At 35.3% G+C, this 72,089-nt stretch overlaps 5 protein-coding genes across 11 annotated transcripts in view; 3 read left to right on the top strand and 2 right to left on the bottom strand.

Annotated features, from left to right (window-relative positions):
• Positions 1-493: 493 nt before the first annotated feature.
• On the top strand, positions 494-11,779 carry LOC132635772 (pentatricopeptide repeat-containing protein At3g54980, mitochondrial-like). Of its 4 annotated transcripts, XM_060352291.1 has the most exons (5): positions 495-3,345; positions 5,333-5,533; positions 9,592-9,655; positions 10,196-10,323; positions 11,295-11,779. In XM_060352291.1, exon 1 carries the CDS (start codon positions 726-728, stop codon positions 3,267-3,269), a length of 2,544 nt encoding a protein of 847 aa, XP_060208274.1. In that variant the 5' UTR covers positions 495-725; the 3' UTR covers positions 3,270-3,345; positions 5,333-5,533; positions 9,592-9,655; positions 10,196-10,323; positions 11,295-11,779. The 4 variants fall into 4 exon arrangements, with proteins under 4 accessions (XP_060208275.1, XP_060208274.1, XP_060208273.1 ...); XM_060352292.1 differs by lacking the exon at positions 10,196-10,323 and having other exon boundaries at positions 494-3,345; positions 5,411-5,533; XM_060352290.1 differs by lacking the exon at positions 10,196-10,323.
• On the top strand, positions 7,966-12,115 carry LOC132637360 (pentatricopeptide repeat-containing protein At3g54980, mitochondrial-like). The gene is made up of 6 exons (XM_060354460.1): positions 7,966-8,651; positions 8,771-8,865; positions 9,165-9,256; positions 9,592-9,655; positions 10,196-10,259; positions 12,013-12,115. The coding sequence occupies exons 1-6, from the start codon at positions 7,966-7,968 to the stop codon at positions 12,113-12,115; spliced, it is 1,104 nt and encodes a 367-aa protein (XP_060210443.1).
• Positions 12,116-32,272: 20,157 nt separating this feature from the next.
• LOC132635773 (uncharacterized) lies at positions 32,273-39,749 on the top strand. Of its 3 annotated transcripts, XM_060352297.1 has the most exons (5): positions 32,273-32,505; positions 33,685-34,114; positions 34,427-34,735; positions 36,005-36,226; positions 37,379-39,749. In XM_060352297.1, exons 2-4 carry the CDS (start codon positions 33,716-33,718, stop codon positions 36,221-36,223), a joined length of 927 nt encoding a protein of 308 aa, XP_060208280.1. In that variant the 5' UTR covers positions 32,273-32,505; positions 33,685-33,715; the 3' UTR covers positions 36,224-36,226; positions 37,379-39,749. The 3 variants fall into 3 exon arrangements, with proteins under 3 accessions (XP_060208280.1, XP_060208279.1, XP_060208278.1); XM_060352296.1 differs by lacking the exon at positions 37,379-39,749 and having other exon boundaries at positions 36,005-36,613; XM_060352295.1 differs by lacking the exons at positions 36,005-36,226; positions 37,379-39,749 and having other exon boundaries at positions 32,276-32,505; positions 34,427-35,504.
• A 391-nt stretch (positions 39,750-40,140) lies between these two features.
• On the bottom strand, positions 40,141-42,840 carry LOC132635774 (GTP-binding nuclear protein Ran-3). Its single transcript, XM_060352298.1, has 8 exons — positions 42,708-42,840; positions 42,528-42,597; positions 41,890-41,946; positions 41,670-41,787; positions 41,025-41,114; positions 40,747-40,926; positions 40,570-40,647; positions 40,141-40,488 (listed from the first exon to the last, which is right to left on the bottom strand). The coding sequence occupies exons 1-8, from the start codon at positions 42,708-42,710 to the stop codon at positions 40,419-40,421; spliced, it is 666 nt and encodes a 221-aa protein (XP_060208281.1). The 5' UTR covers positions 42,711-42,840; the 3' UTR covers positions 40,141-40,418.
• An 18,745-nt stretch (positions 42,841-61,585) lies between these two features.
• LOC132635775 (flowering time control protein FY) overlaps positions 61,586-72,089 on the bottom strand; it is a 16,026-nt gene continuing 5,522 nt past the window's right edge. For both annotated transcript variants that reach the window (XM_060352300.1, XM_060352299.1), the window contains exons 6-19: positions 71,187-71,282; positions 71,024-71,106; positions 70,853-70,924; positions 70,638-70,735; positions 70,216-70,275; positions 70,047-70,107; positions 69,846-69,933; positions 68,925-68,988; positions 68,418-68,496; positions 67,205-67,294; positions 65,480-65,565; positions 64,689-65,185; positions 63,548-63,784; positions 61,586-61,910 (exon numbers count right to left, since the gene is read on the bottom strand). In XM_060352300.1, coding sequence (XP_060208283.1) covers positions 61,797-61,910; positions 63,548-63,784; positions 64,689-65,185; positions 65,480-65,565; positions 67,205-67,294; positions 68,418-68,496; positions 68,925-68,988; positions 69,846-69,933; positions 70,047-70,107; positions 70,216-70,275; positions 70,638-70,735; positions 70,853-70,924; positions 71,024-71,106; positions 71,187-71,282 — 1,725 coding nt within the window. In that variant the 3' untranslated portion in view covers positions 61,586-61,796. The remainder of the gene's footprint in view (positions 61,911-63,547; positions 63,785-64,688; positions 65,186-65,479; positions 65,566-67,204; positions 67,295-68,417; positions 68,497-68,924; positions 68,989-69,845; positions 69,934-70,046; positions 70,108-70,215; positions 70,276-70,637; positions 70,736-70,852; positions 70,925-71,023; positions 71,107-71,186; positions 71,283-72,089) is intronic.

Here is a 72,089-nt window from a genome sequence, read left to right on the forward strand (position 1 = left end):
AGAAATCAGTAGGGAGATCAAGCAACAAACCTGTGTTCAAGGAGCTTCAAAGATGGAATTTTGTGGAGGGACGAAGGCCAAATCATCACCAGCAACGTCAAAGAACCAGCAGCAACGGGCCGCTCAGATTGACTTCAATGGCTGCACTTTCCCTTTTCACTTAGCTTAAGTCTATTTGCTTTCTGTTGTGTTTCACGTTTTCAAAGACCTTTTGTTTTTGTTGAACCTTTACTTTATTAATAAAATAGCCACTAGGTGGCACAAAACCTAAAAAAAAAAAAGGGAGTTCTCTTACAGCACCACGTGGGAACATGAAAAGCAGACACGTGTTCATAGAAATAACTCATGCATTAATTAATTTATGGGAACGCCCTTGGATGACCAAAGGCTTACTTTTATTTATTATATATAGTTAATTAAATTAATTGCTTAAATAAATACTTTTTTGTCAAGATTTATTTTCATCATATGGAAAGACCAACCAAAACCCAACCCAAAAAAAAAAAAAAAAAGAAGAGAGGAGGTAAGAGCAAGTGAAAATGCCAATGAAGGTTGAAGACAAATTGGCGATGAATCAAAAACATGAGGACTAAAAAGCTATTTCATGACATTTTAGGATGTCAAATAAAACACAACCCAGATGAGTTATTCTTGTAGCCTTTAATGAAAAAAGAAAGCATTCTTGAAGTCCAGGGTTATAGCGCTAACAAACAAACAAACAAACTATGCTAAAAATGAAACCTTCTTCTTCACATGTTCCTCCATGGCTAATTCGCCTTTGTAAACGCCATTTATGCATTACTTCAACCTCAAACTCACTAACAAATCAACAAACACAAATTCTTGAACCTCCCCCCTCAGATTCTCTTGAAAAACCCATCTTAAACCCTCAAATTTCTAAAAAGTATGTACCTTTTGATGATAATAACCATTTAAAAGATCATGTAGTTGATGTTCTTTTGAGCTACAGAGATGACCCTGATTCAGCTTATAGGTACTTTCAAACTGCTAGGCAACAAAGGGGATTTATACATGCTAAATCTGACCCTTTCTTTGTTTTGCTTCACATATTAGTAAGTTCTACAATGCATCAACATAAAGCTCGTCGTTTGCTTGATTATTATGCTTCTAGTGACTCTGGTCCATCTGCTACTCTTGTTTTTAATGGTTTAGTTGATTGTGCTAAGAGTTTTGGATTTGAGTCAAACCCTCGAGTTTTCGACTTTTTGATAAATAGTTGTGTGAAAGTTAATAGATTGAGTGACGCTATTGATTGTTTTAATGGGATGGTTGAACATGATATAATGCTGTGGGTCCCGACTGTGAACAAGCTTTTAAAGGCGTTGGTGAGGCAGGACATGATTGGTGTAGCGCGAGATTTGTATACTGATATAGTGTCTAGAGGGACCCGTTACGATTCTCGTACTGTGCATATTTTGATGTCTGCTTGTCTCAGGGAAGGGAAAACGGACGAGGCGTTGAAGCTTTTCGAGGAGGCCAAGAAGAGTGGGGTGATTAAGCTTGACGCGAGATTGTATACCCTTTGTGTTTATGTTGCTTGTAAGGAGGAAAATCTAAGTTTAGCATTGGAGTTGTTGGAGGAAATGAAAGGCAAGGGTTGGGTTCCTTCAGACGGCACGTATACGAACATAATTACGGCTTCTATAAAACAAGGGAATATGGTTGAGGCATTAAGGCTCAAGGATGAAATGCTAAGTAATGGGCATCCGATGAATTTGGTGGTTGCAACAAGTTTGATGAAAGGGTATCATGTCCAGGGCAATTTATCAAGTGCTTTGGATTTGTTTGACAAATTGGTCGAGTATGGACTCACTCCGAACAAGGTGACATTTGCAGTTTTAATGGAAGGTTGCTGTAAAAATGGGAATATTGAAAAAGCAGTAGAACTTTACGGGCAAATGAAACTTGCAGGTATTAAGTCTAATGCTTTTGTTGACAATTCGTTAATAAAGGGATTTTTGAGTGCTAACTTGTTAGATGAAGCAATGAATGTGTTTGACGAGGCAATAAATTCAGGGACGGCTAATGTTTTCGTTTACAATAGTATAATAGCCTGGTTCTGTAAGAAGGGTCGAATGGATGAAGCTAAAAAAGTATGGGATCAGATGGTTGATAATGGAGTTTTACCTACTATAACTTCGTACAACAATATGATTCTTGGAAATTGCAGAAATGGGAATATGGACAAAGCATTGGATTTGTTCTCTCAGTTGCCGGAAAGGCATTTGAAAGCTAATGTTGTAACTTATAGCATTTTGATTGACGGGTATTTCAGAAAAGGTGACGCTGATAAAGCTGAGAACTTGTTTGATCAAATGGTCTCTTCAGGAATTGACCCTACTGACTACACATTCAATACCATAATCAGTGGTATGTCTAAAGTCGGAAAAACGTCGGAGGCAAAAGATCTTCTTAAGAAGATTGTGGCAGTACCAACTTGCATGTCTTACAATAGCTTAATAGATGGATTTTTGAAGGAAGATGATGTCAGCTCAGCATTAGCTGTTTATAGAGAGATGTGTGATAGTGGGATTTCCCCAGATGTTGTCACTTACACAACTTTGATTGATGGGTTATGCAAAAGCAATAACATTGATCTAGCTTTAAAAATGCTGAATGAGATGAGAAATAGAGAAATTAAGTTGGATGTCATTGCATATGCTGTTCTTATAGATGGATTTTGCAAAAGAAGAGATATGAAAAATGCTTCTGAACTTTTTGATGAAATCCGTCAAGTTGGTCTCTCTCCTAACCTATTTGTCTATAACAGCATGATAAGTGGTTTTAGAAATGTAAATAATATGGAAGCAGCACTAGTCTTGCATGAGAGGATGATCAATGAAGGCATTCCATGTGATTTGGAAACATACACCACATTGATTGATGGGCTTTTGAAGGATGGAAAAATAGTTGTGGCGTCTGATTTGTACACTGAGATGATTGGAAAGGGTATAATGCCTGATGACATCACATATACTGTTCTTGTACACGGTCTTTGCAATAAAGGTCAGGTTGAGAATGCGCACAAGGTCTTAGAGGAGATGTATAAAAAGAATAAGACTCCTAGTGTTCTGATTTATAATACACTAATTGCTGGACACTTCAAGGAGGGAAATTTAGAAGAGGCATTTAGGTTGCATGATGAGATGCTTGACAAAGGTCTTAAGCCCGAGGATGCGACTATTGATATTCTATGTGGAAAGTTAAAAGGAAATAGTTTGGCTCATGGTATTCCAATGCCGCAATGAACCAGATACCCTCCAGTAATTTGTTGACGAGATATATTGGCTTTCATTCTTGTCACATGTCTCTGCTGTCTGCAAGGTAAACTGAACGTGATAGTTGATATTTTCCTTTGCAGTTCCTGGAAAATCTGGACACATGTTTTTTGTTTGGTACATTCTGTATAGCTTTAGTTAAGAGCACAATTGCAATCAAATAATTTGGCTCTTGGTCAGATTTAATATCTGCTGGTGATTCTATGTGGTTTATTTCTGTATCTGTTTTACTATGTTTCCCAATTATAGGTAGGTCAATTGTCATATTGTTTCCATTGCATTTTGAATTATTCCTCAATCTCATACATAATTATAGCAATTTTAATTTCATGGCTGATGATGTATTCTTGTTCTTATTGTTTATTTGTCCATTTGAGCCTGTTCATTGGTTTAGAGATAATTTTTTGGCATTTGGAAAAATAATAGCAATTTATTGTTTCATAATGAAATCTGTTCTAGGTGGTTGCTCACAGGCTTGAGAATTGGTCTTCGTTCTACTAAGAGTGCAGTAATATGCTCCTCATTAAAAGAGAGAGAAAGAGAAGGAGAGCAGGAGGGAAAGAAGAAGAAAATGAAAGAAAAAGAAGGGGTGGGCGGGGGTGGGGGGTTTGCTGGGCTGATGTGTGTAGAGAGAGGGAGATATATGAATGATGCGTTATTGTGGGCCCCACAACAGTGTTATCAAAAGCAAAAAGCGTAAAAAAAGCTCTAAGGTCAGCTGGGGCTTTAAGCGCAAAGCGCAAATAAAGCGTGGGCTTTAATGAAAAAAGGCGCAATGGTGCAAAAATACAAATCTATATATGTTTAGTCCAAGACTAATAATAATAAGCATGAATAACAAATATGTAGACAAATGAATTGTAAAAACATTACGATAAAGTGAAATATAAATTATCTAGTGTCACCCCTTCAAGACAGGCTCATTAGCCAGGAAAAGTATGTCTTTGAGCCTTGATGATGACATGAAGCGCACATAAAGCGAGGAGAAGCGCTCAACGCGTTTTGAGCCTCGCTTCAGGGCTTAAGCGCGCCTTTGACAACACTGCCCCACAAATGCCACTTGGCAAGCAATGACCATCCTCACATAAGTATTATTAGCTGTAATTAACATAATGTAATTCTCGTCTCTTATAGCCTTCATTCCACCTTCATTGACGGCTAGAACATCCTTAGGTGCTATAACTGCTCCTATTACTGAAATATCTAGCATCTAAAAGAACATTTGGCTGTTCGAGGGGGAGGGAAGAGAGATAAACCTCCATAACAACCACAACTTGCGGTAAAAACGAACCCATGTGATCATCGTGAACAAGACGCACATGGGTCTCACAGAAACAAAAAGATCAAGTGAGGGTCTTGGATTAATTTAAATACAGAAACAGGCATAAAAGATAAGGAAAAACTCTCGTAAAATTATAAAGAAAGCGGAACTACTTATTGTAATGGGCTGCGAAGAACAGTAATCAATTTATCCTCCATGTTATGCAGAAGCATGGTTACATGTCTGATATCTTATTTTTCTTAGATTTACCAAAAATTTGCATTCAGCTATTCAGTTTCCTTCTCCATTTCTACGGAAAACCGAAACAAGAGATAATATCAAGGTAATCCCATGGAGTAGTGAAACCAACTTTTAGAAGCTACAGTGACTTTCTTAATTGTTATATTATATTATAAAAAATAACAGAAAAAAGAAAACATATTCAAGGAGAAAAATAAACAACAGGATGATACTTTAAAGCTTTACCTGGACAGTTGTCAACAGGGAGCCAGTACCTTTCACATATCTGTAATAGCTTTTTGTAAAACAACAGCAACGCTTTGAATGAGGATAGACAATATCTGTGATCCTTTAAGGATGTAACCAAATAACAATTGACGAGCAGAGAGAGCTTTATTATGACATAAGAAACCGAGGAAGCTGTAGGAATAAACAGGAAGAAGGATACCCATAGCACTTCCCCATCTTTCAATTAGACTTGATGAAACAACGTATGCATTATTTTCCTCATCACTTCTATCTGATTTTGCAGAATCATTGGCATGGATAGAGTAAGTTGATAAGTCCTTCCCATTACCAAAAGTTTTAAATGCAAGGAAATCATCTACAGGTTGACAAGCTTGAAGCAGCTCATCCCAGTACTCTGGCTGCTGCAGCTGTTCCTTTTCCACTGTTCTTTCAGTCCGTCCCAGTAAAGGGCCAGGGGTCCGAAGAAGCTGACTGTTGAATTCAGGTACTTCAAAGGATAAAGGTTTCCTTTTGGCCCGCAGTAAAGTATTTCCAGTGATTCTTGTGTTTTGCAAAATAAATAAATATTCAAAAACCCTTAGTTGATTGCACTATATACACCAGTATCGAACTTATACAGCAATGATTTTTGGTCGCCAATAAACCACATTTGCACCCTAATTATACTAAACTCCCATGTCTAACTAGTCTTTAACAATTTTTTTTGATTGTTAAAGGTTACTTTATTGAAAATACAGCAACAAGGAAGTGTTGTAAAGGAATATACAGAGAGAGCAGATCATCACTGCTCAAGTGAAAAGAGCCCAAAAAATCTGACATAGCTTCTATATCATTTGCAATAGCCATGTTACACCAAACAAAAAAAAAAAAGTATAGAGATACATCAGTAATTGATGCTAATTACATATTCGGTTTTGCTTTCAAAAATTCTTGCATACTTCCAAATGGTCCACAAAATAGCAGAGGGGATGAGCTAAGGTTTTCACCTTTGCCTTTCCCACCCCATCAAAGAGCTAGCCCTGCAGTAGCTCCATTGAGCTCCTTGGCATTATCCAGTTTACTCCCATAATGTTAAGAATGACAAAAAGTGTTGATTATTTACTTTCCAACTCAAGCAGGTCTTCTGCAATCTATAAGCCTGTCCATAAAATCACCTACACTCTTCCAATAATCCCTCCGTCCTAATTTATGTGCTGGTGATTGGGCGCCGAGGTTAAGAAAGATACACATTTATGTGGCTAGAAATCATCTCATTTAAGGGTAAAATGGAAGTTTAAAGTCAGGTTGTTTCTAAATAAGGAAGTATGATATTCTTTTTAGGACAGACTAAAAAGGAAAATATGCCACATAAATTGTGACCAAGGAAATACTGCATAGTTGTTTGTTGCCTGTGGGTTTAACGGACATGAGAAGTAAGAATAATGGACTAAGTTTAGGATAACTCAAGACAATGACCTTTTCTTAAGGATAATGGACTCGCCCCTCTAGGGCCTCTACCCTTCTCCGCTTAATGGGTTTCATCTACCGCAACCTTTGAACTCGAGACATGCGCCTAATCTACACATTACGTGTTGCCCTCTTACCACTACACCAAAGCCCGGGGCAACTTGAACCAATTACTACAAGGTATACCAAGCTACATCTGGCCTAATATCAAAACAGTACTGCATTTTTACCTTAAAAATGTTAGCCAATTATGCGTTCCAAGTTCTTCATAAACGAAGCATTCAACTGTAATCTAAAATAAGATTACTTGTAATGATTTTTAAGCATATGAAAAAAGGTAACTGAAGAAGCAGTTAACCGAAAACTCTCGTGTACTGAATATCATTCGAAAATTTTAGAGGAACTGTCAGTTACTAGATGTTAAGCATTTGACTAAGATTTTTATCTTTGCTCGTCTATGCCAAATATGAGCATTGACTTCGACACTTTGTAATCAAATAAAACGATAAGCTTTACTCCGCCCAACACGTTTACTTAAGCATAATGCACTTTAGATTGTGAAAGATGCAACTTACAAGTTCTAATTTGTTAAATTTAGTATCTGAGAAGAATCAACAAAACCAGTTGGTTAAACTACCTATCCTTTCCCATCCATTTGCTGGAGAAAATATGAGAACTTTTATTTAAACATGCTGGTTAGCTTCATAAGCCAAAATGAAGAAATTCTCAAGTTCTCTCCCAATTTCTTTAATTTTTTTCTTTGTGCTCCTCAGCAATCTGTTTCACACAAAAGAATTTTGTCTTTTGTCTTCAAAGAGGAAGTTTCAGTCAGTTTCCATAATGCAGCTCAATCGTTTATCATAAATCATATAAGTGTAATCCATAAAACAATTCAATCAAAAACTAGTTGGGTTGGGTATGTAAATCCTTTGTTACTATCCCGCTCTACTCAGTTCATTTCATTTTAACACATACACAAAACATTAACAACATAACTGATAGACAACTCTTTTGAAAAAAAAAAAAAAAGGAGTCCAGAACACACACAATGAGTGAAAACACACATGTGATGAAGATGGACACTAGTCCATATTAGTGTACAAACTCAAAGAGGAAGACATAGAGACATACCAAGCAATAATAACGAGGCCGAGAATATGCAGTCCAAATTGCAGTGGACTCAAGATAAATTCTTGTGTAACAAAACTATTCTTTTCCAATATTTTGACCAATATTGCATGGGTATCAGAAGTCTGCAATAAAGGAAAAAGGCTTTACATATCCTAAGATGACCATCTGCCCCAATATAGAGTTGGTTAAACTTAGTAAAAAGATAGGTGGATTGGAAAGATACAAACCTCAAATCCTACTACATTTTCCACAAAAAGATATGATGGAGGCCGCAATAGCCTAATAGATTGATTTTTGAAGGAAGCTGATGTCAGCTCAGCATTAGTTGTTTATAGAGAGATGTGTGATAGTGGGATTTCCCCATATGTAGTCACTTACACAACTTTGATTGGTGGGTTATGCAAAAGCAATAACATTGATCTAGCTTTAAAATTGCTGAATGAGATGAGAAATAGAGAAATTAAGTTAGATGTCATTGCACATGCTGTTCTTATAGATGGATTTTGCAAACGAAGAGACATGAAAAATGCTTTTGAACTTTTTGATGAAATCCTTCAAGTTGGTCTCTCTCCTAACCTATTTGTCTATAACAGCATGATAAGTGGTTTTAGAAATGTAAATAATATGGAAGCAGCACTAGTCTTGCATGATAGGATGATCAATGGAGGCATTCCATGTGAACTGGAAACATACACCACATTGATTGATGGCCTTTTGGAGGATGGTAAAATAGTTGTGGCGTCTGATTTGTACACTGAGATGATCGGAAAGGGTATAATGCCTGATGACATCACATATACTGTTCTTGTACACGGTCTTTGCAATAAAGGTCAGGTTGAGAATGCGCACAAGGTCTTAGAGGAGATGTATAAAAAGAGTAAGACTCCTAGTGTTCTGATTTATAATACACTATTTGCTGGACACTTCAAGGAGGGAAATTTAGAAGAGGCATTTAGGTTGCATGATGAGATGCTTGACAAAGGTCTTAAGCCCGATGATGCGACTATTGATATTCTATGTGGAAAGTTAAAAGGCAATAAAGAAGGTTGAGGATGTGCACAAGGTCTTGGAGGAGGAGATGTATAAAAAGAGTAAGACTCCTAATGTTCTGATTTATAATACACTAATTGCTGGACACTTCAAGGTTGCATGATGAAATGTGTGAGAAAGGTCTTAAGCCCGATGATGTGACTATTGATATTCTGTGTGGAAAGTTAAAAGGAAATAGTTTGGCTCATGGTATTCCAATGCCGCAATGAACCAGATACCCTCTAGTAATTTGTTGACGAGATATATTGCCTTTCATTCTTGTCACATGTCTCTGCTGTCTGCAAGGTAAACTGAACGTGATAGTTGATATTTTCCTTTGCAGTTCCTGGAAAATCTGGACACATGTTTTTTGTTTGGTACATTCTGTATAGCTTTACTTAAGGGCACAATTGCAATCAAATAATTTGGATCTTGGTCAGATTTAATATCTGCTGGTGATTCTATGTGGTTTATTTCTGTGTCTGTTTTACTATGTTTCCCAATTATAGGTACGTCAATTGTCATATTGTTTCCATTGCATTTTGAATTACTCCTCAATCTCATATATAATTATAGCAATTTTAATTTCATGGCTGATGATGTATTCTTGTTCTTATTGTTTATTCGTCCATTTGAGTCTGTTCATTGGTTTAGAGAAAATTCTTTGGCATTTGGAAAAATAATAGCAATTTATTGTTTCATATTGAAATCTGTTCTAGCTAGTTGCTCATAGGCTTGAGAATTGATCTTCGTTCTATTAAGAATCCCGTAATATGTTCCTCATTAAAAGAGAGAGAGAGAGAGAGAGAGAGAGAGCTTCACTATGACCATTTATTTCTATTGAATTGAACTTGGTAACTAGTTGTTACAGTGAATTGAGTTATATGCTAATGAGATTCAGCTTTCACTATGATCATTCATTTCTATATCTCTTAGGTTGACAGCTTTAATGCTTGGGATCCAAATTCCAATGAAGTGCTTTCGCTTCGTCCCCTCGAAGGTATGAATTCTAGCTCTTCATCTTTCTAAATTGTCAGCTGTTCCACTGATTCATGATTTCATTTAATGGTTTTATCTGATTTAGAATGAATTTGAGTCTTCTAAAAACTTGAAATTGAATCAATGAGTTCAAGCTGTCGGGTAAATGTTGGTGAATAAGTAAAAAACTGGATCCTTTTCTTTTGGTTGGTAAATTTTAAACAGTTTAATTTGGATATACTCGGATGATCTTTTTGATAGTTAATCTTATTCTTATTAACTCAAAGGCACCATTACTATGCTGGATATTTTCAGAGGAGAAAGTAAAAAATAAGAGCTGCAGATAGCTAATAAGCTATCTACCCATTTACTCTCTCCATCTTACACCAAAAATCCGGAAAAAGAAAAGACTTTATTTTTGAACTATAAATAATTGGATGTCCTCTGGATCTGCTTTCGGAACATCTCAATTCTCCTTCTTTCCAAATGACCCATTTTAGGTGGGATAGCGTCCCAAATCTTCCTTATGTCTTTTTCTATTACTTTCCTTGTGGCTATGCAGCTGTTCTTGCTGTGTTAGGCGTTACTCATCTTACTCCAAATATATTGAGGAATAGATACCTACAGTTCTGAGGCCATTTTGCAGTGTAGGAACAAATGATTGCTATCTTAAGCCACCATTGTATAGAGGTATGATTCCCCTCCATTGAAATTTGCCAAAGTCAGGGCCGCCCCTTAATATAGAGCCACGTTCCTACAGATTCTCTTCCAGAGCCATTGACCGTGTAGGTCAGCAGTATGTAGCCGGTTTTTATGCTGAATTCTTCATTTTGTAGTGAGTGATGAATGCTAAAGTTTTGGGGGTTGTCTGATCATGTTCCACAACTGAAATTTCATTGTGTTAGGCAACTCTTTCTTATGCTAAAAGAACTGTACTGATTGAAGACCTTCCACAATTTGCTGGTTCCTTTTATTCAAAGCGATTTTGCTAATCATCCCCCCCACCCCTCTCTCTCTCAAGTGTAACAGTTGAGGACCTAGCACAATCTTTTGGCTCCTTTGAGACCAAGCGATTTTACTATGCTCTCTCTCTCTCTCTCACACACACACACAGGTCCTTCTTGCTGTTTGCAAAATCATAATGTAAGTTGATCCACCTTGTGGGGGCCCGTCTTTTAAGAAGATAAAAGGAAAAAAAATTCCTTCTTGTTAATAGCCGAGTCTTGTGTCTGACCATTTCTTAAGGTCTGATACGAGAAAGCTTAAAACGTGTGATCATAAAGATTTCAACGATCTTGTATATCCTCTTGCTGAGGTATGTGAGAAAAAAGACAAATATGAATTATAGGAGGCTCTAGGAAATAAGGAGGGAGAGACTTGCTGGTTTATTTTTTCATCTTTATCTAGGGATGTTCTAGTATTCCCCTTACATATTTTTGTAAGACCGGAAATGAGATGACCTTTTCCCCTGTTACCTTTTTCAAAAAAAAAAAAAGACCGGAAATGAGATGACAAATAAGTATCCTTGTTAGGCATAGCGGTGGTTGAAAAACCTGATGAAATCGATTTGCAGATGATTGCCTTTTTCACTTGAATAAAGAGACCTGGCCTCTCCTTTTCAGCTTTTAACCCTGCCTAACTTAATGCAAATTTATGCTCAGGTATCTGAAGAGTCTCAAAGAGGCAGCACAGGAAAACTAGATAAGTACTACAGCGAAACAATTACTTGGATCTCTTGAAATCTTGAAAGCAGACTGTAGAGACTTCCACCAAATTTATGCTTGCAAAGCAAATTTGGTAATTGTTCCAGGGATGCATATCACGGTTTTGCTTCTCATGTATCACAACTGGACTTGTGAACATCACTGCTTGACGCTTAACTGTATGTCCTTTGTGGAAACTATTTATGAGAAAATATGCAAGTGGTATTCTGTCAAATGTCCAAGGGAGAACAAGTTGTGTGCAAAACATGTAAACTGAGGTTTAAATCATTAGTGTGGGATTCTGTAAACAGCTAGACTTTGTTTTGGACCTGAAATGTCGCTCTCCAAATTACTTTATCGAAAAAGAAAAGAAGTGAGAGAAGATGAAGAATGAAACTTGTACAGCTTTTCTTTGTCTATTGGATAAAATGTTCAGTTTGTTTTGCTCGGAATTTACTTTTCCTTTGTCGCAATACAGTGAGCAATATTTCCATCTAGATATTGATGTCGCGACTTCAGGAATAAAATCTCCAGATAAATACGTGTGAGCACAATGCTGGATATAAGCAGTAATGCTAAGGTTTTCAATAACCATATTAATTGCATTATTAACCAAGAATGGTCTAGAAATGGTAACTTTTTTTGGTTTCGTTTTATCGTATGTGTGCTGGGGCAGTGTATTTGTACACATATGTGCTCCTCAGCTTGCTGGTGTAAATGGAGATGAGGATGCTCTGTTTGTGCTGGAACTTCTACGAGATTGCTTAAGCCTGAAATGAAGATCAAAATGGAAGTGCTCTGTTTGTGCTGGAACTTGTACGAGATTGCATAAGCCTGCATCGATAGGCTCTTGTATATTATTGAAATGGCTTTTATGGACAGTATTTTATTGATGTCTCGTACAGAAAACAGTAGACACATGAATACTGTTACGTTCTCTCTACTGGAATTTTACCTTGCTTGATTTATTTACTGGTGCCCAGCAAACAGTTGACTATAACTTTGCATTTGAAGATAGTGTCACATTGAATTCTGTTACGTTATTTCAACTGGAATTTTAGCTCTTCGCTCACATGCAATTTAGAATTTTGAAATACAAGTTGCTGTGTGAGAAGTCTCCAAGCTTTACTCCTCCCCTAAGGACAATTGGATGGAAAAAGAACCCGAAACAATATTTGTACTCTTGACTTGTATGAGAAAAGGGGCCGTTTGGTTTGATAACAAGTTATACAGGGATTAGTTATTCAGGATTAGTAATACATAAATTATTTCTTCTTGGGTGTTGAGTCCATATGCACTAAAATTGAATATACAAGATACCATTTAAGATATTTTTTTCTATTTTTAATTTTACAACTATACCCTGGAATACCTGGCCTTCTTGATTTCTTAGAAAAAGATAAATGTAGTTTTGTTCTTTTCTTACTTTATCCATGTATAAGTTAAACATGAATTAGTTATTCCATGTTGTTGGTGGTATAAAATAACACACCAATTGGTTTTGCTGGATCTGGAGTTATCTGCTTTTCATGATATTGTTTTTTGTACCTGGTAAGCAAAGGTTCGCGCTTTCCAATTATAGCTCCTATTTTCTAGTACTAATACAAATCCACATTAAACTTTATTTTAATTTTCAATCTATATATATATAAAAAAAGAGGTACAAGCAATGTGGTTAAGCCAAGTGACAAACTAATAACAAGCCACTTGACAATTTTAAGACAAAGTTAATGAGAATTAGGACAAAGTTTTTAAATTAATTTTATCAAATTCCAAAAATGTAAATTAATTTATGAGAAATAAAATTTAAACTTTTTAATTATAACAAGCAATATTTATCTGCATTTATCAAGCTAAATTTTATCCTAATTAACAATATCACAATTATAGGACTATTCAAACTGATCAAACATATCCGTTAAGAAAGAGTTACGTATTACCAAATTCCAATTTAGTTTATAATAAAACTGAAAGATAAGAATGTGCTAAATTCATACTTAGCAATATCATAATTGTAGGACCATCCAAATTAAAAGATATCTTTTAAATAAGAGTTATCTACTAATCAAATACCACATTAAATTTAAAGTTAACCTGAAAGATAAAAATGTGGTGAACTTTATTCCTACCAATATGTAATTATTTAGAATAAACTCAAAGATGTCTTTTATCCGATAAAGTATTTGCTTTTCTCAGATTATTTAAGTCATTAATTGTCATGAAATTCAAAATCAAAAGTTGGCTTCAATTAAATATTAATTTAAATCATTTCAGCAATTAGATGAGACTAAATTATTGTAAGTCAACTATATGGTTCCAATATTAAAAAAAAGGTTTTTTTATTTATTTTGAGAAATCATCAATCTCTATATTTAAAAAAAAATAATTAAATTCTTTGGTTGTATTGAATGAGTGATCAATAATATTTTGAATATGAATTAAAATAAAGATAAATCGTGTGATTAAGGATAAAGCTTTTGAGATGTATATTCTACATAATATATATTCATAGTATAAGATAAGGGTAAGTATGATATAAGAATCCTATCTTTTCATTATACATTATTTTTGAAATTTGAATTAAAATAGAATTTGAGTTGAAATGAACTACCAATTTTTCTTAACCTCTTATATATACTAGTTTTATGAGGCCCGTGCTAAGCCCGGGCCCAAAAATTTAATATTTTAACTTGGGTCCCCTTTAAATGGACTGGTCTTTAGTTTTTGCTCTTCAAATGGGTTGATTTTTAATTTTTGCCTTTCAAAATTGAACTTATGTCATATCTATAAGTTATGTGAGCGCCCTTAAAGAATTTATGCTCCTATAGATATAAGTTTGATTTTGAAGGACGAAAATTAAAGATCAGCCCATTTGAAGAGCAAAAATCAAAGATCAGCCCATTTAAAGGGCAAACCGTGCAATTACTTGTTTTAACTTTCATTGTTAATTATCAGTTAAATTATATACTTGAATTCAGATGCAGCGCCATGATTTGGAGTTTATGGGTGCTGAATTTAAATTTTTTAATTTATTTGGTACTAATAACCTATAGACAAATACAAAGTTTGTGAACCAAAGCTACCGGATTCGATCGAAATCATCACCGGCACTCTAGCTCCACCCAGCTTCAAACTCATTTTGGTGATTATCTTGAATTCATTTAAGATTTTGATAATGTGTTTTATTTTACCTGTATTACCAAAACTCATGTTTTCATCTTCTAGAATCATCTAACACAAGAAAAGAATTCCAATAACTTCAAATCTATACTACAATATTTATAACCTTAGCTTAGAATATTTATACAAATTAACCTAGTGATCCTACAATTAGTAAATAATAATAAAGTAAAAGATTTTAAAATTATATTTCAAATGATTTTAGGACAGATCTTTATAAGCATATATGAGCTCACTAAAAATAAGCTAAGATATAGGAAGTATAAGGATAAAAGATATTATAATACCTAATAAATTACTCAGTTGTAAACGAAAATTTGGCTCCAAAGCTGTCAAGATTTTACCAGAACGTATATGGATAAATAATATATTCTCTACATCCCAAAATAAAGCAATTTGATTAGTTTCGTGCTAAATTGAGTTAGATTAATTCAATCTTTTAAATTAAAATTTAGATATTCAAAAAATATATAGAAAAAACTATAAATTGCAATTTTCCTATCAACACAATGTAAAGATTCTTAAAATATTTGTTAAAGCTTATATAATTTGACTCTAAAAAAATGAAATGTGATAAATATTTTGAGATAAAGGAAAAAAAAAATAACAAAAAGTTACTATAATAAAATTAATTACCAATGTCCAAGTGGAAGAATGATGGTAAATGCAATAGAAACTACCACGGGTCCACGTGAGACCAAATTATAAAGGCCATTGAAATGGTCTCAAAAAGTGAATGAGTGCAAATCAGAATAAGGGAAAAAGACAAAACCACATGTAGAATATTTATAGGCTCAAGCAGCCATGTATTACCCAAAATGACTTAGGAAATTTCTTGATCATGCTTTGGTATGTAAAGAGATAAATAGTAAGTACAACCTTTTTGGTTGGCAAACTCACAACCAAACAGTTCTAAGGGAACTATGGACGACAAAATATTTACATTGTCACTTATTAATAGTAGTAGTAGTATATATATATATATATTCCTTCAGTGATATATAAAATCAATGTGAAGCAACTCCACTTATTATGCAGGCAATAAGATTGCCGACTTTTAACTTTGATATCTTTGGTGAAGTTCAGGCATACAATGTTGAAATTTTTATGAATGTGCATGGCCGTTGTCTTGAACATATTAGTGACAGGTGTAATGCTGATCAATCTTGATGTATCAACCATGAGGTGAGAAAGTATAATAAGGAAGTAAAACTCATTTATTTTTTAAATTACAATTTCTTTTGACTAGAAACTATGTTTAGTTGTCTTTTTCTTTGAAATGTAACATCGGTATAATATATAGTTTCAATATATATATATATATGTGTGTGTGTGAAGGTGATTTTATACATATAGTTTTCTCAAAGAATAATGAACACATAACTGATGTGAGAGACAGTAATTTCAATATTCAAGATATAATTTATAGAATTTTTGCACCACCGGTCATGCTGGTAAGTGGCTGCCATGTTAGCTTTTGATTAGTATTTTGATCAGGAGCCAGCGCCCGCCTAAATCCTTGATTTTTTTTTTTTTTTTTTTTGCCTTTGATAAGGGTTCTAGCATCCAAGAGTCAAGAGAAGGGGAAAGAATGTATTAAAGATGATTAGAATTAAGTGTGGTTCTTAGATACCCTAAATACTATCATAGGATATGAAGAGGTGGCTTAAATAAAACGATGAATTCAAAAACATGACCAGAAAAATGAGAAAAATGCCTGATGCATGCTTCATTTGCGACATAAATATCTTTCTTAATCTTTTCTTTAACAACTTTCTAGAGAGACATAAGTTTTCAGGGTTCTAAGTTTTCTTTGGTCCAATTGAAGGTTCTCAGTTGATATGTTTGAGAAGATCAAAGTTCAAAGCAGAATAGAAGTTTCCTACATATGTAAATATATGAATTTATAATATTTTTTTTAAAAAAAAGAATGAATCAATAGTTTTTTTTTTCCCTCTAGATATTTGATGCATATTTATTGAGTTCTATCTTTGATGCATTTATACTTAAGTAAGAAAATCCACGTTAGAAAACTGCGTAAACCTTTAGAGGAAGATATTCTTAGAAGGATGTTTGGAGATTTTAAAAACATTGTTATGTTTGAGGTTAACTTTTCGGTTTATGAAAAATTTATTAGCAAAATATCTTAATTTATTCAGATAATTTACTAGATGAGATTAGCATTTGAGTTTTCTTTACTTTATACTGCCAGAGTCAGAAAAGAAATTTAAAGTGCAGCATCACACAATTAAGATTTCTGCAAGAATGGTATTGTCAAAGAAACCTTTGCTTAATACTCAAGGATTTAGTGCAATCTTTCTTTGGAGGCAGAAGCAACAAGGACGGAAGCAACACTTAGGTTTATTGATTTTTTGTATTAATGTATATAAGGGTAAAAACTTATTAGTCCATTATGTGTGATTATATATATACTTCTGCTATTTAACCATAAATAACTAATTCCTTTTATTTAATTAAATTACTTAATAATTGTAATTTAAAATAGTTTGATGTAAGCACCCTATATAATGCAGATAAGTTTTTACCCTTGGGTTATAGGTGGTAAAACACTAAATATGAAAAATAAATAATATCATAGTGAGAATATGTATAAATGAATAGAAAGAATGTAGATGTGGCATGTTATAGAAGAATAGACTTATTAAAATTTGAGATAAGAAAGCTTTTTGAATTATAATGAGAAAAGACATACTATTATGAATAAGATCTTTTAGTAGATGAAACCAAAAAAGAAACTTGGATGTAAAGAATTCCAGGCAACATATAAAACTTTAACTACAAATAAAAAATAATTAGTCTACATAAAGAAACTAATTATTTTTGTCATTATCCTACTCAACTGTGGTTTGAATTTGAGTTTAAGAAGATCTTTTATAATGAATTAAAGATAATTTTTTTAAAAATTATTATCATATTTATTTGAAATTTGAGTTTGAATTTAATGATAATGTTTTTAAATATAAATTGAAATTAAAAAAAAAAGCATAATTATGTCAAGTGAAAATGTTACAAGATAAGAAACTAATTATTTTTTATTTATAGTAGAAGTTTAATTCTACGGCAAAGAAGAAACATATATTTAGTTGCCATATAAATTTTCTGCTCTTACCTGGAGACCAAGAAGAAAAGAAAAAAATTCTACAAATTATGCACATTTCAGAACTCATGCATGTATGATTTTTTTCACTATTTTGCTCTTTGTAACGAATGCATATTGGACCTCGCTTGGAAGTAATCTACATTTTCATGCGAAATATATTTGATTTGTCATATGATATGTGATTTTTTTCTTTTTCTTTTTTGGTCACAGGAGGGATGATGATTTGCTTTATTATGGTTTTGCAGCTCTTTGCCACATTGCAAAATTTACAGCAGCTTGGAGTTGAAAGTAGTTTATTTATGGAATAGAGACATAAAAATGTATGTCATTTCCTATGTGCTACTTCACAATATTTATATGGAAAAATTATATTTTATAGATGGGTATTAATTGATGAAGATCAAGAACAGCTCCAATCTTTTTTTTTCTTTCAGAAACTCCTTTTACAATATTTTTATTGAAGTCTTATGAATTAAAGACTTAAAACCATAATCTCAAAGTATGACATTGCATCACATCGATCCTATGATATCTCAAAAAGTTTCATTACGTGCTTTTTATTTTATTTTGATATTGTAATTGAAGTTTTGAAATTTAAATTGAAAAGTATCCACGTTCAATTTACTATAAATGATACGATCTTATAAATTAAAAGATTCAATTGTTGCGATTATATTAATTTTTTATTCAATTTTCTACTAAAAGATAATGATAAAAATGTTCCCCGAGTATTATTTTTTAATATATTTTATCTACAGTAGTGTTATTTATATAATAATAAGATAAGGATAAATATGATCTTAGAATCATATCTTTTGAAATATCTATTATTTTGAAAAAAAAAATGTACTTTGTTCCTAATAATTTATTCACTGGCACGATTTTCGAATTTGAATTTAAATGAAACTTGAGTGTGTATGTGTGTACTCTAATGATATATAAATCAAGATAAGATATTCTTCTCAGTTATTAAGGTAGATTTTATAACGAATTTATATTTGTGGAGATTCTGTAATTTTTTGACAGCTTCAGCTGTAAAGAAACGAAGTGTTAAACCTGTACATCAAGATACTCTCACATTAGTTTTGAATTCGATGTATATCTTTATCAACCTATTTGTTTTTATTAGTTTCTATTTTTTTTTTTATATATCTTAAATATTTAATCTCAGATTCTGCATCCTAAAATACATCACCTTTCACACAACTATTATATCAAGTTAATACTTCTTTTTTGTGTGTTTTATGTATAATATCAAGCGCAAGAGTTTGCAGCAAGGCCAAGGTAGATACTTTGTTTTGGCCATTGATATACCTTTTTTGTTACATAATTAAATTACATGTCCTTGAAATATGTTCTCACTATGAAATGATTCATTTTGATTTATCCTTTCAAAATTTTGCAGTTGCAGGAATAAAGAGATCTTAAATAAGAAGATTAAGACTATTGATTACCTTTAATTTGAGCTGAGTTTCTGTCAGAAACGGTTCCTCTACCCCCCCCCCCCCCCCCCCCAAAAAAAAAAAAGTAGAAGGTCTACGTATATCCTACTCTTCCAAAACCCACCTTTGAAATTACACTGCGTATATTGTTGTTGATTGACTTTAATTTGTATTGAAATTCAGTCAAATAATTATTATTTTTATTTATATTGTTTGTTATAATTCATATTTAGAGTGTGTTTGGTATGAAAGAAAATGTTTTCTGCGTAGATGATGAAAGAAAAATAGTAAAGTTCAGTAACAACCAAAAGAATATAAAAAATAATGGCTGAAACTTTGAACAAGTAGCAAATATTAGATCATTGGAAAAGTAGCAATACCAGTATATCCAAGCATTCTATGCCACGAGCAAGAAAACTACACCCATGTCCGATCTTAACAATTTTTTATCTATTCATTAGCAATATTTCATCCATATTCAAAGTTCCTTGGTCCGTCCATAACTAAATTTGAATTTAAATTTGATAGGTAAAAATTCTTTATAAATTTGAATTAAAACTAAATATTATAAAGATAATTAAAAGCTACTATATTCCAACGGAAATTAGCATTAAAAACACAAATAGGAAAATATTACGCGTGTGTGTAGGAAAGGGATTGGACTAAAGAAAGGAGTGTTAAGGCTTAAAAATGAAGGTAAAAAAAAAGGGTAATTGTCAATAATTACCCATTTTCTTGCAATTTAAATCATGCAAGCTTTTCAAAAATTAAAATTTTTATATATATACACACACATATAATATCAACTTTGATACTAAGTCACTCGACAATTTTAGGACAATGTTTATTTTGAACAATAATAACATATACTTTAATTGAAATATAAAGATTTTAAATTTGAAGTGCCTATAAATTCATTTTGGAAGATGACAGTATATTACTTTTAAATTTTACCTCTATATTATAGGATCTAGGATAGTATCTCCAGTTAGATCGTTATGAAGATACATAAACACATACAAATAAATAAATAAATGAATTTTAAATAAATTTATCATTTGAAATTTAAATAATTAAGTTATAACTCAAAATTGTAAATTAAAAATAAAAGAGAGAATTTTTAATTAAAATAGAGACATATACATTATGCTATATGTTCTAATTTATGTATTCGTTTGTTAGATTTTGCCAGGAGAAGTCTAAATAATCTTAAAATTAAAATATAAATTAGTTTGGTAGGATAATTCATACCACCTGGATAAGCTACAACTCTATACTCTCGAGTTTGTATACAATTCAAATTTATACTACAATATACTTAAAGGATCGAGACCTCCACTCATGAATACAAATGAAAATTATGCAGATTCTTGACTAATTAGTCACGGGCCAAAAATTCATATCATAACGAAACTTATGTAGATTTTGACTTAATATCATAATTTTTTAAAATATGTCACTGGGATATGATAAGGATTTTTTTTTGTTTCATATAAAAATGTCTAAAGTAATTGCAATCGTGATATGATATTAAATGTCAATTTAGATTTTCAATATAATTTTTTTATTTAAATATACATCATTGATGACGTCACGTTTAGTATATTGATAGTTATGTTAATATCCATAAATTTAATAATTTTAAATATGTCAATGTTATATAGCAAAAAAAAAGTTATTATATCAAATAAATAAGATAATAACTTTTTACGATTAATTTCCTTTGATACAGACCGTGCATCGCGCGGGTACGAATACTAGTTTTAACAAAAAAGTGTCATACCTTAGTTGTTTCTTTTATATAATAATAAACAATAACTCTTCTGGTGTCATAATTAACATTTATAACAATATCCTTTGAAGAAAAAAAATGAACGAGAGGAATAACTCCATTAAATTATAAATAAAGCGAGTTGTATAAATAACTTCTCTTTCCCCTTATACTCAAACCACAAAGTTTTTCTTAATTACAATACAAGTAATTAAATCTGAGAGTTATAATAAGTAATCCCAAAACATAAATGATCACTAATGTCTTCATTCGAGTTGAACTTGAACAGGTGGGAAAGTAGGAAGACATTTACTTTTAAGACAAGCAGCCCAAGTACTAAAGCAACCAACTCCAGGAGTTGTAGTGCAACATGAACAATTTAAACCCATATAGTTGAAAGGCACACACCCATGGTTTGTTGACAAGTTTGCAATTGGAACCACTGGCCCTGGACCATCTTGAGGCCTACAGGGGTCCTTTGCACCTGCCACGTCACATAAGAAATTCATCTTTTAGAATTGGTATCCTGATAAAAATGATAAGTAATTTCCCATCACAAATTAAGTTGCATCAATAGTATAAAATTATCTGTTTATGCAACAACTTAAATCCTTGTTCAGATATATGATTCTATGAAAGATGTTATTTTGTTTTTTTTTTAGTTTCTTGTCGGGTATCTAGTACTTGTTTTGGGTCCTGACTAAATTGTGTTCACGACGGGAAGCTTCATTTAAGAGATAAAGTACTCTTTGTCAAATATGCCTCTATTTTTTGGGCTCAAACTCCAGATATCTGATTGAGAGTGAAGGAGTACTTATCTCTTGACCACAACCATTTGAAAGACATTGTTTTGTTAACATAAAATAAAAAGTTCAGCGCACAAAAGTTGATTTATTTTGATCTTTTTGTATAGTAATTTCCCGATTATTTTACTAAGACATACCAGGAGAATCGTGTTAATCAAGATAGGATTATATTCATGGTCGTCACAAAAATCATTCAAATTAAAGTGTTGACATGATGGTTCAGTCAAATAACCAATTAAATGAAAGAATTAAATCCTACCTATTCGTTTGTTTTGTTAGAAGAAATTTAATAAATATACAACTCGTTAAAACCACAAAAATCATGACAAAAGTGTATCGTACTTTTCTATAGGGCTTCTACGTTCAACCAAAACATATGCACCTTCATAAAGAAATTATAAAATTACTTTTTTTGTGCAAAATATTCTTAAGCTTACCAAAATGGACCTGAAAATAGAAGGTCAACATACCTTGGTATAGAGCCACAAAAGTGAAAAATACACAGCAAAGCACAAAGAAACGAAGGGCCATGTTGAATTAGCGCACCAATGGGTAGTAAGTTTTTCTTAATGGTTTCAACTCTTTTTTTATATATAGAGATTTCAACCTATTGTTGTTTTTTTCCACAGTCTTGATCAAAGACTTTATAGATTTCAATTTCTGGTTATTATAAAATTATTTCCATACGTTCATTGTAATTATAAAGGAAATAACATTTACACGATATTGCACCATAATTCTTTTCCTTATTTTGGCATAGCAACATGCCTAATCTGCAATCTGTCTAAAAAAAGATTTTACCATCATTTGTCTTTCAAAGGTCTATTAAAATATGTTAAATCACATTAACCTTTATCTCTAATATTATCAAGATTAACCTCTCATTATGGGCTTTGCGCGTGTATCCGATAGACAATTTTAAAAATCAGTAAAAAATATAATCAATAAAATAAATTGCACTTTTTCTTTTCTTGTTTTTAATTTTATTCTGAGAAAATATTTCTTGCATATTTTCATTTACAATACCATCTTAAGTTAAATATCTAATTGAATTATATATTAATTATCACACACAAACACACACACATGCCACAATCTTTTACTCTGCGACTGGCCGATTAATTACATAATCAAGACTAAGAAAATAATTTAGATATATAATTTACATAAAATCCCACATCAAAAAAACTTTTAAATTATGAAGATTTATAAATATTTTTTTGGTCAAAATGATTTAAATCAATTGTATTTATAAGTTAAGAATTAAGACGAATCATTCAAAATCTTAAAAGTCTAATTTAAGAGTAGACATAAAATTTAAAAACTGTCCATATAGGTAAAAAAAATAAATGATACATGAATTGGCATTTCAAGAGTTAATTCTAGGAAAAGTAAATAGTTTAGAATACATGCATCATACCATTTTTTTTTTTTAATTTCAAGGCAAACTTTAAATTCCATGCCAAATATAGTGTACATATTTATTCATTAGATGTAGAATGAACTTTTTTCCTAAAAGATATAAAAATTCATCAACTTTTGATGGATAATATTGTAGTAATCCAACTTTTAACTTAAAAGATTTTCAATTTTTAATATAGTAAGTAGATAGATAGATAGTTCATTCAAATGGTGCACTTGAACGTGCTAAGCACGGGCCCAAAGTTCACGCCGCTATTAATATCTAGATCAAATATGCATTTAATTGAGAAGTCTACATGATAAAACTTCACCTGTAATTTGATGTACTATAGCTGGAGTTTTATGAGATAACACATTTTGTAGTCCAAGTAATCTTTCAGCGAGTTAACCTGCTCATCTATTGATTCTAATTCATTTTGATCCGCTCAAATTCGTAAGTACATAACTCTAATATTATCATATAGAACATTAGATATAGACCTGGTGGTAAGATACCATTCACAAAATAAAGAGGTTGTTGATCTAATTAAATTAGTTATAACTAGTGCTAGAACTATATTCTAGCCTCTATTAATGGCCTTACAACTCGGAATTGTTTCTTCGAGAACTAACCGGTAGATTGTCTCTTAAAAGAATAAGATAAATAAAGGTGGAGTGTCTTGTATCAACTAGATCACCTCAGTCAGTATGCGAGTATCCAATAAGTTACAAAGTGAAGGATGATTTTAGGTGTTTGCAGCTGGCAAAGTTTGAAGGTACAATTTTACTAGCATTTGTGTGAGCTTGTACACAACAAAATAAATATTTTGGGCGAGTGAATAAATATATGTGAAGGCTTTATCATCATCAATTATGATCTCGTCAATGCTAGAGAAGTCATTGGCGAAGTTAGATACTAAATTTAAATAGAGACAGATAGAGCACTTTACTTGCTACCCCAAATAATTTTATTTGTCATTTCATCTCATTGCTATTTAAATTCATGCCAATTTTTTATGTCTCAGCCGCCTCTTTATTTCTTCTTCCTACAAAATATATATCAAGGTTTAATGTAGTGTAAAGGTTTTATAGAAATACACCAAATTAAACCTAGGTCTTTTCTAGCAACCTCCATTAAGCCAAAATTTCCAGGTCAAAAAATAGTAAATTAAGCTGATTACTACCCAATAATCTTAAACTAAAAAAGTTAAAATTCTGATGAGAAAATGTAGATTAACCTTTGGACATAGGGAAATGATTTGACAATGTCGGAAAGAGAGGGAAAAAGGTGAAATTTATGATATAAAACACACTAGTAAAAGTATTGATAAAGGGGTGACGGAGATAAAAATGAAGATGAAGAAGAATTTGGGTGAAGGTTCTATTTTGGACAAAGAAGTACGGTCCGATAAGAAAGAAGAACAAATGGGGTTGTTTATCTTGGGGATTGTTTTTACTTTAATTGTATTTAAGAAAAAAACAAAATATGAAATTATGTTAGTCATAATTTCGTGTGTCAATCACCAATTACTTCATTTGACACGTTAACGTTGAGTGGGTTTCGTGCTGATAGTTTAACAGACATAGGTGTTCAAAAGAGAATTCTTCGTCAAGTAGAAATATTTATCTGATCACTAACTAAGTGAGAATGTCTAATTTAAAACACGTGCTAAATTTAAAAGGCTATCATCTAAGTATTAGGATTTTTTTTAATGTTACCATATTAAGTGGAGTGGCGGAACATCAAAGCCTCAAATTCTAGACTGAAACGTTATCAGTGTTTTAAAAGGCAGTTTCAGGGTTTACCTCGGGGCTCGCCTTGGGGGCGAGGCAATGGCAAAACGCCCCAGGGTTCACATGCAGGGCTTAGTTCCTGCGAAGCTTACGCTCTAAACACCCGATTGTACGCCCTAAACACGCCTAACGCCCAACGCTCGGGGACATTCTTTAATAAATGAATGATACTTAACAGTTTTCATCTATAGAAATAAGAAGATTGGGTTTAACTTAAATAACAAGTAGTAGTATTGTATATTTACTACTATTTGAGAACATCGTGAGGGTGAATATCACTTAATATTTAAAAAAAAATACATAGCTGAATGGTACATTCTCACTTGTCATTGGTCTTTTGTCTTATGTATTAAAATTATCATATTTTATTATTTGAAAGTAATTTTATTCTTATTCATGAATAAGTTACGTTTTAATTATAATACTGATAAAGTTTATTGATTATTTGTTTAGGGATATAAAATGAATAGTATGATAGTAATATTGTTTTAAGAAATTTTGATTTTTCATTGTTTGAAAGTTAAGATGTTAGAGTTGATTTGCATTTCATAATAACTTTTATTCCATTGTATTGTTTATACTTGTAAAATTATGTTATATATATTTACAAGTTGTAAGTGGCGTATAATGAATTACTTTGAATATATATATATATATATATTTCATTTATTTACAATTTTTTAATGTAATTTACTTATTTAATTATTGTAATTATATTATTTTATAAAATACTAAAAATTAAATACTCATGGAGCTCGCCTCGCCGAGGCATACATAAAAAGCCCCTTCTTATACCCCAGTCTTTTAAAACACTGAACATGATATGACACTCAGTGCCTAAAACTTTCACCAGGCAAACCAACTAAGCAATTCTACCCATTTTTATGAAAATGCATATTAAACCTTATAAAATATTCATGTTCAGCAATAAATATATCATATGCCTCATTAGCCAAATCATAATCAATTGTGCACTTAAAATATGGTTCTTAGATTCCTGAACTAACTAACTAACCCAGTATCATGAAACTTCTATTATCAAACAAAAAAATACAACCTGCATGCAGCGTATCAGACTACGCAAAACCCAGAAAGAAAATTCTAGAACTGTAACAGGCTCTATCAGTGGATCAATAGAAGGAGAAAATGTCTAACTCGTATCATCAACTCCAAGAGAAGTGAGTTCTAGAATATCACGTAAGTTTCTCAACATAGGAAGCTGAATACAGTTTCTATGCAATTTTACCTAATAAATATCATCAACTTTTTCAAAAATAAAATAAAAATTGAATGAATTCTTTAAAACCTCATAATACATGATAAAACAAAATATCATAAATGTTTCACTAATCCATTTATGTAAAGTTTTAGACATTTTAAAGATATATCATTTGGAAAATAGCCAGATTAGATCAAAAGTGTAGTTGAACAAATCATCCATTAAGTAGATAGTTCCTATTAACACTGACATCATTATCACAATTGTGCCATGAGGAATATCACGACGAACGACCAACACCTAGTTATCAAGACGGTCTCACCACATATACTATGGATCAACACTCCAAGGGAGTAGCACCCTAAATGTATCCCATCTTTGAGGTTGATACGAGTGGTAATCATTTTCGATTTACTTACTAGCCTATGAGTAAACATGAGGATCATTAAGCGTGCTTATAATTCCTTCTATTCAATTGCCTACAATTTTATACTACTTCTAGAAGAAATGGATTAAGAAAAGGGAGAAGGAAATCAAAGAACATCAAGAAGTTTTTTTCTGGAAAAAAAAAAAAAACTTTGTTCGAACAATAATAACGAAGTTGATAATAAATATCTGTTAGGTATTTGGTGTGAATGGATTCCGAAAATATTTTTCGGAACAATCTTAAGGAAATTATGATCACTATTATTATTTTTCTGTATTCTGCTTTGTTTGAGACAAAACAAGGAAAAGAATTATTTTATAGAAGAAATTGTGGGTGAAGAGCACGTTGTTGGTCTGCTACTGATTCATAAAGTCGGTTGCATTCCAGAAAGTCGTATTCAATTCGAAAAGTCATAAGAGAAATTAAATTATGAAGTTATCTGCTCTCATTCTGTGCTTCCTTGACGACAAAGTTCAACAAGGGCTGTGTTTATCCGGAAATACACTGAAAGTGACGATTGGACTTTTACAGAACATAAGTCATCTTGGGGCTTATAAGAGAGAAATGGAAATGGACAATTCCTGGAAATATGGCCTCTACGAAACGGCACTAAATTGACGGGCATTAGTCAAATTACCAAACTAATGCTCCTGGCACATAATCTTTACAAGTTTTTCCAATGGAAGAATTTTTTTTTCTTCCAGTTAGATCCGTGCACTAATTAATAAAACAAAAGTTGGAGGTTGTGATTGTAGAGAAGTTCGGTTCAATTTCGATTTTGATGGAAGATCTGCAATTGATGTCACTTCAAGGAGACGTTACTACAAGCAAATTTTACTAGTTGCTGCCTGTTGATATTATTTTCATGGTTAAAGATTTGTTTGGACACAATGCCACTCCTTGTGTGATCAAAGTCATATAGTTACACGCTGCATATTAAATAGAATGTGCAACATACATTACTATGACTAACCTCTTCTTTTTATTGTGGCTATTCTTGAACAGTCACGTTCTTTCACCATGCATTAGGGTGAAGAGTATCTATTAGTCGAAGGAGTGGCCGGGGAAAATTTGATGATGTCAAAGTATTTATTAATTAACACTTTCATAGCGAAAGACGATGCTGAAGAAATCACTGAAGCAAAGAGATCGAAGGTCACATTTGAGGTTAAATACGATTTCTTGCTCTCTTCTGGAATTGTATTTTAAAATTCAAATTTAAACCACCTTTTGCCTAAATAGTGGTTTCAGTACCTTTTGGGGTGAATTGCCAATGGAAGGCATTGGACTTTTGACATAATACTTTTTGTGTAAAAGAAGAATTTTAATCATCGAGGGCACTGTGAAGACTCTTGTCCATGTTTACGATAAGTTTGATGATGTCCTTATTGAAGAGCAAGTAATTAGCCATTGCTATAAAAAGGGTAAGCGAAAAGGAAATTTTAATCTAAATTTGATTAAGAAAATAGAGATAACAAACGGGAGTATTGAAGGAATACGAAATAGCAAGAAACCAGTTTCGTTTAATCTTTTTCCATTTTGTGCCTTCATTACTTACAAGTTTCACAAGGGTTGGAAGTCTAAGTGCATACTAAGTCTATCCCTGTTAAGTGTGGCAGTGGAATCATACGAATTTTGTGGTGTTTTACCTTTGTTGAAAATGATTCCAATCTTTGTTCAAAGTGGAGAAATCTTTTCAAGGGAAATGTAGTGGCTTCATATTTCCAGTACATTGTGGATTTGATCCAATGTAATTAAATGTATTAGAATGTATTTTTAAGGAAGAAAAGTTCAAGCCACTATTTGTAAGTAAACATACGAATAAATATATATATTATCGGACTGCTTAATGACAGTCGTGCACTGCATCTTAAATTATGAAACTGTTTCTTGGAAACATATGTATAGTTGGACATATACATATTTATATAGGAAATTGATAAAGAATTTGGCAAAGAACTGTACTGTGTGTACTCTCTGTTTTTAGGCCTTATGTATTATGCTTGTGGGAGACTAAATCCTAGTGATTTCTATTCCCGTTTTGGATATTAAAATCTTTGAATTTTTTTTTTACTCTGTTATTGAGATTAAAGTCGGCGTGACTTTCTACTCCGTTTTCCGGTTTAAAGATTAAAAACTGTACCAAATAAATCTGTTTGTTTGTATTCGGTTTGAAAATATAAAAACTTCGCCGTTTTATTAATGTGACAAACAGAAAGGTAACAATAAAAATTCAGAGTGAAGTTACGACCGTCGTCTACTGCGAAGAACGATGTAACTCAAAATCCTAAAGGCACAGTTTTGTATGAAACAGTGTATTTGTTGGATCATGTGCTAACTATATTCGATTGGATCCAAGCACAATTCTTTTATTACTAATTAATATAATTAATTTCTTAGAAGGACAAGTGACATGAAGTCAGTGGGCTTGTGCATAAGGTTTGACTTAGTATAGTCCTTGGCAAACATCAATGTGAAATTTTTGGCTATAGAAGATCCATATATGGTTTGCCACAATATGGGTACTACTCCAGTAAATGCTCTCAATTGAAATGGAATTTAATATTTTTCCATTAATATTGGCTCTTTCTGGACTATTATTTATGTTGAGGATATTAACAAAATTGAATTGGTTTGGCATCTCCGGAATGAGATCATAGTGAATTTCGCATGAGTCATTAAGTATTAATGATCATTGCATCAGTCGGTATGAATACGGGGAAAAAAAAATATTCCTCCATTTGCGGCTTTGATCTTTTTCTCACGTGTGGTCCTCCACTGGAATGAAGAAAATAAGTCCATTTGATGCATTGCATATTTGGCACATCAAGGAAATTACCATCCTATGAAATGATCGGAATGACGATTATTAATTTCCATTGAATAACTATATTTGAAATATGACATTAATTATTCATCTGCCTGTTACACGCGACAATCAAATAAACTGTGGAAAGAAAGAATTAAATATTAAAGGAGATGATGAATGCCTTGTTAATAAGTTCTGGTTTACCTAGAACTTGTGGGGGAAATATATCCTTATGACTACCAGAATACTCAATCGAGTGCCTATAGAAAAACATAATTTATTCCATATGAAAAATGGAAAGGAAGAAAGCCCAACTTGAATTACTTCAAAGTGTGGGGGTGTTTGGTTAAAGTGCAAGTTCCTAAACCTAATAGGGTAAAAATAGGACCGAAAACGGTTGATTGTGTTTTCGTAGGATGTGCCACCAATAGTAAAGGATATCGGTTTCTGGTTCACAAATCAGAAAAGTTTGATAGATTCAGAAAATGTTGACTTATTGACATTATTCTATTATGTCAACCTCACGATATATGTCCTTGGTGATATTGATATGGTATGCCCTTGGTGGTATTGATATGGTAGTTAGTGAAATATTCACATAACTCGTTTTGTCTTGGTAAGGACTAGTTGATCGAACTACTAATTTGATGGGGTTGATCATATGTCTTTCATTATAGGTCATGTTCATTAGTTTCGTGACAGGATGTCACTTGGAAGGTTGTGACTTTTCATGATAAAATGTGTCTGTTGAAAGACAATTCTTTGAAAAGACAAGACGGTTCATTGCATGTATAAATTCATTGGTTTATAAATCGAAGAACCAATTGATGATAATGATAAAAATCAACAATAGCTTGAACTTTCATATCGGTGAATGTGCTATCAGTTGGATATTTGAAGAAGTAGACTTACAAGAAGTGGAATGGTTGAGGGAATATATATTTTTAAAAGGTTGTGGCCACAACTAATGTCAACCATCCACGAGTGTCATGATGTCACTTTAAGTGTAGTCAGCAGTCTGCAATATATCCTATTGTATAAGCTTTGTTTTGCATTATAATAAAAATTATATCACCGGGCTGTTCGAAACAAAATCCACGAGTGGATGTGTTGTTACCATTGGTGGAGGAGCAATGTCGTGAAAATCGTCCAAACAGACTTGTATCGCTCGCTCTACAATGGAGTCTGAGTTCACAACTCTAGACAAAGCCGGTGAAGAAGCTGAATGGCTCCGGAATTTCTTAGAAGATATTCCATTCTGGCTCAAACCATTGGCACTAATATGCATACATTGCGATAGCCAAACGACAATAGGAAGGGCAGAAAGCATTATGTATAATGGGAAATCTCGTCACATATGACGGAAACATAATACCATTCGACAACTACTCTCTAGTGGAGTTATCACAATTGACTATGTAAAGTCAAGAGACATGTCAGATCCACTTACAAAAGGCCTAACTAGAGAAGCGATTGAAAGATCATCGACGAGAATGGGTTTAAGGCCTAGGACAAGTCATCATGGCGGTAACTCTACCTGGTAGACTGGAGATCCCAAGAGCTAGGTTCAAAGAGATCAAACAAAGTTATGAATGACGGTTCAACATTGTCAAATAACTCAACCTATTCTCATGATGAAGACAATGTTCAGAAACAAGGATAAAGCAGTAAGGCTTTTTAACTAGTTAATAAAGCTTAAGCTTTTTAATGGTTTCTAAGTTTGGCAAGATATGACCAGATAGTGTATCTATAGGATTACACGTTTAGAAATCACCTACGTGAGTGTGAAGTGTAAGCCGCTTCAAGAAGAATGATAGTGAATACCTATTTTCTATGCACTCATGAAACCAGGCAGTGTTCATAGCTGAAACGAACACAACCGTGAGAACCATAGACGGTTAAGGGTTAATTGTGTGACATATGGTTGTCTAGGTATACACCAAAGCTCAACGGTTCAAATATATCAAATCTACCGATTGACCGAGTATATCCGACATATGTTCACTACGGAAAGTTCAAAGGGAAACCTACTTATCCAGATGCAATTAATCTTTACTTGTAAATCACACACTTGTCCGTGCATTTTTATATCATAGAGTCATTCCCCATTCATGTGGGGGATTGTTAGGTATTTGGTGTGAATGAGAAATGAAAGTTTTATTTCCTTTGCTTTTTTCGGAAAAATATTTTTTTTTGCCGAAAAGGCACATGTCTTTCAGAAAAGACACACCTATTTCCTTAATAGACACTTCTTGTTGGTTATAAATATCTAGTCATCCCTTCAGATTTTTCTGATGAAAAATTTTGAATTCTTCAGACGAATACCGACTCAGTCCGCTCATACTGCGTGGGAGTCTCAGCTGGTCGGTGTCGGGTCGGCCCCTAGGGCACTATTCGCCTTCTATCTTTTTCTTCTGCACTTCATAAAAATTCTGTGTGATTTTATAGCCTTCGAGTGGTTCGTTGTCACTAAAGTTTGCAGTACCGCTACTACGGTGAGTAAATCGTTCTATCCTAGGAGGATATATTCCACAACCTCGGGTACATTGAAGGGAATAATTTCCTTATGGACACACTGTGCATTCAGTGGGCTCGATTTAATTCCTACACATATTTTTAGATATTGTTCTTCTAATTTTCGTTTCTGAAATTTGCTTCTGTTTCTGTTTAAGTATAATTTCGAATACAGGTTACTAACAATATCAGATTTAAATAAAGCGGATCAAATCAAAACATATGAACCAAGTTTCTTAATTTATTAATGAATTTCATTTGAACCACTAACACACGACCACATTGCTAATATCTTAAGCTTAATGAGGTGTATTAATTTATAGAGACATTGCTAATAGGTGAATGGAAGGCATTCTTGAAACAATTCTAATAGATTAAGGTAGTAAATTTAATCCTTTTCCAAACTTATATATCCAGAAGGAAAATCGAACATTTATATTCAATTCAAAACCGCTGGCAAGTGAAGTCACGCTCCAAAATTGGCGAGTGCATCTGATATTCCTTTATTACCCCTCATCTTCATATTTATTCACTGATCTATCCCTTTCTTTTCCCCCAATTCATATATTTCAAAACCCTAGAAAACTCAATAATCAAATTCTAATAACTTTGTATTAGCGAAAGCAATTACAATCCCAAATACTCAGTAACAATTTTCAGTTATTTCATTAATTCTTCGATAAAGGTGCGTTTTCTTAGCTTTTTTTATCATTTTTTTTTTGCAACCCTAATTCTTCGATTTTTGGGAACTTTTAGAATGATCTTGTTTATTTAGGGTTATCAATTAATGTAAATTCAATTGATCATATCTGTGTTTAATTGAATTTTCTTCAAATATTTTGGGTCTTTATTGGATATTTTTTGTCTTTATTTGCTAATTTTTTTTTTTTCGAAATTGTATAGGGTGATTTCCCCAAGCTTCAATCTATTATTTATTATTTTTTTTATGAAAATATATTTAGTCAGCTGTTAGGAGTTCCATTGATTTTTTTTTTTTCATTACTTGCTAATCATATTCCTGATCCAATTAAATAATCTTCTTTTTATTTTTATTGAATTTTAATTACTTCAGTCAACTTTTTGTATGAGTTTGTCTGAAAGCTTTTCATTTTTATTGTTCTATGGAATTTCATTGGATTTTTAAAAAAAAATATTTATTGGGATTATTTCCTGATATGCTAGTCAAACCCCATTAACTCAAACAATAACCAATAAAAATCTTTAAATCTCGAAAATCCAAAATGAATTGCTTTTCAAGCTAGTGATTTGACAGCTGCGCGATTTGGTTCAGTATTGCAACTAATTTGTATGAGATTTGGCATATTAAAAGATTTTTCCAAGTAATGGAAATGTTGCGAAGGCCTGTTTCAAATTCCTTATGGTTGGGGGTCCATGGTTAACCTAGGTTTTGTCGATTTCTATTAGCTTATCCTTTTGTGGACGGTTGTATATAGGTTTTTTAGGATTAGGTTTTGAGATACTTAGAAGGAGAGTCTTGGAGCAACGGTAAAGGTGTCTCCATGTTATAGATCACGGGTTCGAGCGGTGGAAGCAGCCACTAATGCTTGCATTAGGTTAGGCTGTCTACATCACACCCCTTGGGTGGCCCTTCCCTGGACCTTGCTAACACGGGATGCTTTGTGCACCGGGCTGCCCTTTTTTTTTTTTTTTTTGGAGATACTTGGGCTATTGATTCTTAAGTTTTGGTATATTGTGTGAAAGTTTAAATGGAAGGACTTTTCCACTGGGACTCAAATATGTTCTCCTCTAGACTATTTCAACTTGGTTTTTAGTGCTTATGTGGTATTTTGTAGAATCTATTACATAATCTTGCTTACCATTTTATTTGTTGTGCTTATTACAGGTTGTGGCTGTTGAAAAGAAATTTTGCTCAGATGAGGTTCAAAAAGGGGGATAAGGTGGAAGTAATGAATACATCTGAGGTGCCAATCTCATGGCGTACTGCAGAGATAGTGTCTGGTAATGGCCACACTTGCATCGTCAGATATGGTTCTGGTTTAGGAATGAGAAGTGAAAATTTTGAAGAAAGGGTATCAAGGAAGATGATTAGGCCTTGCCCCGCTGTAGTGCACTGCCTGGAGACTTGGGCTCCTGGGGACATTGTGGAGGTACATAATGACTACTCTTGGAAAGTTGCCATTGTGCTCAGTGTTCTACCTCTTGATCGTTATTTGGTGAGACTACTTGGTTGCTCTCTGGAACTTAGCATTCATAAGTCAGGCATGAGGGATCGACAAAATTGGAAAGACGGAAAATGGATTTTTATCAGAAAGGTACATATTCTTTTTCATTTATTATTATGATTTGGCTTTAGAGAGAAATTTAAGCATGTCTTAGAAGTTTGTGATAACTTGGCAGTGATCTCATCATTTATCTGGTTCTTTCCCTGCCTTTGTTTTTAATTAGAGAAAGCTCATTTTACTGGCTTATTTTGTATGGCTGTCAACACTAGATTAATTATGTCCTGTTTTGAGTCCATAAATGTTAGATCGATGCATGCTGCATCTCTTACAATAGTTCATATAAAAAACTCAGAATCTATTCCAAACTTGCCTTCCCCAATCTGACTGTGTTTTCTTTTGTAGGGTTGTGTTCGAGCTGGAGCCAAGAGATTTAACAAAATATCACCTCAAGATTGTGGTCAGAAGATGAAGTCGCAGCTGCTGACACTTGATGCACCAACTAAAGTTCTGGGAGAAACTGATGGTCTAGCCACCCATGGAAAAAATAGAGGGCAAGAGTCTTGTATAATCTCATCAAAATCCCTAAAGAGAATGTCTCCTTATTGTACATCTGGTGTTGATTCACTTTATGGGAATGCTCAGAAATTTCAAGCCATTGAGACAGATAATTGCAGGCGACGAGCAGCTCTGGCGACGACCTTACAGGAAAAGGTAGATGCTGTTGCTTACCCAAGAGGAACTGTGGGTGAAAAATACATGCATTCTTCCATTAACATTAGATCAAATGGATTTAATGAATTGGAGAGAGAAGATTTAGATGGTGTCTTTGGCTTTTCCCCTCAAAGAAGCTTGGAACCTAGTGATTCTGATAGTGATGCCTGCTCTGTTGGTAGTTGTAGTGTCACTAGTGAGAGACCAAACAAATTATTAAGTCATCTTCCACGAGTTTCGTGTCAAGTTTCAGGTGTCCTTTGTAGTGACGCGGAGTCAGTTTGTGGTTCAGGTCCTTCAGGATATAAGGAGAAATGTCATAGTAATCCTCCAGAAGAGGAATTGGCAACGAGTGTTCATGCATTAGAGTTGCATGCTTATAAGTGCACCCTGGTGGCATTATATGCTTCCGGACCATTAACTTGGGAACAAGAAGCATTATTAACTGATCTTCGCATAATACTGCATATCTCAAATGATGAACATTTGATGGAGCTAAAGAACCTAATTTCTTCTAAAGGTTCATATTATATCAAATAGCAGTTGTAATGTTTTTCTTTCTTTCCCTCTCTATGGTAGGTTCCTGTTGCTAATGTTGACCCTACAGAATTGTAAAAAGCCAGATGTCATGTTACTTCTTTGTAACTTCAGAAGTTCAGTGTTGTCAAATACAATTTTTCTGACTGTTCACTTTTGTAGTATGGGATCTTGTAACTATATTTTTTCGTATTGGAAACATTTATCAATATATCACAGCAATGACTACTGATTCCTGTCCTTGTACAGGCACTGTTTTTGTCAGTTCATTTTTATCTTCTGATGGCAATGCTCAGTATAGGAATACATTGCACTCATTAGAAATATCTATCTTTTTAGAGGCATCATATAGTAGAAAAAATATGAGATCTGAAAGATGTTTTTCCAACATCAGGTATAAGATGATAATGCACTATGTTCAAATTCTTTTGAACCTCTTAAAGGCTTATACGAGGAACTTTTGCGGACTAGATCCCAAAATATCTGAAGGAAGACACATGATCATCATTTATGGGGAGTAGTTGAAGATGATACAAACTGTTGAATAAAGCCTGGAAATTTTATATGAGTATTCTGTTGTACCTTCAGGGAGGATTTGGGATGTTTAACTGTATGGATATACCTGTCACTAGAACTTTAATTCTTATTTCCTATGAATCTGTGTATATAAGCTCTAATTCTACACAACTACCCAATGCTATTAAATGGTTTTAACTATTTATTTATGGGCAGAATTATTATGTCCTCTATAAAGCTTGGCAACATATGAAGCTCCGTTTTGAGGATATTATTGATCAGTCCCATGCATTTTCCAGGGCCAAAATGGAAGCACGCATTCCTTGCTTCCATATGTATAAAGACGATGCCGGGATGTGTGTCCATTCAAGTGGCATAAAAAGGGGAACTGCATGCATCTGCTTTCCCAGAAATCTTGGCAAATCACTCGTGTGACAGGTTTTCAATTTGTTTGACAGTTTAACATTCTTTATATCTGAGCTTCAGATCTGCATAAATTCCCTCTTTTCGAAGGAAGTAAGGAAGTTGGTATTTTTCATAGCAATTCCTCGTGGAAGATTTGTTCTTGGAAAATCTAGCACGTAGTATTTTTTGTTTGGTACATTCTGTATAGCTTTAGTTAAGGCCACAATTGCAATAAAATAATTTGGCTTTCTTTACTGTGGATGGTGGTCAGATTTAGGATCTGCTGATGATTAGATGTGGTTTGTTTCTGTATCTGTTTTGCTATGTTTCAGTTATAGGTAGGTCAATTGTCATATTGTTTACTTTGCATTTTGAAATATTCGTCAAGCTTATTTATAATAATAGCAAACTTTAATTTCATGGCTGATGGTTTATGCTTTTTCTTATTATTTATCCGCCCATTTAAGCCTGTTCATTGGTTTAGAGATTATCTTTTGGCAGTTGAAAAATAATAGCAATTTATTGTTTCATATTGAAATCTATTCCAGGTAGGTGCTCATAGGCTTGAGAATTAATCTTCATTCTATTAAGAATGCATTAATATGTTCCTTAGTAAAAGAAAAAAAAAGAGAGAGAGGGAGAGAATGCAGTAATATGTGCTGGAGTGCGTTCGTAGCTTCATTTTGTAAGGTTTTGGAGCAAAGAACTAAGTTAATGACAAAGTCATAAATATGAAATATTCTTTTCACTACTTGTCACTACTTTTACCGATCCCAATCAATTGGTACCCCTTTGAACTTCATGCACGATGAGGCTACTTAATCAAAGCCAGTTTAGTTCTGTTAGACTGCAGCATCATATTAATTAATCAAGCAATTACTTCTCAGTCCCAAATGTGAATCCTCTGTATTTGTTCCCCTCTATTTGGTTTCCCAAGGCATTCATTACTAATGTGGATTCATCATAAATTAGTTAATCTACCACAATCAGTCTCTTTTATCTGGAGTAGGAACCTGCTACAGTCTGAGCGTATGGATGTTAACAGACTGCATAATCGTTTTTTAAAAAAAGATCTAGCTGCTAAACAAAATAATTGACAATGAATTGAAGACTCATTTTTGTCTTCTTTTTGAGCTTTCTAAGTAGCAGTACTTGAGAGAATTGTTTGCGCCTTTTTTTTTTCAGGTTGAAATGGTTTCTTAACCAGCAACAACAACAACATACCTAGTGTGATCCCACGAGTGGGGTCTGGGGAGGGTATAGTGTACACAGACCTTACCCCTACCTTGTGAGTAGAGAGGCAAATGGTTTCATAGAATCGTGCTTTGTATTTGCTAAGCTGGTGGTTTATGTGTTTTTGACAAAAAGAGCTGGGAAGTTCTGTAAACTGTTACTATTCTTTAGTAAATCCAAAAGATTGGTTGTGGCATATATTAGCGAGATATTGATGGATAATAGATGGTTTTTGGATGAGTTAAGTGGCTGAGAATTTATCAAGGTTAAGAAGTTGACAGCTGAACTTGCCTGCGATATTTCTATGTTGCACTTTTAACTGCTGCTTTAAATTGAAGTCAATAGGCAGTCTTTCTAAGGAACCAGTTTGACTTGATCATCTAAAGGTTTGAATTGAAGCCCTTCAGATTAACATTTCGGCTGACCTGTTAGTTCTTATTGATCTTATTCTAAAGGTGTCTCAAGCCAGAAATTACTGACTTAGTCCATTCCTGGCTGCACTTTTTCATAATTTGGGTTGAGGTATATTACTTTCTCTAAATCTTTTTCTGGCTGTATTGGGTGGGGGAAGGTGTGCTTCACCTGCAGAGGTTCCAGTTGCTACGCCCGAAGATGATTCCAGATACATATCTGATGGTTATCCTTGTCTTTTTCTGCCTAGCTATGCAATGTTGTAAATTATCATCCTGCCAAACATGATGTTCCTGTCATCTACCAAACTACTGCAAGTGTTTTGGGTATTTTGGTTCCTTTTCATTCCAAGCTATAGTTATCATTAGCAACTCAAATATTTACATGAGTCTCAATAAAAAAAAATAAAAAAAAATAGACGAGAATCTGATAGGAGAATATGAGCAATACCATGTACTCTGCGGCTTAATTGATGATTACTTTCTCAATCTTTTAAGACCTATTTATCCTTGTTAATGAATGAAAATACATTTACTTGATAAAAAAAAAAGACCTATTTATCCTCGACTATGAGTGCTGAAGATTGCTCAGCTTTAATAAATTGCACCTAGATTTCTTTACTTCCCGAAATGTTTTGGCACTTTCTCAATGTTCTCTTATATGAATGGAAGAGAGAGAACAAAGGTTGATGGTGTTCCTAATTCCATTATTGCTATTTGAGGTGTTGAGTTCCTATCTTTTGAAAATTGGGCTTACATCAGGGCAATCCGGCACCATGACGAGGTGTTCTAGGTAGGTGGTTTTGCTTTCTTTGAGGAACTTGATTTATTATCTTGAAACGTGGATCATTGAGCTAAGGAGTCCAAGTCTGCAATCCTATAACTTACTTTGCTCTGCAACCAATACAGGCCTTTTGTTGGGTTTACTGATCTTTCTTATCTCCTAGCACTGGTTTAGAGACAAGTTGTACAGGGATTAGAGATGCAAGGATTAGTTATGTAGGGTTTAATAATGCAAGTATTGTTTCTTGTAGAATGCTTAGCTTGATATATTACAAAAAAGTATACAATGTATAAATAATATTTGTTTACTGTTTTAAAAGATTATTTTTATCTTAAGAGGGTTGGTTAGTTTTGTCATTTTGTAATTTTAATTCATGTATCACTAATCCCCCCCCCCCCCCCCCATTTCTATTTCACAATGTGCAATTTAATTTTGATTTCTGTGTGGAGATTAAATATATTCACACCCAAACTAAAGATGGTACGTTTAGTGTTGACTTACGTGGAGATTAGTTATGCTAAAACCCCAATCAAACAACCCCAAAGTGTATTGTTCTCTCTACAACATCAATGACACAAAGGTTCTCCCCCTCCCCCACCCTTTCATAATTGTTGTGCATGGATTGTTCAAGCTGGAAACAAGCCATTAAAACTTGGTATACTTCAGCCCTGTTATTTTTTGCAGCACTCTGTGAAAGTGAACTCCCTTGCACCAATTTGTTTTCCTTTCTGCAGTCAATTTCACTGCCTGGGAGTTGGGGACATGGCAATACTGGCATTGAGATCATCTAGGAGCGGCGATGCAGCGAGTAGAAGCAGAGTATTTGACCAAATAAAATGAAGAGTTTGTTGTGTTGTAGTCGTCGTTTTATCCACGATGCAGAAGCAAATATTTACTGCACTATAGATTCTTGTAATGTACTTAAAATACAATGTTCACAAGAATGGTGAACTTGTCATTTAGCAGTTGAGTATCACAATGAAGATGGCAGTGGCGAATTGGAAGAAACATTTGTACAGTGATGATGTTGAAAGGGGTTTAGCCCCGCCTTTGGCATCCATAACTATCTGTTTCTGTGTGTAGCATGCGCCTCGAGTTCAATGTACAAGTGAATCAGCCGTTCGTTGGATGAATATGCCTTTTTGAGTCTATGCTTTTTAATGATGACCACAAAACAATTTGTTAGATAAAACTTGTAATGATTATTGAGGAAAACGGCTTCAATAAAGCTTACGAAACTAAATTGATTTCGTCAGACAAAATTCACATGGAACATTCTACTTCCTTGTTTCAGAAAGAAAGCAACACATCCCAGATAGGATTATTCACATTTGTTTAGTTCGAATGTTGCTGATTTAATTCTGTCAGTGTGTATCAAATAGCAGTGACTTTATAACACAAGTGCATACTACCGATACAAATCAAATTATTCGGTGTTTTCATCCTGTCATAACTTATAATTCATTCACCAAAACTTCAAAGCTTCTATATAGTTGGAACGAATTAGGAAGAAAAGCACATTAACAAGCAACAACAGTAGCTTCGTTTATCCAAAATCCATTCGTCCAAACAAATAGAGATCCACATTCAGAAGATATGAATAAAAACTTCTCATCCTTCTCACAAACCAAAAAGAAAGAAAATAGATCATGAACGGAGTTCAAAAAGCCTACATATTCTGGAACACAGTTTTCAGAAGCCCATCATCAATGCTGGAAAAAATGGAACACTGGTACCCGGGGGGGAAATCAAGAATCGTAACTGCACCACAAATGCTGGTCAAGGTGGAGCTGACTTCTTAATCAAATGTCTCATCATCATCATCTGGGAGGGGTTGACTGGCAGCAGCAACTAGCTCAGCTTCGTGTCTGCAGAGCAAACATAACACAACAATCAAAACCTGAACAAAACCTAAATAGGAAGGGGAGAAATAAAACTGAAGAACTTACTGTTGCTGTGCAGCTAAGTCGATCTGTACTTCAGGGGGAGCAAGGGCAGGAGACTCCACAAAGTGCAAGTTTTGATCACTAAACAAGGGAAATTGTAGCAGAAACATCATCAAAATCTATTAATGAGTATGCTTCTAAAGACACATTCGCTAATAGTTAAATGATGAAAGAAATTACCCAGCAAGTTTCCTAGCAAGGTAGAGGAAAGGCTTCTCAAAGTTGTAGTTACTCTTTGCTGAGATCTCATAGTACTGTAGATTCTTCTTCCGGTGGAAAGTAACCTGCTTTGCCTTAACTTGACGGTTCTTCACATCAACCTTGTTTCCGCAAAGAACAATGGGAATATTCTCACAGACACTGATTCAAAAGATGCAGTAAATCTCTATCAGACCCAAAGCACAAACAAGAGCATATAATCTTCTTTTTTTGAAAATTCAAGATGGTTCTCAACATACCGGCAAAGATCACGATGCCATGTGGGAACATTCTTGTATGTTAATCTAGCTGTCACATCAAACATGATGATAGCACATTGGCCATGAATGCTGCAGAGAGACAGTAGATAAGTCAATAAGGTATACAAATAGAAAGATTCCATCATATGGATGCTGATAAAAGAAAGATTATCAAAGACAGATAACCCCCAAACCCAAAACAACCTTATGCTCGTTTGCTTATAATCAAGTTGACAAAGGGGATGTGTATTTAACCATAGATCAATCTACCAACTTCATGTGTCCCATTCAAATTTATGTGTTAGTTTTCCTTTTTAGTTTGTTTCAAAATAGATCATATTCAGTATGTGTTAGATTCAACTTTTTCTACATTTAGTTTTAGTAGCACTCCATTGAAGGAATGACATGTCATGAATCAGGATTAATAAAACCACAAGATCTCAAAGGGGGTATTTGGTATGCTGTTATTCGCCTTTAGTTTAAAACAAAAAAATCTAAAAACAATTATATTTTAAAAGATACCTAGTAGATAAATAAACCTACAGGTTCATTCACCAAAGCAAACAATTTAGCAGCTGGAAATCAAACCACAAACGAACAGGGTTTTTAAGCATTCAATAAAAAATCGCAGTAATAATAACTTACTAGTAGCCATCTCTAAGGCCACCAAATTTCTCCTGGCCAGCTGTATCCCAGCAGTAAAACCTAATCTTCCCACAGTTTGTGAAGAAATCCAATGGATGCACCTCCACACCAATGGTGGCTGTGTTCCAAAATACAAAATACAAAATCAAAAATAAGTCTAGTGAAGAAAAAGATGCAACAATTAACACCCAAAAAATGTTTCATACAGCAAAGCACTTACGTTCGTATTTCTTTTCGAATTCACCGGTAAGGTGCCTCTTCACAAATGTAGTCTTTCCTACAAAAAGAGAATAAACTTCCAAATCAGATGTGACCCAATTAACAACAAGAGAATCCCATTAATCTTCTTTAACCTAACAAAACAACTAACTTTTTTAAACTCCCTCCGTCCCAACTTATGTGATGATGTTTAACTGGACACAAAGTTCCAAGTAAGAAAATATACTTTTAGAAACTTGTAGTAAATCATCTCATTAAAGGTAAGGGTAAAATGGGTATTTCAAAGTAAAATTATTACTCTCTCCGACCCAAAAAGATTGTCTATTAAAATATTTGATCTAAAACAAGCCTTGTAAATCTATCTTATAAAGTTAAATTATTCTAAATATAACAACGAGACAATCTTTTTGGGATAAACTAAAAAGGAAAGCAAGACGGAACGGAGGGAGTGCTAAATATAGAAAGAAATTGGGATGTAGGGAGTAGCAGCTTAATAATAGATCTACAATTTTGAATCAAGGACCATGTATAAAGAAAGCTCAATCTCAAACCCTCCTTAAAATAAAGGACATACATACAAGACTTAATTAAAGTCTTTTTTCTAAATAACAAAGAGAGAGAGAGGTAGATAAAGATTACCAGTTCCGCCATCACCAACAATAACAAGTTTAAAACTGGGATAATCGACTGTTTGCTGATTTGGAAGAGCCTGCAGATCCACAAAACATTCACACATAAATCATAAATCGAAACTAGAAAAATTCAAAATCTATACAGGAGCAAAAAGGTAGAAAGCTGAAAAGATAGGGAGGCACTAACCATGTTGTTGTTGTATGTGTGTTAGAACAACAAAAATGATGAGAGACAGATAGAGAATACTGCGAGGGTTTTTGAGGGAATTAGGCAGAAGAGGATATATATATTAGAAAAGGAGAGGAAGAAAAAAGGGTTTTGTGTAGCTTTGGTCTAACGCGATTCTCTGGACCGTTGGATCAGTGATTCACCGCTTACTGCACGTGACTCTCACCTCTCTCTCTCCAAATTTGAATTTCAAACTACTACTCCACATGTTATGCCTTTTCAAATAAAAAAAAAAACTAAGGCTTAATGCATATTCGGTCCTCTAAATTTGCCTCTTTTTTTTTTTTTCACTTTGACAAATCAACAAAGTGTTGTTCCTATTGAACTCTTGAACTCATCTTCAAGTGTATCTATCAAACCTCTTAAATCTGATTTTTATTACAAATAGAAATTAAATTGGGGAGATGAAGGTGGATTAATATTTTAGACATGTGATAAGCTATTCTTTAGGTCATGGACATGTCGGTTTTTGCTGGTTCTGCTCTTCTACTGCCGGCTTAATTAAGAGCTACTTTTTTTCCCCTCTCAATTGCTGCTAATCTTAGCTAAAAGATGGCATAATTAGAATAGAATATATATTAGCATGTTACTACATTGAAGATGGCATAATATGTAAATCGGATTGTGTTTGATAGACACACCTGAAAACGAGTTCAGGAGTTCAATAGGAACAATACTTAATTGAAGTATCAAAATGGAAAAAAGGCCAAGTTTAGGGGGCTGCACATGCATTAAGCCAAAAAACTACAAAAGCGTAATGTCTTAATTTGACCAAATATAGAGTTTTAAGAAATAAAAAGAGTATGTGTGATGTACTAAAATATCTTTTGAATTTGTCATTTTAAACTTGTCATGTAGGATATTTGAATTGTCAACTTACTAAATATAAGAAGAGACAACTTTTTCTTCTTTTTGGGACCGACCCAAAAAAAAAAACACTTACATTGGGCGGAAGAAGCAATTGTCTTTTAAGCAAATCTACTTGACGGGTGCCTATGTTACACCTCGTAAATTTCCGCGTCGATTGTGTCGTAAGTAAACTAATGTAAGCTCGGAGAGGTTATGGGACCCTTATAAGGTTAAGGAATACTTTTAACAAGTGATAAGCAAGTGTCTAAAGGTTTCGGGATCAAACGAATTGAAGAAATTAAGTCTGTCGAAAATTGGGAAAAACTTGGCAAAATTTCGATGAGAGAGGTATATCTCCTAAGATATGAGGAGTTACGGAATCCATAACCTATGTAAATTAAAGTTCAGCAAGTCTTCTTTCCAATGCAACTGACAGATCGCAATTCTGAGAAGTATGGGATAAAGTACGATCCATACAAAAATATACGTCCCGTACATTTTGGACGTAACTTACCCGACATTTTCAGAAAGTTAAAAAATTTTGCCTCCAAGTACGGGATGAACAGTAACCTGTACTTTGAAGGACGACCAGTACTTTTGGCCGTACTTTGCCCAGATTTTTCCAGAAACTTGGAAGTCGGTGGAGACTTTCTATAAAATTATTTCCTACGACTTGGGTCATCATTTTCACCAAAAATAAATCTCTAATGTCTCTCTAAGCTTCCCTTAATATCCATAAACACTCCAAATCATTACAAATCAATTAAGAGAAGATCAACCTTGTAAACCTAAGTTAATTTATGAAAGTTGGATGTTCTTGCTTTCACTTGGAGTTATAGGGATTAAGTCTTGGAGCAAGTTGTGTGAGTTGAAATTCTTCAAATACAAGTTATGTTCTTCATCTTATCTCTTATGTTAAGTTGATTTGAAGGTTTAGCAAGTCTTAAAAAGTGAAAAGAGTTATGGGGAAAAGTTCAAATATGAATTGATGATATTTTGAGTTGTAAATTAACTTGAGCTATAATTGTTAGCATGTTATGAGTATAATCTTGTTATGAAGGATAATAATGATGATGAGGAAGTGTGGTATACAAGTGTATAAGGGATTGTGTTGAAGTTGTTGTTATGGATTGATTATGAAAAGAAGTTTTGGATTGATTTGGGTCCAATTTGAATATAAATCTCTTGGATATGGTATTGTTGATGTTGTTATTGTTGTTTGGGAGTTGTTTTGAAATTTGGTGGAAGTAAGTGATATAGGGGAGATGCTGCCCAAATTTCGTTAACTCACCTAATAGTCTAGTTTGATATCATAAGCGTTTCAACAACTTAAACTTAGTGTGAATCATCTTGAATATAGATTTGCAAACTCAGGAGGATAGGCAGGGAATAGTAAGGAGACGACGAGGTATGTTAAGGCTAACCCTTTCTTTCTTAGGGCATAATTCCTTTATTGTGAACCTACACATGATATCCATAATATTCTTATTCCTAAAAATGCTAGGAACTCATGATTCTCAAGGTTCTTATGATATTATTGATAAGTGTTCTCCATGACGATGATGATTCCATTTCTAGATATACCAAAGCTTATAGTTTTTGATGTCATTATGATATTATTGAGCTTGTTTCATGATTATTGATTTTATTCGTGGTTGTTCTCACCTTATGGTAATTGTTCTTTCAAGGTGAGACATACCGATGATGATGATCCATAATGATAATCGGAGGTTACCGACCTTACGTAATTCCGATAGACTTATAGCTTTTATTGGGCTCTCATGTATGCTTTATATATATGTAGTTATTTTCTCACACCGAGTCGCGCTATAGTCGGTCGGGTACGGCATGTAGATGTGCACACCACTGCAGTTGGTATGTTATGATGTTATCTCGGACACGGGATGATATGGTATATGGATCAGGCTGCACGTTCTGCACGTTCCACATGACTAACACTTATATTATATATATATGTATGAAAAAAAAAAAAAACTAAGCATGCATGATATCTGCCTTAAGAGGCAGTCAGATGTACAGGTTATCTCTCTTATCTCATGCTTCTTCATATCTTTATTATGTTGTTATTCATGCCTTACATACCCGGTACATTATTCGTACTGACGTCTTTTTTTTTGTGGACGTTGCGTTCATGCCCGCAGGTAGGCAGGGAGACGGATTAAATCCCTAGGTGCTTCATCAGTGATTGCACAAGAGCACTCCATTTGCTTCGAAACTGCAGTTTAGTGGTATTTTTCTTTTGAGTACATATTTGGGCATGGTGGGTTCCTATCCCGTTCTTATGATGTTATGCACTCTATGTAGAGGCTCGTAGACAGATGTATATAGTTAGATGTTCCGTAACCTCATCGGTTCATATTTTTGTATGTCATATTTGGCAACCTTGTGGGCTTGCGCATATGGGCATAGTTGATGGTGTTTATACAGATATGCATTTATCGTTTGATCTCATGCCCTTATAGATTATGATATTTATGAGTTACCTTATGTGGTCCACCTAGAAATGATTATGAGAAGTATGTTAAGAGGTGCTCGGTAGGTTAGCTCCGGGTGCCCGTCATGGCCCTCTGGCGGGGTCGTGACAGCCTCGTAACTATTTTCATATATTTTCTCAATAGAAAAACGTCATTACGTAATGTAGCAAAATAAAAAGATTCGTAATTGACTAACTTATGACTTATAGAATATCCTAACTTGGTATAATCGAAATTGTCACGCCCCAAAACCCACCCAAGACGTGACCTGCATCTGACGTCATGAACAACATCGGAAGAAGCTTATAAAATCAATAGCGTCAAGCCCTTTTTCGATAATCTTTCATTATTTAATTAAACAAATGATATATAACTAAATAAAATCTAAGATCACAATTATGAAACAAAATTAGCGAAAGTCTAATATAAATGAATAGTTATGAACGTGGCAAACGCCTCAAAAAGTCATAGGAGACTTCAACATCTACCCACAGTATGACCCTTGTCTATGGAGCTTCTAAGAAAATTAAACTAACTCGGGACATAGCCCGAAATTACTAAGGAGTAATAATTGACTCAATGAAAACCCACGAACAAATGTGTGGGCTTACCAACAATCTGGAAAACAACAAGTACTCCTAACCCGCGAGATTTGTCTGTACCTGCTCTTCTTCGTTACCTAACATACTATCAAAAACAACAATGGAATGCTTGAGTACTGAGTACTCAGTAAGTGCCTTGGGGACAATAAGTAATATAGCAAAATAATACAATAATGATTAGTGAAAACAGTTCCAATAGAATAATCTGAAATCAAAGACGAGATCAATTGTACAACTCAAAATCATCAATAGAAAACCATCAAGACAAGTATATATCTTTTCCGATTCAGTATACCATTTATTACCATTTGAGTCTTTTCCATTCGAGGCCAGTATCATCAACAAGCCACTCACAGGCAAACATGTTCATTATTATCAATAAGTCACTCATAGGCACACAAGTTCATTATTATCAATAAGTCACTCACAGGCAACAAGATACGAAACAAGCCACTCACAGGCTAATCAAAGTGTATTCAAAGTATAACACATGCCAATACAGGCCTAAACACACTATAACGAAGGGATTACCACTTAAGGTTCCGTAAACCAGCATAGAAGCACCACATCGGGGTTGTCACCCTCGAAGAATATCCTTCCTCCCGAATAGCTAGGAAAAACCACATCAGGGTTATGAACCCTCGATGACCACTCTTCCTCCCGAATGGCTAGGCATGAACTACACCGGGGCTATCGACCCTCGATGGCCACTCTTTCTCCCGAATGGCTAGGCAAACCCCACTAGGATCCATAGTGGCTACCCTTCCTCCCGAGTAGCTAGGCCAAACACAAACCATATAAATCATGGAAAAAGAGCCGAATCACAATCCTACCATAGAAGCCGAATCACAAGTCATATCATGAAAATCACATTATTCATTAAGGATTATGTTCATCATCCCATTATAGGGGTACATCAAGCCATTTCAGTTTTAGAAACCGGGTTCACTTCTTTAAACAAGTTTCAAGTTCAACACAATCCATTAGAGAGCATTCACATGAGATAGGCAAGTTTTTCAATTATCAAGTTCAAACATCCCTTATGGGGCAATTCAAGTTCGAGTACCAAAGCTTTATATATCAAATTTTCAATAATCCTTTAGAGAGGAAAATAATCATGAATACATATATTTAATATAGTACAAACAAGGTTTAATGTGGGCCTGTCCCTCACGCATACAAACCACAACCAAAGAGTTTATAAAAACCGTTCAAAAGAGTATGTTAAAAAAGAGACATATAAATCACCTTCATAGTCAAAAAAGGAATTTTAAAAGAGACATACCTCAAATCCTTCTAAAATGATACCAAACGGAATTCCCAAGATTCAACAATCACACCACAATGGTTTTAGATTGTCACGACCCAGCCCCGTGGGCCGCGACTGGTGCCCTACTTGGACACCCAAACAGACATACAAACCAAATCGTCATTTTATCGCTTAACTCAAACTTCATATTCATCATTTTAAACAGAGCTAGAAACAAATATTATCTTACGCGATTTCACGTACAAAATATCATATCAAAACCAAAAGAGTTGGCGGAATATACATCGCCCAAATTTCAGCACAACCAGATGCGTATACATATATCAAAAGCTGACAAGGCTATCAAATGGCACAACGGCCCCAAAACATATACAAAATGCACGCCGACAAGGCTGCCATAACGAGTAGGATCATACAAACACATCTGAACAGAAGTAGGCACACACACCCACAAATACGTCTACAGACCTCTAAACAGACAAACCGAATCATATGGCGGGACAGGGCCCCGCCGTGCCCCTGAACAAATACATATATACATAGCGAACGAATATATACCAAAATGTGTGCTCTGAAATGAGAAGAGCACTCCAAACAGCAGAAGAGGGTGTCCTAAATGGGTAGATCACCAAACTGTGCGTCTGTACCTGCGGGCATGAAACGCAGCCCCCCGAAGAAAGGGGGGTCAGTACGAAATATGTACTGAGTATGCAAAGCAGAATATACAGAAAGCAAATCTGAGACATAAACGAAATGGAAGTACCAAACATAAGTGCAAATCCAACATATCAAAATTTGCTTACTTTCAAAAATATGTAAGTAATGCATAGGGTACAGAAGAATATGGTCGCCCACCCGTCGATGGCGCCATAACACAGCATAACACCAGAAAGTTTCAAATCTCCGTATCCCCGTCACATATCACATCACAACATAACGCCATACACAGCATAACACCAAATATAGATGGAACCCGACCCTCTTTTGCGAGTAGCTCGGTGAACCATAAACACAGCATAACTCCGGAGTATATCAAAGTGCGCACGATAACATAACCGGCCCGGGAACCGGCGAAAGATATAACAGAACGCGCGAGCAGAGTCATGAGTAACCATATGCATAAAATCATTATCATAGACTCAAATATAAGTAAATGACCATACTTGAAATTCGAAATGATAATCATACTAAATTCTTTCAAAAGTCGTCCGAATTACATAAAGGAAAGTCGCGGGACCCACGGACGAGTATTGACCCGAGTCGGGCCCGCCTATGGAAAATATACTCATTATATGTCATATAAACTTCTACAAAAATATTGAAGCAATCCGAGCCTTTCGGTGAAAGATATGGCGTTACAAATTACGAAATTCTTTAAAGTGAAACCATTTTATGCAAAGTTCGGAAAGCGATTATTTCAAAGACATAATGGTTCATATTTCATCAAATCATACATAAGAGTGCCAAGGAATATTTATAAGGCTCATAACATGCTCGGATTTCGAATCTTAGAATTTTCCTCAAGGCTTATAATCTAGCCTATTGAAAACTAAGGCATGCCAAAAGAAAGAAGGGTTGCGTTTTACATACCTTTTGCGTTTAGTCGTATTATACTTGTACTTGCTGCCCAATGGTACTTATCCTATATCAAGATATCAAGAGTTACAATTAGTCTACAATGGAATTTCATACGTATTTTGACGCTCACAATCCCTTTCTAACATTTAACAACGTTTCGTTCGCATTCAAACCAACTAGTGCAACAAGCTAACATTGCTAATCATTCTTTCATATATCAATCCAAACTTTTTAACATGACTTAGGGGACATAACAAAATCATCCCCATATGCACTACCTACACCATTGTTATCATTCTTTCTCTTTACATCCATGGAGTACAACAACCACAACAACAAAGTGATTAATACACTAATTCCTTATGTTTATCCAGCCCCTTTTTCAATGTTAGACCAGCCATCATGAACAGCCCATACTCCAGCAAATACACTACATATATTGTACATAATCATAACTACAATCCCTGCATTTCGACTCAATAAGAGCAGCCACGAAAATTACAACAAACAGCCCCCTAAATGTCACCACAAAACAGCCACGAAATTTATAACAAGCAGCCCCAAAACAGCCACAAAATTCATCACAAAACAGCCATGAAATTCATCACAAAACAGCCACGAAATTCATTACAAAACAGCCCTTATTTACCACATAACAATGACCGATAATCTCACGAACATCTAAGAATATACCAAGCAGATCGACACACTTCGCATACGATATTTTCTACGCTTCTTTCCTCCAAGTTTGATGATTCACATCAGCAACAACACAGCAACAACATCAACCTCTATATGCAAGAAAACTATCGTACATTACAACAAGTTCTAAAACAACCCATCCATTATAACACCACAATACAATCTTAACTATCCTTAGTTCTCCAATTCCTCAAGAACAGCCTCTAACTACAATTTAACCATAACAATGACAACCTCAAATAGCCATATAATCACATGCGATTTTCCACCAAAAACCTTATCAAAACAGCCCACAACAACAACAACATCAACTATTATATGCAAGGAAACTGCTCTAATTTCACAACAAGTTCTAACATGATTTAAACTTTCCTTTCACCTTTTACACATAATCCATAACATTAATAACAACAACCATCCATGTACAAGAAATTACTTCAATTTCGTTTCAATAGCAAACCCAAAACAATCCATCAACACTACAATATCGAAATACAATTTTTGACCTTTATTCCACAAAATTACAAACACATGGAATCAAGTGTAATTTTTACCATTGACAACAGCCCCTATACATGTCAATAACCATATTTCCAGCCCTTCAACATAAACAAATTATCTACAAATATCATACCATAATTATGACAACACTAATCAAACTCAACCCAATTAAAACAACTCCAAATCTGCCCACTTTTAATGCCAACTTTAATCAAACAATATTTCTTACTTCCAACTTCACATAATACAACTTAATAGATCCATTACAACATCATTAACTCCAATCTTATAACAAAAGAAAACGAAATCTTACCTTAACAAGTTGGCTTCTTAATTTGGCTAGAAGTTGTGAAATGAACTAATACTTGTTCTTGTTGCTCCAAATGACTAATCCACATTATTATAGCCTTCCTAACTGGTTGGAATACTTTGAAAAATCTGATTTTGGATCAACAAATTTGAGCTCCAATTTGCTAGCCATGGCCTAATGCCATGGCTTTTGTTTTTTCTCTCTCTCTCTCTAGCTTATAGTGGAAGATGAAAATGAGGGTTTGGGCACAAATTTTTCACTATATTTTCAGCCCCTAGGAGTGACAAGTGTCCCACTCAAGGCTTGAGCCAATTAAATTTGGCCACATGTCTTGGTGGGGCCCAGTTAGTGCACTAGTGACTTGTTTAATGAATAATTAAATGTTTAATCCCCACTTAATAATATAATCATGGTAAATTAATCCCAACTTTCCATTAATATTTTTACACTAAGTAAAATTCATAAACAATTCATTTTCTAATAGAGACCGAAAATTAAAGATTTTCTGTTTCGTGCCCGAAAATGATCCCGTCTTTAACTTGAGTCGATTCTCTTGCGAATAACTCGACGTATAAAAATACGGGATATAACATAGATGATAAAGATTAGAACTTGAATCGTTTCTTAAAGTTTTCTTGGAGTTTTGAAAACTAGGGTTTTTCGTAAGCCTTAAAAACGGGTTCTTAAACCCTTTCATGAATCACTAACGGATTCCAACCTTGTAGAACTTTATACTCTAACCCATTACTTTATTAATACTAGGAAAATTCAGAAACTTTACATCTTAGACGAATTGCACACGCCCCTATCTTCTTCTTCTTGAGAATTCAAGAACTTAGGGTTTTAGAGAGATGATTTACTATTAAGAGGGGATGGATATGGTGTAGGAATGATCAAGATTGAGTGAGAACTCACCTTAGGGTTAGAGAGACTTTTCTAGGGTTCTTTTCCTCAGAAATATTAATTTAAAACGATGTGGGAAATAACACAACGAAGTAGGACTTAAAGAAAATTCGGAAACAGAAAATATTTCCCGCTCCGTGTTGAGCCCGTGTCGCGGGTGCAACACGCGGACTGGGATTCATGCTGGCCATGCATCGCGGCTCCAACACCTGATGATAAGTTGGTCTGCAGCTGGATTTTTGCGTGTTGGGTCCGCGACGCACGCCCAACACATATTTCCGACAATCGATATTTGCTCAGTAAAATGATCATAAATCTATGTACATATCTCCGTTTGATCCACACTTTATATAGTTGGAAAGGTATTTCAGAGACCTACAACTTTCAATTTTTGAGTTTTCCCAAAACCCCAACGAAAATACCCAAAAAATGGACATAACTGAAAAGTGTCTCAGACTTAGACGAATTTTAGAATTTCTAACGAACCTTTTTTACCTTGTTTGACCCCAAAAAGACCATTTAACACCTGTGCCCGTCTCGAGGGCACCCGTATAGCTAATATGACATCTAAATCCCAGTTATTTCACATTCACACCTACTGCGGATTTACGGGGTATTATAGAAATAAATAAAATATGATAAGCATCTAAAAGAATACAAGAGCAACTACATATTCAATGAAATTTCACAAAGTGGGGTGTGGGGAAGGTGGAGTGTACGCAAACCTTACCCTTACCACCTTAGGAGGTAGAGAGGTTGTTCCCGGTAGACCCTCGGCTCAAGGACAAGCAATTCAAAGTAATACGAAAAAGAAAATAATGAAAGTGAATAAGTCATGGCAAAATATGATAATCAAAGTACAAGAAACAACATATAATAGTTGAAATATAAAGACAAGAAACTACAAGAGTAATGCTATGACAATTAGTATGCAACAATAAGCAAAACAACGCTCAACTACCTACTAACCTTCTATCCTAATCCGCGTCCTCCATAGCCTCATATCTAAGATCATGTCATCGTTAAAACTATATGTGTGGTGAGCCCCATTTCACCATTTTTGTTGTAAGATACTCATCCTTCAAGTTTTGCATATGTCCAACGCTCTTTGTAGGCAATCATTCCACCATTCAAGTTGGAAGACACTTTCCACTCTTGTCACAACTGTACAACACATTGTAATGCCAGCCTTGATGGACAAGATATGCATCCCTCGATGTGGAAACTATTACCAACCATTACCCATGGCCCTTGTCCTTTTCCCTCTCAAAGATCCTACCATATCAACTGCACCCGACCCCATAAATCGGAGTAACATGCCCACACACTGACACTAGCAGTTGGTCAAACTCAACTTTCTCCCAACAGACGAGTAACACAACCTCTGAACAACCCATATTGTACCGTGGTATCTTTGGAAACGCATACGCTTTGCACCCTCTGGCCCTAATCAAGTTCTTAGGACGCACTCTCTATGAGTATTTCATTTTCTCAAAGTGATAGCTTCACCCATTCCGAACAAAAGTCTTTGTTCTCAAAACTCAGTAGATCTCTTATGCTTAGGTGTACACTTGGCCCCAACTCTATGGTTCCCGATCGTTAGGTGTTGTAACACTCCGTAAATTTGGATTAGGTGTGAACATGTTAAATAAATATTAACGTGACATTTTATCCATATGAAGTCCCATCGGGATAAGTTTGGGTGGAAATAGTTGTCTTGGAATCAAGAAGGATAGCGAGGTGCATAAGATTCGATAGAATCGGCTAAGTTTTCGATAGGTCTATTTTCCAGCCTGATTTAGTGAAAATAAATTGGGAATTTGAGAAAACTTAAAACATAAAAGTTGTAGCCTAAGAAATACCTTTCCAACGATAAATGGTGGAGCCCAAACAGAGCTCTATACAAAGAGTTATGATCATTTTACTGAAGCGCGCTCGGCAGGCCCCAAAGCGAGATAGGAGCTCGTTGAGCTAGTGCCAAAGTGAGGCTTGAGCTCACCTTGGAGTTCACTCAGCGAAGTCCAGTGCGAGGGGTGAGCTTGATTTAGAGCTTTCTCAGAGAGCCAAGGGGTACTTCGCCCCAAGCCTATAAAAGCGACCCTTAGATGATTTTATGTCATTTTTTACGTTCCAACTTCGTTCCAAAGCACTAAGCAGCCGTTTTTCTCCTTTTTTTCATCCTGTAATGTCAAGGTAAGATCATTCTAACAATTACTACGCAATTCTAACATTAATTCATGATTAGTAACATAATTCTTCAACCAAAACATAGGATTTCCAAGGTAAATCCTTCTCAAGCTATTCAAAGCTAAGGTTTTGGTGTTCTTCGTCAGAGAAGCAGTTTAGTTCGTCAGATTGGAGCGATTACAGGTACATAAGGCTAACTCTCTACATGTGGGAATGTTAATGATTCTCCCCACGCCACGTTCGTTCATGTTTCCACGAATTTCTCATCCTTATAAGTATTAAACCCTAGTTTCATGAAAAGCTCAAATGTTCTTATTGTTCAAATAACAAAACTTCGTATTTCGTTCATGTATATCATTCTGGCATCGTAAACTCATTATGCAATCCATGAATACTCATACATTTATTTTCATGAGTCTTCAAGCATGTAACACGAAAATGTATATGAACTATTATTGCTATATTCCATGAATCCCATGTCTCATGAAAACTATATTACGTATACATGTTATGAACTATATTATAAATTATGTTTTGAAAACCATGGGCTCAGAAGCCACCATGTTTTGGGAGTAGTACAGATTACCGAGAAGTCCCAGACAGCCTGAAACTACGTATGCAGTGTAGGATAAGTATCGCTCCGCCCAGTTAGGATGATTTCTTCATGATTCCCATTGCGGGATATTTTATGAATCCATTCATGTCATGTTCATGTCTCATACCCCGGCAAGGTATGAAATGGCTTAGCTGATCGGGCAGAGATTAGACGTCACGTGCTCACATGATGGTTACATGTCGATTTTACTAAGGCTCTCCCATAGATATATATACTTAAAATAATTTACTCAATTTACAGCTTGATCATGCAGATCATGGTCATGTCCAGGTTTCAATTACAGCTTACTGTTTACAGCTTCAGTTAAAACTTACAATACAAATTTAGTTTACAGTTATAGTTTCAGATTACTTTAGGTATCCATGTTATTGATTCGGGTTGCCCATTCCCCGAGCACCCCACTTACAGTTCTTTATTTCAGTTGCTTTACATAGAAGTACAATTCCAGTGTACTTACGTCCTTTTTGCCCAGGCCTGCATTTCACAATGCAGGTACAGATTTTCAGGATGACGGATCTGCTTGTTAGGACTTCATCGTATCAGCTGTTGGTGAGACCCATTTACTTCAAGGTGTTGTCTTTACTTTCAGCAGTTATGTCATGTTAGACAGTCAGGCTCCAGCAGCAGTTCAGTATTTCAGACTCATGTTAGAGGTTTCATAGACTAGTCAGTATCTCAGGTTGGGTATTCAGTTTTGTTCAACCTTGTGGGCTGCATTATCATGCTTACAGACTATTTTCTGCACTCATGATTAAAACAGTATTTTTCAGTATTATTATGATATCACATGCTTTACTTTTACTTTCATGTTTTGAAATCACATTCCGCATCAGTACATGTCTCATATTGATATAGCAAGCCATGTGATTCGCTCGGTCACATGCAGTTAGGCACCGAGTGTCGTGTCGCGTCCAGGCCCAGGTTTGGGGCGTGACAAGTGTACCTCTGTACTCTCTAGCTTTGGAAAGACCACATTCTCAAACTTAGAAATCTATCCAATTCTGAAGCTTAGCTAATCTCACTTTGACTTTGCCTCCTCACATCTGTGATTCACCACACTGCCTTTCCACGTGGTGGGTCGGCTAATTCTCGTATCTCCCCACCCCAACGTTGTTTACATCTAAAAGAGTAAATAAATGAATAAATTACTATATTGATATTATTAAAAGAAAAAACAATCCAAATCATATAAATAAACACTCAATTCAAGTATATTAGGAATTTTTAACTTTTGAAATATATTCATTATAGCCTCAATAGGAATGTTACTAAATATTTTTCTATATAAGGCACCAATTAACCATTCAAAAGCTTATCGTTCATTTGATTTCGTAAACTTGATACTTGAAAATACATTTCCTTCCTTTTATTAATGAGTTCACCTTGAAACAAGTAAGAATAGAAGCAAATAGTTGCATCGTTTGTAACATTATACTCCAATCAATCATACTCGGCAAATCATTGAGAATTAAAGCGATACAATTTATCATAAAATTTTCTTTGAGAAAAATTATGATTTCGAGATTGAAAAATACCTTTTTGAATATATGCTAATCTTATTGCATCAGTCATTTTGATGATATTTATGATTTTTTTATCTTTCCCCAAGATCAGCCTTTGTGAAATTTAAATCGACTCATTCACTTTGTCGATGTTGTTTCAACTTATTAGCATTTACGTCCAAGTTAGAGGAATATTGAACTTGATTTTACAAGATAATTTAGGATAATATCTCTCCATTTAAGTTTAAGATGAATTACAAATTAAAATTTCAAACTAGAGAAATTTATGAAGTTCAACTCATAAAGTAAAGAAACTTGAAAAACTTCTAACTAGAGTAAAGAAAGAAAAAAAGAAGAAGTAAAAATAGCACAATAACTCACAAATTGAATGAATTGACTTACAAAGTATTTGTACAAGCTTTTGGTAAAGAAATAAATGTTTTTTAGTAATAGCAGAAAATATTTTTCAATTATAAGCATGAGTTGATAAAACTATAGCTCCCTCCAAAACAAATTACTAACAAATCACTTCTCAAATAATTTAATCAAATATAAACTATTAATCTTCAAAGCATATTTCAAATAGCATTTCTAATAAGAAGTACTTTTCAAAATAAACTTATTTTTGCTTGTCCAAAAAAGCTCTAAATGTGATCAATGAAAATGAAGGTTTAAAAGTGATCATGACTAAGAGAATTTTGCCGATAGTGATCATGAACAAGAAAAAAAAATGAAGAGCACAATTTCGATGATAAAGAAGTTAAACAATGTGCATGGTATAGTGGATTTATCAAAATAGAAGAAGCTCTGAAGCATGATGAAAATGATGTAGAGCACAATTCTTGCTGGGTAGTGGGTTTTTGAGTGAGCCTCATGTTTTGACGTCTGCGATACAACAACAACAACAACCCAGTGAAATCTCACATCTTGGGGTCTGGGGAGGGTAGAGTGTACGCAGACCTTACTCCTACCAAGGTAGGACGGCTGTTTCCGAAAGACCCTCGGCTCAATAAAAGCATAAAAAGAAATCAGGTAAGGTTAAGAGAATCAAAGCGATATGAAATGAAATAAAGCAAGCGACACAGATAACACAGGATAATCAAAGCACAAGAAATAACAGATAATAGCAAAAATCTGAGCAGAAGAAATTATATTGTGATAATGCGACTACTAATAAGAACGGAAAACGAGACTATCTACTAGCCTTCTACCCTAATTTGGGTCCTCCAAACCCTCCTATCTAAGGTCATGTCCTCGGTAAGCTGTAGTTGCGTCATGTCGTGTCTAATTACCTCTCTCCAATACTTCTTCGGTCTACCCCTACCTCGTCTGAAACCATCCATAGCCAACCTCTCACACCTCCGCACTGGGGCATCTGTGTCTCTCCTCTTCACATGTCCAAACCATCTCAATCTCGCTTCTCGTATCTTATCTTCCACCGAGGCCACCCCCACCTTATCCCGAATATGCTCATTCCTAATCCTGTCACTCCTGGTATGGCCACACATCCATCTTAACATTCTCATCTCGGAAACTTTCATCTTTTGAACGTGAGAGATCTTAACCGGCCAACACTCCGCCCCATACAATATAGTCGGTCTAACCACCACTTTGTAGAACTTGCCCTTAAGTTTTGGTGGCACCTTCTTGTCACATAGCACTCCGGAAGCAAGCCTCCATTTCATCCACCCTGCCCAATACGATGTGTGACATCATCGTCAATCTCCCCGCAGCTTTGCAGAATAGACCCAAGGTACTTGAAACTACTTTTCTTCTGGATGGCCTGGGTACCAAGTCTCACTTCCAAGCCAGCCTCCTGAGGTGCTTCACTGAACTTACACTCCAAGTACTCTGTCTTGGTCCTACTCAGCTTAAACCCTTTAGACTCCAGAGTATGTCTCCAACTCTCCAGCTTAGCGTTAACTCCGCTACGAGTTTCGTCGATCAGGACTATGTCGTCCGCGAACAACATACACCATGGTACCTCACCTTGAATTTTCCGTGTCAATTCATCCATCACCAAGGCAAATAAAAACGGACTAAGAGCTGATCCTTGATGCAACCCCATCACAACTGGAAAGTGCTCTGAGTCTCCTCCTATTGTCCTTACCCTGGTTTTGGCTCCTTCATACATGTCCTTGATCACCCTAATATACGCCACAGGTACACTTTTAGCCTCCAAGCATTTCCATAGGATCTGTCTTGGAACTTTGTCATAAGCCTTTTCTAGGTCGATGAATACCATGTGTAAGTCCTTCTTCCTCTCCCTATACTGCTCCACCAACCTTCTCACAAGATGGATGGCTTTTGTAGTTGAGCGTCCCGGCATGAATCCGAACTGGTTCTCTGAAATAAACACACCTCTCCTCACCCTCATCTCCACCACCCTTTCCCACACTTTCATAGTATGGCTTAGCAGCTTGATACCTCTATAGTTGTTGCAACTCTGGATATCTCCCTTATTCTTGTATAGAGGGATCATCACACTCGCCCTCCATTCTTCGGGCATCAATGCCGTCTTAAAGATGACATTAAACAACCTAGTCAGCCACTTCAAACCTGTCGGGCCCACGCTCTTCCAGAATTCCCCAGGAATCTCGTCAGGTCCGATCGCTCTTCCCCTGCGCATCCTACGAACAGCACGCTTAACCTCCTCAACCTTAATACTCCTGCAATACCCAAAATCGTGACGCCTTCCTGTATGTTCTAATTCTCCCAACACAATGTCTCTGTCCCCTTCTTCATTCAAGAGTTTGCAGAAGTATGACTGCTATCTCCGTCTAATGAGAGTCTCCTCTACCAATACTTTTTCATGCTCGTCCTTGATGCACTTTACTTGATCCACATCACGTGCCTTTCTCTCCCTCGCCTTGGCTAGCCTGAACAATTTCTGGTCCCCTCCTTTCTCTTCTAGTTCAGCATACATGCGTTCAAAAGCTGTCGTTTTTGCCGTCGAAACCGCCAACTTCGCCTCCTTCCTCGCCATCTTATAAAGTTCTGTATTCGTCCACTTCTCCACCTCATCCTTGCTTTCTATCAACTTCGCATACGCCACCTTCTTTGCTTCCACCTTCCCTTGAACTTCTCCATTCCACCACCAGTCCCCTCTATGCTGACCACGACTACCTGTCGAGACCCCCAACACTTTCCTTGCTACCACCCTAATGCATCTAGCCGTCTTATCCCACATACTGGTCGCATCCCCACTACTATCCCAGGCCCCCATATCCTTCAATTTCTCTCCCATCTCCAGGGCACTAATCGTGGTCAAACTCCCCCATCTGATCCTAGGTCGGTCCTCCACGACCCTCTTCTTCCTCGTCATCTTGATCGCTAAATCCATCACCAAGAGCTTATGTCGGGTTGTAAGATATTCGCTCGGAATGACCTTACAATCTTTGCACAGACCTTTATCATCCTTCCTAAGGAGTAAAAAGTCTATCTGAGTCTTAGCCACCGAACTACGGAAGGTTACCAAGTGTTCCTCCTTCTTTGGGAAACTCGAATTGGCTATCACCAACCCAGAAGCTCTTGCAAAATCCAAAAGTGAGACTCCTCCTCCATTCCTGTCCCCGAAGCCAAAGCCTCCATGCACATCATCATAACCTCCCGAAATAGGCCCGATGTGCCCATTGAAATCACCTCCCACAAATAGCTTCTCAGTAGGCGGTATGCCTCCCACTAATTCGTCCAAATCCTCCCAAAAGCGCCTCTTCTCCTCGTCGCCTAAACCCGCTTGCGGCGCATATGCACTAATAATGTTCACAGTGAGTCCTTCAACGACCACCTTAATCGACAGCATCCTATCAATGGCTCTCCTAACCTCTACCACCTGATCCCTTAATTCACCATCTACTAAAATGCCCACCCCATTTCTATACTTCGACCTACCAGAGAACCACAACTTATACCCGTCTACCTCCTTAGCTTTAGGACCTACCCATTTGGTCTCTTGGATACAAGCTATATTAATCTTCTTTTTCTTAAGAATCTTAACTAGCTCTATGGACTTCCCCATTAACGTCCCAATGTTCCAAGATCCTACTCTCAACCTAGACGCTCCTCTAACCCACTTACCCCTCCTAACCCTCGCCCCCGTCCCCGAACGAGAACATGACCCTAGTTTACCATCACTAAGCAAAGCCACGAAAATGAGTATGAACTAATAAATTATTCAAAAATCTAAAGTTAGCAAAATGTAACTACAAGTGTATGGACAAATAATGGATGTGGCAACCGGAGGTACCAACTCCAGTTGACCTGAACCTGGTCGCCGCCGGAAAACACCGTTCAACGTCCGAGTACTGTTCACACTATTCACTGTTGAGTTACTATTCAATGCCGGAATTCTGCTCACAGAGACCTGAAACGGGGGAAGAGAGAGAGGGGGGGGGGGGGGGGGGGGTGGAAAGAAAAAAAAGAACAAGAAAAGAAAAGGAAAAAAGGAGAGAGAGAGGGATGGCCGGAAAATGGTGCCGGAAAAAGTCTCCGGCGATGACGCAGTGTGTTCTGGCAGCGGCAGAAGCAGCTAAAAAAGGAAAAAGGGAGAAGAGAAGAAGAAGAGGAGAAGAAGAAAAGGAAAGAGAGAAAAAAGTAGATCTGGCTGGAAAAAAGTAGATCTGGCCGGAAAAGTGGCCGGCGTTACCTGGTCGCCGGGGTTACCTGAACAGTGATGCGGTCTGGTCACCTGACGGGGTGGCGGGTGGGGTGGAGAGTTGGAGGGCAGAGGAGAGTTAGGAAAAAAACAAAAAAAAACTGATTTAAGACAGGTATGATTGCTGAAATTTTTTACTAAGGGTTAGTTACACAATTAAGATTACGATAAAAGGTCAAAACTGTTTTAAACTATGTAAAATGAAATAATTTTATCCTACATTAAAAAATGATCTCAGAACTATCCCTGCAGCTACCAAAATGGATCAAGTTTAGACAAACGAACCTCATTTTCTGTGTTTTTATTTTTAATTAGCATATTTATCCCAAATTATATATCACATGTCCTAGTTAAATCAAAATGGCCTATACTTGTGCGTGTGATTCAATCTTGTCCCTATATTACGTGTATGATTCAATTTTACCTCGTCCTCCACCCTCCACCCCTTTTATACCCACCCCGAATGAAACTTTTTTGAATGAAGAATTATTGGAGATGGAGACTATGGTGGATGGTAAATTCTTTACGCAAGAATCATAAAAGTCAGTAAGCTATTTTTTCCCGAAGATGACAGAAAGTTCGTGGAATTAACCCGCTTGTACAAAAACACAGGGTGGTTCCGTTGCTAAAATAAGCTTGAGAATGACAAACCAGGCATCATTATGAATTCTTAGAAGTTAAAAGTGCGATCAAAATATTATACTGAATGCATAAATATGCAGTACATTTTCTAAAAATACATCAAAGAAGATAAAGAGATGCTATCTAATTGTCTTTCCAAGAAAATCAATTAGCCAATTTAACTGGTGCAGTGAAGAGATTTTCAACAGACAACTTGAATAAAGCTTGTAACACTCAAGACTATAAACAATGGCCTATTAATGTCCTTGATTATGTGGTGGAGGCCCTGGCGGCAGTGGCGGAGGCATTCCAGATTGATGACCAAAGTTTGATTGCATGTGCATTCCAGGTGTGTTTGGGTTTCCAGATTGCTGCAAAGGCAAAAAAGCAAAAGAAAGAGAAAAAAAGTGTCATGTAACTGAAGAAATCAACTCAACAACCCAAAACGCGATTTTGTCGTGTTTCAAAAATCAGAAGAAAGGTATTTCATATTCGAGAGTCAGTTAAACATAAGAGGCCCAGAAAGTAAATTATCTCAATGATTTAGTACCAAGAGAAGATCTAGTAACACAAAAAAGGAGATATAATTTATCCAGGCTGGGAGCTTGTAAAGGTACACTTCAATCTTCCTTGGTTTCAACATTTCACATGCATGATAGGTAAGATTCCTTCATAATCATTATTTATTTTTAAACATAAAATACGAAGAAACAAAATAAGCAAATGAAGAACAATATGTGTAGACCAGGTTTCAGTATGGGCAATCTAATGTATTAAGTTTTGGCAGGAAAATAAAAGGCTTTTAGGGAAGAGTTCATTAACCGCCTGTCGCCCATGTAAACTTGTGCGTCTAACCCATCTGTCAGGCATAGCATTCTTACCACTAGACCAAAGTACTGTGGGCAGTTTGAATAGACATTTTACTCGCTAAAATAACAATGCCTCTCCCAATTTTAGTTCACACTACATAGATAGTCTTGCGAAAGCCCAAAGGTCTACAAGAAACTGGTCTGAAGATCCTAAACCAAGCAACTACTCGCAAAATGACCTCGAGAAGAATGTATTTGATAAGGTAGGGTAATTCAATTAAGAATAGTACCAAGGATGTGATGAAAAAGTAAAAAATTGGTGCAAGAAGCACAACTAATCAGTAGCTCATACTATCCAAAAAAGTTAAGAAGATGGAGCTAATTCATCTACCCAACTATTCTCACTCCACAAGTATAAAAATGACCTTGAAAAGAGTATCCAGTTACTCACTAAAATATGTGCATATAAACTCCCAAGCTTCGCCCTGTCAGGCATAACTAGCACCTTCTAAAATACATTTAACCTCCCCAGCAATCAGTAACAGCTACTAGAAGAGCCAAATAATTATGAAGATGATGTTATCTTCTGCAACTTATTACTCCATTACTTGCGCTAACATAAGCTCACAGGTATAGATACCTAACTTTTCGTATCACGCACAGCTCCTACCGCTTTTGATATGCTGGACCTCACAGTAGTATTCCAAGTACCAGCACTAATACTCTAGACACCCAAAATGTTGACTTACTCTCACTAGGGTTACTTGTCTTCACACTCAATGACTGTTTAATCCTTTTTCAGAACCCGATTTAACTCATTTAACACATTCTGCCGTTCTCTGGCATAAGTTAAGTTGCAGAGTAGAATTCTTGTTTCCAAGAATATCTTTGGGAAATATTGACAACAACTGCTTGGAACAATAAGTTTTTTTTGGATAAGTTGCTCGGAACAACAAGTTTTAGACTGTAACTATCTCTTTTCAATCCAGCTATTGACTATCCAACTTAATGCAACAATAAATAGGAAACCTATGTAATAAATAGTAGCTAATTATTAACTAAAAGGTCTGACACATGTAACTGAATCTAAGAATCCAAACAAAAAAAGGGATCCTGACAGAATAAAAAATGAATAAGCTGCCAAAAGATTATCACCCTTGCACTCTCAGGTCTCTTAAAGTAATTTAAATGCCATTCACCTGATAAGGATTAAGTCCAGGCATGAGCGGCATCTGTCCAGCTTGTTGCCTGTTGAAGCCTCGTCCTGGTGGAAACATCTGATTACCTCCTGGGTTTTGAGGGCCTTGCATGTTTGGCAACCCATTTGGCATTCCACCTGGAGGAACATTGCCCTGTGGTCCAGATCCAGAAGGCATGCCAACAAAATGACCTTGAGGCATTGGAGGACCCATCTGATTCATGTTGCCTTGTAACCCCTGAAAAAAAGACAGTTAATCAGTGATGTTGAAATAACCTCTTGATCCGCTTAATATATATCCTCCAAAGCAAATGCACTTTGTATCAATCAACCAACTATGCCACAATGCAAGTTGCAGTTGCTACCAATTCCTCTCTATTCAAGAAGAGGCGAAGATCCTAGTGAAATTTGATCCACACATGCTGCATCACTTGCATACTTTTGAACAATGTCTCATATAAAAGCTTAAGTTGTTAAAACATGACACATCATTAATGTATTTTATGTCACTAAACATCCCCAGCCAAGCACATGAAAATATTTTGTTGGTGGATAGCAACAAGACTTGAACTCAGGATTCTCTGCCTTCTCTAATACCATGTTGAATTATGTGAACAGTCGCATCTATAATTTTATACTCTCAAAGATGGGACATTATTACTAATTTATTTTATATCCGCAACAGCTGAAAAGAGAAATTGTAAGCATTTGGCTACAACTCCCATCTCAATACAAATACATGGCTAACTCGGAAATTATTATGGCCTTAACCTAGAATATCAGTAACTTAAACAGGCTTTCAAAAGGTAATCTCTGTTTCATATTAGTAATTTCTTAAAATCAAAGTTTTTAAATACTCCTGCACCAATTGAAACTGGAACATCTACAGAGAAGATGAAGCTTTTTCACTTAAGACATCAAAATAAGGAAACATAAATGCAGAGATACAAAAGAGTACGCATATTTTAAACGGAAAATACATTTACACAACTTATTTATTTCCAGCCGTTTAGCAAGAGCATTATACTTAGAGATGCAGCAAGAAGGTGATGATCAAGATAAGTCACGGCACGTCTACAGGAAAAAAAAAAAGATAACAACATGCAAATAGGCAGAGACACCTGCAGAAATATGACACATACCATCGAACCAGGAATAGACATTCCTTGGATGGGTCCAGATCCTGGCATTGAAGACTGAAGTCCAGGCATGTTTACTTGTTGTAGTTGGGGTGGTGGCCGAGGTAAATGAGGATGTGGCATTAGAGGCATATGTGGAGGCTGTAGCTGTGGCAAATTCGGTGGTTGCAATGGATGAGAAGTCATTTGTTGAGGTAGTGACTGCTGCTGCTGAGCTTGCTGCATGTTCTGTTGATATGCTTGCTGCTGATTACTTGCAAGAAGAGATGGATGTGGACCAGGAGGAAGAGGAGGAGCTCCTATAGGCATTGAAGTCTTCTGTTCTACTTGAGATGATGAATCAAGTGATGGGATAGACAGTGGCATTGCAGCTCCAACTCCAGGTATTGTACCCTCAGTTCGTAACATACCAGAGGCAAATGCTCCGGGAGTTGATGGGGCCTCAGGACCTGGAAAATTACCAGGCATGCGACCAAGAACATTGTTTTGATCACCCAAACCTGAAATCAACCACAATACCTGTGCTGAGGCTATTTAAGCACTATAGTTTGGTAGTTCAAAGTAATAGTCGAACAGTTGAACTAAGAATATTAGGTGGCAATGGACAACGAAAATGATAATCTTTCAAGAAATTTTCTTTAAAACTAAGCTGATATTTTCCCTGGTCTACGGAGCCAAATGCTCTCTTATCTAAAAATATGCACAATAAACTGGTACACAATCTGAAGTACAATAAACCAATAGCATAAAAAGATATAAAGATAACATCTGCATGGACAGGAATTAGTAAGCACCTTGCTGTCCTAAATTGAATTTATCACGAGCAGAGTCCCCAGGCCTATTTCTGCACCAGAACTTTGTCGTCTGATCATTGCTGCCACTGCATCAGCAAAAACACTGATGAGTTAGCTGTTTTGGTTACCCCAGTTAAATGTTTTGTTAATGGAAATTTTATTCCTGTTTGCAGAAATAGTACCTAGTGGAGAAGGCTTAAGGATCTCCACAGTTCTAAAGAGAATAAGAAACGAAATAACAGACGAACCAGCCACTGAAAGACAATGACATGCAATTTACAGTGCAAAGCACATGATTCCTCTCACACACACACGAGGACAGAGAGAGGGAGGGAAATTTTTTAATCCAGCTTGTGGAGGCTGTGCAGGATTTAAATAAATATAAAGACAATCAACCTAAAATGCAAGTAACCGCCCATAAAGTTACCTGCCCAAGAAAGGTTTAAACGAAATCTATATTAGAGAACTCATGGAGGAGAATTCCTTTACCTCTATGAAATAATAAAATACATCTGCAACAAATGCTCTATGAATAGTTCATGATGCACTTTCATATCAGAGTTCAGCATCAATTACATATTAGAAAAATGGTGTCCAATACAAGCCATAATTTCACCTTTTACCAAGAAATAGAAAATGTCACTTTACCAAGAAAGGTTTTAGGATTCAAAGTTGATAGAAAAACAGTCAGAAGCTTTTCTTGGACAGAAGCAGGGTCAATGGCGGGGGTGGCAGCGCAATGACTCCTTTCTAATGAATGACCCTTTATCATATGAACTACTTTATCCAAAAGGATTGACTATTTGGGATATACAATAAACTTTCCTCTATGAAATAACATCAGATAAACCACTATACATAAACATCTACGGACAACTATTTTCAGCATAAGTACCTCAAATATCACACATCATAAAAACTATTGCTAGTTGTACATATGCTTGATAAGCTCTCTAGAAGGGTATGTAAGCGAGGACCATAGTTGAGCACACAACCAATATACCTTAAGATTTAAATTGCACTAGACTCATCTTATGAAACATGAATTTGCTGGACAAGAAAGTTGAGAGCCCGCACAAAAGAAACCTTCACATTTCAGAAAGAACTACTACAGCAGAAGCTGACATCCCCACAAACACTGACTGATAGATTTCTTAGAGCGGATAAAAGACTAACTGAGAAGTACAACTATAATGATTCACAAACTCTAGTGGTCTATCCAGAGTACAGGGACAATCGAAATCCAATAGACATTGTGTGGAAAGAATCAACATATAAGATTACAAGTAGCTCGTCAGAAATGAAAAGAGCAAAATCAAACAGAATTGGAAGCACTTATTCTATAAGAAAACTGGGAAGGGAGGAAAGCTTTGGGAATGCTTTGTTTTCTTATTGGAGCATAGGATTGCAGGGTGAATACTGAATACTAAACATGCTTGTGAAATCAAGCTTCAACTTATATTGTCATAGTAAAGCAGCAGATTCAGCACTACATAGGCTCAAGCAACAATAACCCAACAACTTCAAACCAATATCCAGCAAACCAAGATGGATCAACCAGAATATTTAAATATGCAACAAGGCACAGAAGAAAAGCAGACCAGTTATGAGAAGAATTCTAACAATTGGCACTTTAGAAAATTGCTTTCTGCAACTGGAAAGAAGTACTAATGTAATAAATGGCACATAACTACAGAGCTGCAGTTTAAGAAAATGCAGTATAACCTGCAAAGAAGATAGCCAATAGGGTGCCATGCAAGATCCCAGACACCAGTTTCATGTGCATTTGTAATTTCTACTTGAGGAGCTTCATGCCTGTGGGTAGAGCATCAAAAAGACAAGAGACAAAATTATTAGAAGCTACTCCGTTCACTGATAATAAGGGGATTTGATTTGATAAAAGTTTCCGATTTTTTTTTTTAACTGGTACTGTTACTAAAAGTTTCCTTTTTGGGTTCATTTTGAGAGCGAAATCATATTCCAGACTAGCTTATCACAGACTAAGTAGTTCCGAGGGATTTTTATTCGCCACAATTCACAGAAACTGTAGGATGATCTTGCACTGGCTAAATACTGGGTAGAAAGAACCTTTTGGTTTAGAAAAGGAAAAAATGTTTTTATTCAATAAAACTAGGGAAAATGAAGCATATGACAAACAAATCAAGTCTCCCTCTTACAGGAAAAGCAAATAAAAAGGGATTTGAGTGAAGGGAGATGATTTTTCCCGCGGCAATCCTAAACTCAGTGCACGGATTTGACACCTTCCGAGGAGAAATGGAAAACTGATCAATAACCATAGTACCAGCTTCACATACAACAACCATGTATCTCCACTGTTCTGGTTTAATTTAAGTTAAGAAAGCTTGATGAAGTAAAGATATACATGCAAAGAGGAGCATTAGAAGAGAAAACAAGGTTCCCTCTCTTATCTCCGACTTGTTGTTGCCAATAATAGTTTAAGTATTTCATGAAGACTCGGAATAAGTAAGATTAGAAAATTTGATTTAAGTTTCAAGTTAGTTGAAGTTGGTACATATTTGGACTCTTTTAGAAAACAGTAAGTACATAATTGGACTTCTTCTCGACTCTTAACCTGGACTTTTTTATCCCATAAGCTTCTTGAAGTCTGAGCTATTAGGTATAATATTCATCCTGAATAGTCCTTTGTCATTCTTCCCAACTTGAATCCGGCCAAGAAAGTGCCAGGAGTACCACACTTTAATGTTATTAAATGATGGCAAAAGAATATAAAGAAAAGGGTAATGTTATGGCACAGAAATTAGCAACACTTCCTCAATCTGTAAACATCAAGATTAATGTTCTAAACAAGGTCATATAATGATCTTTTGAAAGCACACGAGATGCCCCAAAAACTAAAAAAGAAAAGGCAGCACAAATAATTTGTAGTTGATAGTGAAAGAAGTTTCAAGGAACCTACCCCACAAGCCAATGAAATATTGAACCGTCATAGCTTCCGCTGACGAAATATTCTTCATGAAAGGGATGCCAGGCCAGTGCTGTCACAGTTAAATGAATTTAAACAAGCAATTAGCCAGTATCACAAACAGATGGAAGTTGACCACAGAAGTGTGGTCGAGGAACAAGACAATAAGTGGAACAAAAAGAGTGATTATTATCTGAATGAATAAAAGAACCACTAAAATTATTGCATGACACAGATAGTAGAAAAGGCTAAACGTGATTAACTCTGCATTTTATCATGAATAACAATTGAGCCACTACCTCCATTTATATCATTCACTTTTTCACTGACATGATCAGAAATTTCTTTTTCTAATAATACCTTGGTGAAATTTACTGAATAATATCAGCATACTAACTGCAAATTTTCATCCAAGCCCATAACCTGGCTGTTACATGACATGCTCGTGTTGTGTGCATTGCATAAGATATATATAAATATACAGAAGAAGGTAATTATTACATGTCACATCCTTCTGATGCCCCCGGAATGACTCAAGCTCCTTCATAGCCCTTATGTCATAAAGCTGAAATGAAGCAGCAAGTTATAAGGGCAGAATACAAGCACTTGCACACAAATTTTTTATTTTTTATTTGAGAATGGCAACACACTTTCACACAAATATTTGTCTCGACAGAATAATCATCTACACTATTTGCAGGTATTCCTTCATTAGCATGTGACCAAAATTCATATGTATACAAGCTTTTTTCATTTCTAATCAAATAAGAAAAGGAATTCTGCAAGCAGAACCAGAGAAGTAGTAAGTAGCAGTGCACTTGCAGTAAAGAAGCAGTTGCAGTTCAAAACCGAGCTAAAATTGCTATCTGCTTGCTACCAACCCGTTAATAAGAAATTTTAGCAAGGCTTCTCAAACCCCATAGTTACAGATCTCAGCAACTTCAAGTTGATCCTTCTCTTTTTTCCTATGCACCCATATTTTAAATACTTTTGATCTTTGTGCATCATTAATGAAGGCATTTCACTTGTCAAGAGTAAAAGGAAGTACAGCATAAATCTAGTTTTTGCCAGCTCCAGAAAAAAATGACATCTTTCCTAAGATAACAACAATCACATATCATACAGTCAAATTAACAAATAATAATAATATTAATAATATTTTACTGTACTTCAAATTTGATGCATCTTTCAATGCTTGGCACATATCACACCTCCAACCATGTAATACAAACAACAACGGGATAAAACAAGTCATTTTTACACTTTTGTCAACTGCGATGCCATTTCATAATTAATGAGCTTGTGAAACAAAGATCGAGTCATTTCTTCATCAATAACCAATTTACACCACCGGATCATTACATGCAAAATCGGAAAAGAGATTAGTGGGCTCTAGGAAAAGTATGACATGGAGAAGCCTACCTTGATAATTTGATCCTTAGAAGCAGTAAGGACCCAGTTACCATTTTGATTCCACTTTACACAGAGAACGGTATTCTTATGCCCGTGACTGCAAACAGCAAACAACATCCATGTTATTTCTATATAACTTATCTAAGTAGTAATTTCGTAAGTTCATAGAAGTAATAAAATTGCAGATTTAGAGAGCAGTTTTGGACTGACAATGAGGAAAGCTCCTTCCCTGACTTGGCATCCCAAAGTTTAACAAGATTATCTTTTCCACCTGCAGGCAGGAGAAAAGCAGAGCCTCAAAGAGTGACTCTAACTATTCGGAACATTTCAACAATAAAAAAAAATACATAGAACATTTCTGAGAAGAAAAAGCATATACCTGAGACTAATAGAGACTTTGTAGGGTGCCAATCAACACTCTTCACATCCCAACCATGGCCTGCCTGAGTTCAAGTGACATGAAGAACTATTCTTAGGTCACCTCATGCTCAAGTTAACTGGTACATTAATAAGTTTGATGCTAAAATTGAAGGGTTATTGCCAGTGAAATATTTTGAATAAATTTTCCATTTCATAGTAAACTTCTGCTGGAAGCAGATGTTTAAAAATGTAACAATTATCATAGCAGCAAGAAGTAATGGAAGGCAGAGTGTAATCTGACAGGTAAGAGCATTACACTGCATGTTATAGAGAAAACCAAAAATATCGCCTTAACATAGGATCACAGGTATGCAGTCAAAGCATCACTAATTTTACTTGAATCGACAAGTTTCTTATAGTAAAAAGCTTGAGGAACATTACCAGTTAATGAGCGCTCTTCTTGGCACCTTGCAAAGTCCCATACTTTAACAGTAGTGTCATCAGAACAGGAGCAGAATTTTAAATCTGTACTACAGAAGCTGTTCAAATTCAAGCATGAGACTCAGTAACCAACTGACATTTTTTTAGAAAGTTAATAAAACCTAAGAAATACATACAAACTCTCAAAACCAAGCCACATTATTTAGAATAATTACCTCAAATCCCGTATTGATTCTTTATGCGCATTCTTATTGGCTTTGACATTATTCATATTGGTTTGCCAGTACCTGTCACATGATATAGACGTGAATTCACAAAAGAGAAAGAAAAACAGAATATAGATGATGAGAGTGTGAACTGTAGATCATTCCAAAAATATTGTTTACTTTATTGTGCCCCCATCATCACCAGTGACCATCCAGTTATCATTGTGGCTCCATACCATTGACCTGACTGCTTGATCATGAGCCTGCACATGAAATACATTACATTGTCATCCAATTTGCTTGTCACGTACTAAGATCTGATATTCACAACCCAGATTCATACCTGAAGTATCATTTCAAAGTTAAATGATTGCCCATTCCAGAGTGTGAATTCACCACTTTGAGATCCAGTAATAAGGCGCCGCCCACTAGGAGTCCACTTTACGTGATTCAAGAGAAAAGGTTTGAATAAGAGAATAGAAATATAAAGATGAAATACACAGAGGACGTGACACAACCGAGAGAGAGAGAGAGAGAGAGAGAGAGAGAGAGAGAGAGAGACTCAGAAAACTTTTAGCTCTACGACTTGTGTCATAATGCTAGCTGGATCAGCTTTAATTCTTTTATCAGTTCTTTAGAGGGACATAAAAAGAGGCCCAACAGCCTATAAGATTTCAAACTACATCACGTGACAAGATAACTCCTTCCGTGTCAGCTTTTATCTGCTTACTTCCAAGAGAGTAACTTGTCTGAATAAACTGAATACAGAGAGTTCTACCAGGATAAGAAACTAGTTCTCAGAAAAAGAAAAAAGAAAAAAAAAACAAGAACAAAATCGTCACAATTCGCAAGAGAGTTTGATATCCAATTAACTCGAGCTCCAAGGATCCAGATTCGTACATTCAATCAAGGCCTTGCAATTAACTGTGTAAATATTTTATACATTCAGATACGTTGCATTTAAATGCTCTGAAGAACATACCATGATCGAACAATTTTATCATAAAAATTACTCCCTCCATTCCATTTTATTTTTGTGATCAGTAGAAAGAACTAATCCCTCCATTCCTTTTTATGTGAAGATGTTTGATTGACCACACAGTTTAATAAGTTAATTTGACTTATATATTACATTAGCAATAGAGGAACAGTGTGTTACAGTAGTGCTGGAAAAGCTAGTTTGCAGAGAGATATTTACCTCAAAATTTGAACTTTGAATAATTTAACAAATTTAAATCCTGGGCAG

The sequence above is a fragment of the Lycium barbarum genome, chromosome 4 (genome assembly GCF_019175385.1).
Source record: "Lycium barbarum isolate Lr01 chromosome 4, ASM1917538v2, whole genome shotgun sequence".
NCBI lineage: Eukaryota > Viridiplantae > Streptophyta > Magnoliopsida > Solanales > Solanaceae > Lycium > Lycium barbarum.

Coding starts and splice junctions, on each gene's coding strand:
- LOC132635773 (XM_060352295.1), top strand. CDS start 33,716: ATGAGGTTCAAAAAGGGGGATAAGGTGGAAGTAATGAATACATCTGAG. Junction 34,115..34,426: donor AATGGATTTTTATCAGAAAG/GTACATATTCTT, acceptor TTTCTTTTGTAG/GGTTGTGTTCGAGCTGGAGC.
- LOC132637360 (XM_060354460.1), top strand. CDS start 7,966: ATGTGTGATAGTGGGATTTCCCCATATGTAGTCACTTACACAACTTTG. Junction 9,257..9,591: donor TTAATTTCATGGCTGATGAT/GTATTCTTGTTC, acceptor TATATCTCTTAG/GTTGACAGCTTTAATGCTTG. Junction 10,260..12,012: donor TTGAGGAATAGATACCTACA/GTTCTGAGGCCA, acceptor GTGCTGGGGCAG/TGTATTTGTACACATATGTG.
- LOC132635774 (XM_060352298.1), bottom strand. Junction 41,115..41,669: donor GGCCTTAGAGATGGCTACTA/GTAAGTTATTAT, acceptor GTCTCTCTGCAG/CATTCATGGCCAATGTGCTA. Junction 40,927..41,024: donor TGGCATCGTGATCTTTGCCG/GTATGTTGAGAA, acceptor CTTTTGAATCAG/TGTCTGTGAGAATATTCCCA.
- LOC132635772 (XM_060352292.1), top strand. CDS start 726: ATGCTAAAAATGAAACCTTCTTCTTCACATGTTCCTCCATGGCTAATT.